The sequence below is a fragment of the Brassica napus genome, chromosome C8 (genome assembly GCF_020379485.1).
Source record: "Brassica napus cultivar Da-Ae chromosome C8, Da-Ae, whole genome shotgun sequence".
NCBI lineage: Eukaryota > Viridiplantae > Streptophyta > Magnoliopsida > Brassicales > Brassicaceae > Brassica > Brassica napus.
In genome coordinates this window covers 2,833,477-2,904,513 of record NC_063451.1, presented here as the reverse complement: position 1 = coordinate 2,904,513, position 71,037 = coordinate 2,833,477, and the positions used below count along the sequence as shown (strand labels likewise).

Sequence of the window (71,037 nt, the reverse complement as noted above, 5' to 3'; positions counted from 1 at the left end):
ACATAGCGTCAAAAAAAAATGTTATCGTAGAGGGGGTACCTATGATGGCTGCCGATGACATAGCATATGAGAAAACGCTATGAAAGTCCTATTATAGCGTTTTTCGTGAGCTAAGAATGTACATATTTGTTGTAGTGATATCTTCATTTCATGTTTCACACAAAAACAAAAGATAACTTAAAAAGACAATCTACTAGACTTACATTGACAAATGCCAATGGTATTAAACAAGATCTTGACAGAAATGGTTACTTTTACTTGTGAATGAGATAGGTAACTGATACAGGTTGTAAGCATTAGAGAACCAATACCAGCATCACCACCTGGCACTCCTGGGTCAATCTGAGAAACAAGACTAAGAACATTTTATATTTCTTCTTTTTATTGTGTGAAAGATCAGAGTGAAATTGTGATACCTACAATAAATCAATCACACAAAGAGTTCTCCTTAACAATGAATGGTCACAAGTCAAAGAGCAGATGCCGCAGCATCAGAGCGTCCGCACTTAGCTCTGAGGGCTGCCAATATGCAAGACACATGATGACACCAAAGAGATTAATTTTTGATGACACAAATACTAAAAGGACCTGTTTGAAGCAGCTTGTGGAACGTTAGTTACTTACACTTGTAGCTCTTAAGAATCAAGTCAATGATGCTTGTTATGATTCACAACATTTGAGGTATAGTGGAGTAGTCAAAGAAGCTCTAGTTTATCTTTGTTGGAACTGTGTTTTTTGGTAGTACCCGGAACTCTTGTGTCAGCCTAAGGCATTCCCTATACGCTTTCAGTAGCAACAGACTCTAGTGCCACCTTTATGCTCAATATCTGGAAACAGTTTGAATAACATTTGATGAATAACAAAGTGTTGCTCAAAGGTCCATGGCTCATATCTGCATATGAAAAACACATATTGTCAGAGCAAAGCAGAGTAGATAGCTTTTGAACAAAGAAGCTGTGTTGTTAGGTTGTAAAGCTTGTTCATAACTTTGTTTGTTTAGTTGAAAATGAAAAGCTAATGAGCATTCTTCAACCGTTCCTTTCAAGTATATTAGGATTCCCGAAGTTAAAAATGTTTTTCGATTGCTAAGAACAATAAAAAAAGATTGAGAATGGAGATTGCAGAGAAGAGAACTCTGTTTACTGAGCAATTCAGATTGAAAAGAACAACTTTATTAATAGTTATAATGTCGTAACATACATATTTGAGACATGAGATATATACTAAACAGAGATACTAGGCATTGATGAACAAAAACTACATACTAAACGTTAATGAACAGAAGTGATACTAACAGGTAATGAACAGAATCTATATACTTAACAAAGATACTAACAAGAAATGAACAAAAACTACACATTAAACTAATATACTAACATTAATGAACAAAAACTGCACACTAAACAAATATACTAACAGTTAATGAACAGAATCAACCTACTAAACAGATATAATAAACGTTAATGTTGTAACAAGACATGAGATGCGTGTCTATATGATCTACAAACTAAACATATATACTAAAAGTCAATCAACGGAAACAACAGTCTAGGTACTATACTTTTAACATTCTAAACAAAGATACTCAAAGTTAATCAGCAGAAACTATTGTCTATATACTGATCAAATACCAAAGTTAATAAAAAAGTTAATAAAAACAACAGCCTAAACAGCGATACCAAACGTTAATCCACATAAGCTACCGTCTATATAATAATCAGAAATGTAACAAAAACTATTATATTTTCTATTTCAATTTAAATATTCAATTTAAATATTTAATATTTTTAATAATTAATTAAATAAAATATGATTTTACAGTTTGATAATAAAACTTGATTTTTGCGGTTTTGGCGGAACAACTCAATTTTACGGTTTTGATGGTTGAAATTTTGGTTCAAAATAAGATTTTGTGATTTTGTTGGAAAATCTTGTTTTGAAAATGTGATTTTGGTAAAAATAATATTATTTTACAGTGAGAAAAAAAGTAAATTAAGATTTTGGTGGAGAAATGTTGTTTGCTAATTTGGTTGACCATGTAATTTTGTGATTTCTAGAGAAAAAAATCGATATTCTTAGGTGTCAGATTTTTGTTTTTTTTTGTTAAAGTTGTTGTTTTGCAAAAAAAAAGGGTAAAATTGTATTAAAAATAAGTAAAATAGTCTAGACCTTTGTAATTCAAGATGCACTTTACGCATCTAAACTCTCATCTTGGATGAGTTTTATTTTGCAACCAGAGTTCAACAGAACCATCCAAACCGAATTCCAGAATTGAGAATAAAGCCAGATGGTAAGATTTCACACAAAATCAAATAAGTGTATAGTCTGATGCACTCTTCTGCTTTGTTATTTATTTCTGATGAAACATCTCTCTTTGTCACATAGCTTTTGATTCGAGGAGTGATGATTGGTTGGCTAGATAACAATTTCAAAGTCTCTTCCCATGTCTTTTAATTATGTTGCGAGACGAGACATAGAAAGCTTTTGTGTTGACTAGTTTAGTAATGCTTTTGTTTTAATGGGAGTTTAGTAGCTATGTGTTCTCTTTAAAGCTGTAATGATAATGCCTCAGGCTTAACATTAATACAGCTTGTGGAACGCTAGTTACATCTGTAGCTGTTCAGAATCAATGGCAATGATTCTCAAGTGATTCACTTGTCATAATGGAGCTCTAAGTACTAATCTTTGTTGAATCTGTGGTCTTCTGGTAGCCTCAGTAATCTTGTGATAGCCTAAGACATCCAAGACATATAAAATATATAGATGGAGCAACAAAATCTATTTCCATTTTTAAAAACCAGTTTGAATAACATTTGATAAAAATAGCTTGCTTCACCGTCCACGGCTCTATATCAACAGAGCAACCCATATAGTAGATAATTTTTTGAATAAGGGAACTGTGTTGTTAGGTTGTAAAGCTTGTTCAGATTTAACGTCCTCTTTTCAGGCGTATTAGGATTCTTAGAGTTGAAGAAGATGGTTTTTGGAGTGCTAACCACAGTAAAAAAGATTGAGATTTTGCTGAGAAAAGAACTACTACTTTGTTAACATGAGACTAAAGGTACATGGAAACTTGATCTACAAACTAATCAAGAGAATACTAATTAAGGTTTAGAAACTACTTACGAAACCTTAATCAACAGAAAGCTACAGACTAAAGTTAATCATCAGACAACTACAGACTAAAACTTAATGAACAGACACTAAATTGAAGTCCGTCGATTTCTTCAACCTCAAGACTTTGTTCAGAGTTCTCTTAAACTGTGTGGTCTTTGTCGGGAAAAACCTCAACTTCAGAGGCTTCTTACCTGAAACAAGAACAGCATCTGCCGTTGGTTTCTTGTTGGAAGTTGTTCGTCTGATTCTCAACTTGAACAGCTTCAACAGAAACGAGTTACTTGTCTTCTTCTCTTCTTCTTCAACTTGTGGACGAGGCAAGAACGGATGAAGCAACAACTCGCACGCACTTCCTCTCTCCTCAGGATTCCTTGAGAAACACGTTTCAATAAAAGCCTTTGCATCAGAAGGCAAACTCTCAGGGATCACAGGAGCTTTACCACTACGAAGACGAGTCGCTAGAAGATTGATATTAACACCTTCCCAAGGAATCACGCCAGTGTACATCTCCAGCACCAAACACCCCACCGACCACAAATCTATTCCTTTGTTGGCGAAGCCGTCACGGACAGACTCAGGAGGCATGTAGATGGGAGTCCCAACCCACGGGAACTCACTTTCCCAGAATTTAGGAACCTCACCCACCTCTAACGTGTTGCCGAAGTCAGAAATCTTGAGCTCGTATGAATCTTGTCTCGAAGGGAAGACAAGTAAGTTGTCTGGTTTGATGTCGCAGTGAACATAACCATGGTCGTGTATCGAGACCAAACCTTCGAGAATCATCCGTGTGAAATCTTTAATCAACGGCTCCGGCAACTTTCTGTCGGCGTAATGGTCCATGAAAGCGCTTAAACTACCTTCGGAAGCGTACTCGAGTCGCAGTTTGTGGACTTTGTTACCGTGATTGCTGAGACCTTGTTGAAGAGAGTCACCGAAACATGTAACGATCCTGGGACATCCCCTGAGTTTGAGAAGAACGTGTAGCTCTCTTTGGAGGGTGTCGTAGTCTTCGTGGTATGAGTTCTTGACTGCGGAGAGAAAGAAAGAGCCGTCGTCGGGATTGGTGTAGCGGACTAGGTTAACGTAACCGTAAGCGCCTTTTCCAAGAAATTTGACGAATTCTTCGTTTGACTGCATCTTTTCAATCGGAGTTGATTTTCTAGGGTTTCGAAAAAGAATCGCTCTTAAAAGAAATTGCAAAAGCTTTTTAGGGTTTTGAAACTGAAACACAATGGAGAAAACAAAACGTAAAGAAAATTGTGGAAGAGAAAGTGGAGCGAATGAGAAGAGATGTGAGAGTCTTTTATAGATTTGGGTTCAGTTAAGTCGGTGACTTATTTGAACAAATAATTTCCTTTTCTGAGATACTCAAAAAAATGAATTTCGAAGCGCCGAGGAAATTAAAAAAAGGAAAACCTGAGCGCGTTTGCTTTTTCTTTTATATTGGCCATTTAAAATTTAATCACAACAATAACTGGAGTACTATATTTAAATACTAGTGGTTTTTCCGCGTTTCGCGCTGGGTTAAATACATTTAGTTGTTCTAAGTATCTATATCCAGTTTTGCAGTGTGTGTGGAATTTGTATTGTTTATGTATATATGATTTTTAGAGTAGAGTATATGTTTTGTGATGTGCCCTGACTTGGAGGTGTAGCATTATACAATAATATATGTCTGACCATATGTTGTTGGCTTTCGCAATGTATTTGGCCGGGTTTGTTGGCTTCTTTGTTTTAGTATATGTGTGTCAGTGTTGAGCGGCTCATTCGTGTTCAATTTGTATGTGTGTATGATTTAGTGTTTCTGTTTATGATGTTGTTGTCGTGTTGATAACTTCTTTGGTGGTGGTGTTAATATAAATGTTTTTATTTATTTTTGTTCTTTTTGGTCTGTATTTCAGATCGATAGGAACAGACCATGTGTTATTTTTATAGGTGTTTCTTTCTCGCTTCTGGTTACGTCGAATCTTCCGAGTCATTTTGTCATATGGTTAACATTATATTAATTTTTTTTTCAAAAAAAAAAGTTTTAAGTTAAGCCTTTTAAAAAACCAAAAAGTCATTTTCACATATGACTCTGTAAAGTGTAAGTTTAATTTATGATATGCAGATGTAAAGCCATGAAACGAAAAACTCTATGGGAATTGTACATCTACTTTTTCTTTCCACTGTTGTAGGGTGTGGATGGTGGCATAGTCCGCATATAACCACAGCCTCGTAGCTCTGGATTCTGAGGTCCCATAATGGTTTTAGCACAAATTATTTAGAAGCAGAGATGTCTTTTTTTTTAACTTGAAGCAGAGATGTCTTAAGTTGTGGGGAAAGCAATATCCTGCAGGGTACCTTTGAATGCTCTACTGTGACGTGGTGGACCACGGGAGCATTTTCATACTTCCCGGGGATCTTTTTGCAGGTCTGATGGGTGGTCTCTTTTCCCAAGTATGGGTTTCTTAGCCATATGGTAAGAGTCAAAGTGTTGCTGCAAGGGAAGGTTATGAATTTTGTTCTGAGAGGATATATTTATCAACCGGTTGGAAAACAGGTTATTATGAATCTATATATGAGTTGGAAGATTTTCGATTTGTTCATGTTATTATTTGTAATGTTTTCTCTTATTATTTGCCAGGCTCTACTTCTAATCAGTGGCGGATGTACGTTGAGTGGAATGGGGGGCAGCTGCCCCAGTAAAACAAAAATAATCAGTGTATGTTATTAAGGAAAATAGTTCTTGCCCCCATACAAAATCATATATTTGCCCCCATTAATTTATTTTCTTTGTTCAGTCATTTTATATGATAATGCTTTTTAATTTGTAGAGTTTTGTGTCCATCAATATATAATAATCAAGTAGATTCACTTACTTTATTTACTAAGATGATTAGTATTACTTCATTATTTTTTTATACTTTCGTACATCCCATATGATATTAGTACCGTATATATATAATACTTGTCTATACCAGCACTTTTTATTTAAAATTTGTATGTAACGTTAAGAAAATTCTTAATCCGCCTTTCAAATAAACTAAAGTTGCCTGTAATTTTTCTTTTGTTGTTAATCAATTTAAAAATTCAACAAAAAAAAAAAATAAACCGCAACAATTAATTTTGCTAAAATAAATTAGTAAGACTTGTAATTTTATAAACTACTTGGTAAGATTTTTTTTAAAAACAATCTAAAAAAAATCTAAAAATGATTCATCATAGATATCATATATACATATATATAAAAAACATGCTAGAAAAATATATAATAACTAAAAAACTATTGCTGTTTTGATAATTTTTTTGATAATTTTATATTAAAAATAAATATATAAAAATTTAAAATAGATAATGAATTTTTCATTTTTCATTTTATATATATTAAATTATATATTTAAATAAATTTATTTATATTTTAGTTAATATATTTTGCAGGGGAAAAATTATTTCTGGATCTGCCACTGCTTCTAATCATTGCTTGCAATCGCAAGACTCACGGTCACGGAATGAAATGATACTGCCACACATTTGTGAAATATTGGTGTAGTACAATGTTAATTAAATGCACTGGTTTTCCATTTGTTTTCATGCGTTGAATGTAAACATTTTAACATTCCCGGTTGCAAAGTTTAATATGTAATTACATGTTATTTCATTGTTAAAACTAATAATATTATCTCATTCTTAGTACCTTACATAATTTCATGACTTTTGTTAAATTCAAAGTGAGACGTAAGTGGTTTCACGTTCATGAATGTATTGTAAATATGACATGTATGGTTTAAGAAACTTAGGAAGAGAAAGTTTTTGTAAAGAATAAACAAACAAAACTTACCAAAGATTTTTTTTTAACGGATTTCTAAACGTCGTTCTTCCAATTCGATACTTTTTGTCTCTTAATTCCGGCAATTGTCTTATCCAAAAAAATAATATCAGATGACCCTAATTTGTAAACGTTGTTTCTCAAATTTGATCTTTTTTATTTCTTGCATCTCCAGCCATTCCTTTTCCAATACAACAATAAGTCATTCCTTGTCCAATATGAGATTACCGTGAGTTCATTGATTCCAAGTATAAACGCAGATATCTATAAAACTTTATATTGAGACACTGCACCAGCCATGTTTCATTGTAAACCCATAACAGGTTAGTAAAGCCACCAAGCCGTGAATTATGAGAAAAATCTGATGTTAATGGAGGCAGCCATGGTTATCACCTCCTGTCAATTTTCATTAAACGCATACTTGTCAATTCTGAGCCACATGTTCAAAACTGCGGTTGAAACGAAGCTGTTAATTTGCAAGTATGCCATTATACTTTATGTGGTCTGTGTTCTGTGTCACGTCATTGAAAATGGTCTTGATGCCCTTCACTTCACCAACCAAATCTGCAACCAAAGAATAGTAAAAGAGGTAGGTATCATCAGTTTCGAGAATCTAATGGACAGACCTCGTAAATCAGTGTTAGTATTAGTTGTAGGAGAAACTGGTCATACGTACATAACCTAAACATCTCGTGAGGAATTAGGTTGATGGTTGCTGCTAGCTCAACGAATTTGGTGTGTTCTGTGAATCCTAAGTAAACATGGCACTACAAAAGACTGTTCGAAATGAGCAAAACCAAACGTTAGAAACCAAAATATATGTATTTGTGGAGAGGGTTAGTCGGGGGAAAATGGTGCTTACATTCTCATCAATCAGTAACATCTCAACACTCATCAGATCCCCGCTGGCCTCCTAGAACTTGAGGAGACGAACCTCGGCAATGTTAGAGCATCGGTTCTCAAATCGGCAAGGAGAGTGTATGAATTCGCCATCAGAATCGGTTGCTAGGAAATAGTATGTTTCTGGATCTCGTTTGGGTTGTACTGTGAATCGTAAGAAAATCCGATATTTATAGCTGAAGTTTCCGCCGGTTACAGTGGAAAACGAAGACGTAGATCGAATTCTTCAAGTGGGAGGAGTGAATTAATCAAGGAAAAACTCGGAGTAAAGAATGGATTAAAGGATTGGTGAGACGTTACAAAGATCAATCAGCGCTTTAAGTTTCTGTGTATTTTCGTCGGCTATGTCGCAGACGTAAGAAGAAGAAGCACGAACAAACATAATGCTAAGTGGGCTTCTAAAAAATGTTCTAGGGATTGGGCTAAAGAACTGGGCTCAATATGAATTTGTAACAAAAGCTCAAATTCGAGTAAGTGGTATTAGAGAAATGAGTTCCGCAGAAGTCAGAACTGCTCTAGTTTGCCGCCACGTGTCGACGTAAGCCCCCCCCCTCCATGCTGACGTGGCTTAATGAGGAGAGAGACAAGTCTATTTTATTGTATAAGATAATGTTTCCATGCAATTGTAGTTTGTCAACTAAAAGTTCAAATTTTATTTAAATGGAAAATTATGTGACCGAAAAAACTAAAATTATGTATTTTACAAATTTATAAACACAAAACAGTATTTTTCAAACTTCCTGATTAAAAAGAGTAATTTAGGTGAATATACATACAATATCATTAGAATTCATTAGGATTTTAGCTTATACCGTCATACAATTATAATTTTATATATATATTGTATCCAATGTTTAACTTTGAAAAGAATGTATATTCGTTTTGTTTACATGGTGTCCAAGCAAAACTTTTGACTATAGTCATGTTAGTTTGGTTGCCCAGTTTTCGGCGTCAGCGTCGGCGTCGGCGTTAATAAAGATATGTTGTTGTTCGTTTTGTAGACGCTGACGTCGACGCTGATGCCGACGCAGATTATTGTATTATTGTTCGTTTAGAAGACGCAGGAAGTTGACGCTGACGCCGACGCCGATGCAGGAAGCTGATTTTTGGGTTGTTCGTTTGATAGACGCTGCAGCTATTTTTATTTCTTCATATTTTATTTTTAAAAATTTGTAAAATTGTATTTTAAATAAAAAAAATATAATTTAAATATATTTACATCCATTAAAATATTATGTTTACTTGGTATATAAACTTTTGGTCAAATATACAAATATAACAATATTTTTATCATAAATTATAAGCTAAATTAAAACAAAAACAATGTATAAGATTATTATCAGCACCAAAACAATATGTAGAGATCAATGAAAGCAATACAAGACACAACCTGTTATTACACAAGACATATAATTATACAATACACAAGACACAATATAAATGACCAAGTAACCAAACAACAACCTGTTTTACACACACTGCAAGTATATATATAAAACCATCATCAGAAACACGACCAGTAATAAAATCATCCTAAGACCAACCTGTTTTACACATTTATAAATACGTGGATACAGCAAGTAAAGAAACATAAAAAGACCATATATATAAAGCCACAAAAGGCAGAGTTCATACAAGGATCAAACCAACAAGATCACAAAAGACTCATACAAAGATCAGACCAACAAGATCACAAAAATGACTAATCCTAAAATCCATAGTAGTTCCAGCAAGATCACAAAGAAGACTAGTCCTAAGCTCCATACTAGTTCCATCAAGATCACAAAAGAAGACTAATCCTTAATTCCATACTAGTCATCATTGCGTTTTATCTTAGTCCTAAGCTCCAGAAACCTAATCTTAGCTTCATCTGTCTTCATTGTTACAAAGGCTCTTCGGTTTCCTTCATTATCTATGAGAATTTCCATTGCTGCTTCATATAGTGGAGACCACTCTCTCACTTCAGGCAAAGCATACAGTATCTCCAACACATTCTCAATACTAAAAGCTTCTTGACGCTCCAACATCCGTTCCGCTATCTTGTTCTTCACCTCAAGAGTTTCAGTCCGTTTCACACAAGCTTCTACAACCATGTCTTTCTCCTTACGCCTTCTTTTTGCTCTTGAACTTCCAGAATGAGTCTGAGTCGATGGCTGAGTTTGGCGTGGGGCTTGTGGATGTGTTTCTGTCTCCAATGCTTGAGTTTCTGCTGCTGGCTGAGAATCAGCTTCATCATCACCATCATCTTCACCCACTCTAGAGTTCAAACTGGCTTCTCCATGTTGAGCGCTCCATCCTTCAGCTCCAGTTACTACTACACCACCAAATTCTGCTTCAAACATATCCATGTTACTAATCTCTTTGCATACAGATCTTCTAATCCCAGGACACTCCTATACAACAAAAAAAGAAAGAGTAAGTTAGTGATAGCAATGCCATTAACAGAGAAAAAATGTAATATAAGCTGCTTATTATCATTATGATATATAGTAAAATGTGAAACTGAAGAGAGAATAATGTGAAACTGACCCTTTCGCGTTCACTCCACCAATCATCTGACATGTCAATCCTTCCCATGTCATCAAACCCAAGCCCTGTCCTATTTTGAGTCAGCGTCTTAATCTTGATATATTTCTTCCTACTGGTGTCGTAGTTGCTCTTGTAGGGCCTCCAATCAGGAAAATTCTTCTTAAACCGCTGTTCAAACGACTCCATAATGTTTGTTTTCCCCACTTTATTCATTGATGTACCAACCTTATTTCTTTTTCTTCTCTCTTCCGCATAGAGTCCGAAAAAATACCTAGTTTCCTCAGATTTCCAAGTCTAAAGCAAAACACATACAGCAAGTTCCATTTATAAACTCATAAACTCAAGTTCCATACAACCTAAACACAGTTCTATACACATAAACTCAAGTTCCATACAATCTAAAGACATTTCTATACACAAACTCAAGTTCCATACAATCTAAAGACATTTCTATACACAAATGCAAACAAGAAGGGTCTGAGCTTACATCTATTGTCATCGAGAGAGTGAGCTTGTAGAGGGTTTGACCTTGCGAGCCTGAGACCTGCAAAAAAAAGCAGAAAGAATAAGCAATGAGAACATGAAGTTATCATCTATGCTATGAGAACATGAAGTTATCATCTATGCTATATAGCAACAGCAACAAACCCATCATGAGTAATAGATGACCCCACAGTCTACCCTTCTCTGTTGAAATGCATCCATTTATTTTAATGGAAAAGCTATCATAATCTAAGCACTTTGATTGTAATCTTTACACACGGAAAATCAGACAGAACAAAAAAGAAGAAGAAATAATTAATATATTAATTGTTGTATTCACAAGTCTTTCTCCACAATTGGCATTAAACAATCGTGAGAATATTTTTTAAGAAATACATATCACAATCAAAATCTCAGAACTAAACCTAAATCTTATTATCTTGTTGCATATGTGTGTATGAATTTACATAGAGGGAGAGAGGCTCATGTACCTAATGGTGAGTAGAGTTGTCTTCTTCCCTAAAGTGATGTCGTTTCAACAGAAGCTCTGAACTGAAACATCCACCATAGCAAAACCCAACAAAGACATGAGCTTTGTGTAAGAGGAACTCACGAACCCACACATGAACAAAACTCAACACTACGATTGATTGGCTGAGACTACAAAACCCATCAAACATCATACCTGAAGACTCGAGAGAGAGGCTGAGATGAGAGAGATGGAGAGAGCCTGAGATCGATGAAGACGATGGAGAGCGAGCTCGAGTGAGAGAAGCTTCGAGCTCCAGACCTGAAAAAATTGTAGACAAGGAAAGGTGAAGACGAAGCTGGAGCAAGATGACATGATAAGTTATACTAAGAAATCAGAAACTTTTAGTTACCTCAACAATGTTTGAAACCCAAATCGGAGGAGATAAGAGAGCTCGTGATAAGCAGAGATGAGAGAGCTCGTAATAACCGTCAGAGATGAGAGAGCTCGTGATAAGCTTCAGAGATGAGAGAGCCCGTGATAAGCGTCGTCGGAGAAGAGAGATCTCGAGGTCTACGTCGGAGATGGAGATGAGAGAGCTCGAAGGTTGGAGATGGACATGAGAGAGCTCGAAGGTCGGAGATGGAGATGAGAGGCTGAGACGAAAGAGACAAAAGCTGAGTCAATGGAGAAGAGCTGCGTCTTTGGAGAAATCAGGGTTAGGTTTTATTGTAAATAATGAAATATAGTAAGGGCAAATGTGTAAAATAAACATCAGACACAGAGTTTTAATTGCAGATTCAAATTTTTTCGGCGATCGACGCGAAGACGCATCGTTTAGACGCAGACGCAGATGCATTACCGGCGTTAATGAAACGAACAAGAGTTTATTAAAAAAATTGACGCCGACATAGCCGCAGGTAGCTGCGTCAACCAAACGAACAGCACTTATGCATTCTTAAACATTTATCTTTCTAACCAAAAATAACTAGTTTATAAGTTACAAAAAAAATAATAACTAGTTTCGCTTTCTCTTTTTTTTTGTTTGGCCAATTTGGCTAGAAAACCATGAACGCTAGTAACCAACTAAATTACAGTTATTATATAATGAAAACCAATTTGTCCGTGTAAAGTAGATATTCCTTGCCTGAGTTATGCCATGTCAGACTAAAGTGACGTTTTGTGTTACACATATTTCCACTTGTATTTTTTTTTCTTTTTTCGATCAAAATTTCCACCTGCAGTTCAGATTCAGAAATCACAAAACGATAATCAAATAAAATTACGGTTATTTTTTCATGTTTTCATATCAGATTTTAGGTCAAAATTTGGGTATGTTTAAGGTATTAAATTATTCTCAAGTATTTTTTTTTGGATTTCTCATATTTTTTGGTCTTCGAATTCTTTTCGGATTCTAAAAGTCCAAACCGATCCGAAACCTGTAAGAACCAAAAAAATTATTTTTACACGTCGCCACTAAAAAATAACAAATAAAAATTATTAAAACCCTAAACTTTAAGCCGTAAACTCAAAATCATGGAGAGCAAACTTTAAACCATAAATAATAAAACTCTAAACCCTAAACCGTAAATCCTAAAACTTAAGAGGTGAACCATAAACCTTAAACCTTAAGTTGTAAAATACCCAAAACTTTACCCAAATACCTAAATTATATTTTTGAAAATATAAAATTTTATCCAAAAAATAATCCAAGATACAAAAATCATAAACCCTAAATCATAAACCCTAAACCATAAGCTGTAAACCCTAAACCCTGGAGGGGAGGGGGTTGAACCCTAAATCCTAAACCTTAAGTCATAAAATATCAAAAAATTTACCCAAATACCCAAATTATATTTTTGAAAACTTAAAATTTTATCTAAAAATAATCCAAAATACTAAAACCTTAAATCCTAAAACCCTAAACCCTAAGCCTTAAACCCAAAATCCTAGCGGGTAAACCCTAAACCATAAATCCTAAACTTTAAACCCTAAATTGTAATATACCCAAAACTTTATCCAAAAACTCAAATTTTATTTTCGAGAATCTAAAATTTTATCCAAAATATAATCTAAAATACAAAAATTATATTATTGGAAGTGATATGCATTTTTGCATTTTCAAAAAAAAAAGATTTCGTACAGTTAGGATAATTATTGCTAACTCCGTAGCTACAGATGTTGCTTCTCGATGTGTCAGATCTCATGTTCGAAATTTTTCTAGGCATTATTTGGGCGGTCGACATGCACCTAGAGAGTTAACAAAAAAATCGGAGATAAATTGGGAAGTAATCGGGGATTAATTTTGAGTACTTTTGAAGTTTCGGATACGTACATATATATATATATATATTTATTAACTTTCGTATATTAAAACAGTTTAGTTACAGCGGTCTAGTGGTAACCAAGAGTGCTTTTAAACATTTCTTACTCGAGCGCGAGTGAGCTTTAGGGCCAACTTTTTTTTCATTTTTAGTGATTTCTTTAATGAGTGGTATTATTGTAATTACATGTTCTTTTCCCTTCCGATGGTTTAGGTTTCTCTGCAATACTTAGTGATTTGTTTAATGAGTGGTATTATTGTAATTACATCTTTTTTTTCCTTCCGATAGTTTAGGTTTCTCTGGAATACTTTTTTTGCGGCCGTCAACCATGGATTTACCAAATCCTCTAAATTTATAAGCTTTTCTGAGTTTTTATACATCAATACATAGATCTGTTCTTCATTCTTCGATTTAAAACATTAAAAACTCCAATTTTTTTCTTCTTAATAAATCTGATGTCTTGGCTGAACATGGTACATTCGCTACGGTGACCGAATCTCCGCCTAGCGTTCCAGCGCCCGATTAAGCAGCTCCGCGTCGCGTTTTCGAACACGGGACTCAGATCTAGTGCACGTAACTAAGAGCATGTTTATTGCAGGTCTTTTAGGTTTGGTCTCTTATCGTAATATAAGATACGGTCTATTAGTTTTTAACTAAAAAATCTAAGAGACGTCTCTTAAATAAAAGATATAAGAGACGTCTTGTTAGCTTTTTTAGTTAAAAACTAAGAGACCGTATCTTATATTACGGTAAAAAACTCAACCTAAGATACCTGCAATAAACATGCTCTAAAATAGCTAGTTAGCATAGAGTTATTGTGACATAGGAGAGTCAGATTGCGACAATCTAGTTATAAGATTACTTTTGGTATATACGAAAAGTAGAACAGTACCGAACCGATTACCTAAATAATCTTTTTATCGTGTATATCAACTGCAATTGCCCTTTTTGTTTTTTTTTGTTTTATATCATTTTTACTCCCTAAAATTATAGCTTATTTCTATTTAATTTTTACTAATTAAAAGGTTTTATTACTCACAATCATGAAAAAATCGGATATGTTTACACCATTGTTACGCCTTTGTATTTTCTAATTCGATAATCTATAGCAACAATCTATATTATAATAGATCAGTTTTTGCTCACTTCTCAGCGCGCCACGTCATCTTTTTGTGGGCTTCACTTTTAAAAAGTGTAAAAAAGTGTCAAGCTCATGGCTCGAACCCGAGTTATTAAGATATAACACCAACATTTATACCACTAAGCTAACTGATACCTTTGTACATTGATGGCCGAACCTAATATATATTTATGAAGGTCGGAAGCCCTTGCTTCTTCGGCTTCCTCTGAGGGTCGGACCTACAAGTGTGTTATGGTTTCATTTTTAAATGAGATTCATCACGTTATATGAAAAAAGCTTAAGTTTGCAACAATTATGGTTTTCCTATATTGTAATCTGTTGTAGTTTAATATGGGTTCTTTTCATCATTGTCTCAAACAAGTCTGAGTTACAGAGTTGCGCCGTGTGTATGTTCGTAATCTATTTTTTCACCGGTGAACTCTTCATGTCCCCATCTTAAATCGCTTGATCATAAATGTTCCTGATTTGTAGCCCCTCTGTAAACCATATATATATGATTATCATCTTTGATGAACTCAATCTGCATCTCCACAAAACTCATTGATTCCTCTTAGCTTTAACCATCTTCTAGAAAATGTTTCTCTCTGCCTCTCCAGTTCGTCAAACCGGCGTCCCGGCGTCCGTCACTCAACCTTTGAGTCTCTCCGTCTTGGTCTTAGTAGTCAGAGCATAGCCTCTGGCTTCCTCCGCTTATGGGATTCGCTGAACTTCAAGAAAGACAGGGAGTTTGTGGGAATCACGGTTCTTTTCCTCGATGAAAAGGTAAGTTAATCTTCGATCTATCACACTTATTTAACATAATAGTTTTAATTTATTTCCTGATTCTTTGTTGGATAATACTATTTGCAGATTCCGTGATTCATGGGTTTACTCCCGTCGGACATGCTAATCATTACATGCCATCTTTGAAAGCAGATTCCATTGTGAAAGTCGATCGTTTTGAGGTTGCTAGGTGCTCCAAGTGATTGCGAACACAAACCTAGAAATTGGTAAACATAGCATATTTGGCAGCTCCAAACAAGATTACAATTAGGCAAATTCAAGTGGAATGACATACCAACAACTGAAACTGGTAATTAGTCAACAACTTATCCTATATTTTCCTTATCTGAAAAAATCTACTGTGTTTCTGATCTATTTTTTCATCTACGCAACTTTAGCCTCTGTCATGGATAGCTCTCTCCCAAGGATTGCATTGACTATGGTTTCTGGGAAGAAAAAGATCTTGCTCCTGAAAAAAGACCGTGACAACCCTGTTGTAAGATTTTAGTTTGTGCAGAACAAAAAACCTTGATTTATTTTTCTATTTAGTATATTGATAGTTGTTGACAATCATTAGTTATTTGCCAATATGTTTTTTATGCGGCATTTCAGAACTCTCCATTCCAAGCGGAACAGCATATGTAAGCTAATTTTTTTGGAAGCTCCTCGACTTCAAGACAGAATCAGAAGATAGATGTTGGTGGGAGCTTAATCAAGGGAATACTTCAGAGAAGTGAGACGGCCTAGCCAGACTTCATCTATTGTACAGCCTGAGATAAGAGTGGAACCCACAAAACACGAGAGAAGAAAAAACAAAACACGAAATTAACATATTCAGATCTTCTCTCTTGCATGTCTAACATCTGACACCGACGAAACTCAACACCCACGGTAGACGAAGCTGATGCAAGTAAACCTCTCATCAATCATGCTTAAAATCAATCTACGCTTTTCAATCTCACAAAACAATTTTACCTACATGAATCGGGAAATTAGTGCCTACATTCCCGACATAGAGAAAAAAAAGAGTTGAAGTCCTAACAGTTTTTTCAGTATTAGACTAAACCACAGATTCAAGACCCAGTTATTTTGAAACCCTATCATTTTAAATCCAAATTTATTATATTTTTCCATGCACTATTTGATTTATATACAAACAACTAACTAAGTAAACACTAACAAGTTCCATCACCCTCAACTTTGAACATATAAAATATAAAAATATCAACATATGACTTCGTCGTTCATTCTTATATCAAACTCATCAACCTATGTAATATCCAAAGTCTCATCAATCACATTATAGACAAAAAACAATAAAATCCCGTAAACAAAACTATATAATACACCTATAATGTAGTTAACTCCGCGCTTGCACGGAGACTATGCACCTAGTTACTTCAATGTTTCAGCCGGAAGAAAATATAATAAATAATTATTTGAGATAAACGCTTTCCGCATTAAAACGAAGACATGGTTTATTGATGGTTCGATTGTTGAAGCACCATAGAATGCAACTAAATTTATGAATATTTTATTTAGTAAAAGTAACAATATTTTATTTATTTTAAATGAAAATCCATTCTGTAATTTTTTTAAAAATAATTAAAATGAACGTTAAATACGATTTTTTTCTTTCTTAATTGTAGTAGTAAAATATTTGTTTGAAAATAAATTTTGATTTATGTATTTGTTATGTAAAATTCAGAAAATTATTTTTTAATTAAAATATTATCGATTTTAAGTGACTGAAATCATTATATATATAGAATAATGTATTTCTAACGTTGAAAATAGGATTATGGTTATTGGCTCAGTAAAAAACCCCAATGGTATTAAACAAAGTGGGACTCGGGAGGCACCAGCCCGTGATCTCCTCCGCTCTAAGAGTGTCCAAACCGCAAGCCTTCGCTCAAGTCCGAACACCCAACTCCCGACTTGGAATGGGCAGGTCAGTAAATAGCAAACACGAACCCGGCCCAAAAAGATCAGTCCAACGTCCTGTCACCTTGTTGTCTCCACTTGGATCACAAGCCCGCGTTTCCAAGCTCGACGTGCCGTACCTGCGAGCTAAACTTAATATACAACAAGTAGAAGTTTGTTTTCTCCGATGTGGGATTCTACTGGCTAAAATTAAAACATTTCCCTCTCTACGACGGCGTTTCTGCCATCTTCAGTTATAGTCTGAATCTAGCTTTGATTTCTTTGTTTTGCGCTTCATTCAATCCTTTGTCTTTTTTGAACAAACAATCCTTCGTTTTCTGAATCGTTTGATATTCTTATTCATCTCTGTTATAATCAAATATATAACTGTGGGCAGGCTCCGAGCTTTCTGATGTTGAGTGTCATGTTCTGTGTATATATCACTTACCAATAGTTTTGTGTCATATTAAGTGAATGAGCAACCAAGTTTTAACTCCTATAATATATATCTGACAGTCAATCTTTACTGAAGATGGGCAGTACGCAAGATTGAGTTTTGTACAACTTAATCAGTTGACTGGAAGAAAAACCGGAGGGAATTAGTTTATCCCTTTACATCCTCTGTGTGGGCTAAGGGATGACCCATGTTGCAAAATTATTGCGTGGAAGACCTTCTTTAAGTTGGTAACTCATCATATCTTGCTTGAGAGTTTGCTTTAATTTGTTGCAGTAGATACTCTAGAGTTTTCTTAAGTCCTCAACAAACATAGTTCAGGTTTTCAACTTAAGCCTCATGTCCTCTTAACTCGTTGTTAATTTCTTGTAGTTGATCAGTCTCCTTATACATTCACTGTACCAGAAACGAAAAGTTTTTTTTTGTGTGTGTGTATATCTATTGAATATCTCTTCTGTCTATTGATTTTGGCCCTCTTAATGCAGAAATTCTCGCTTGCTCTCTGTGCTCGTCCTATCAGCAGATGTTGTTTTTCGTTAAAGCTAGACTTTAAATTACTCACTAACTGAAAACTGGTCTTGTTAATTTTAGCTTGGAACTTTAGTTTCTCAGTTTTTTAAAGGACGAAGCACTGTAGATAGTAGAATTTTAACTGCAACTTGATAGAGGAACCGTGCGATTGTTGAAATTATTTCTTATTTTCAATGAAAGTTGTAGTTTGATACTTTTCATTTGGTTTTGTCTTGTCTTGCTGCAGATAAATTGAAGTGCTGCCAGAGGTTCGATTTACAGATAAACAACGGTTTAAACAAGACAGAGTGGTCAAGGAATTGCTTCTGCGATGATGGATGCAATGTTGAACGTTGATGGATGGATATCTGAACAGATGGGTGGTCTCATGTTGGAGCTTTTTATAATTCTTAAAGTATTAGTTATTACTTGTATATTAATTAAATTTACTAATATTAAAAAAAGTTTTGCATGGTTTACTATTTGTGTTCTAATTGTTAGTGTATGTATATTTATCCGAATAACGTTGAAGGAATTTTCAAATCAATTTTTTTTTATTTGCCCGATTTAGCACTTGGATCATCAACTGTCATGAGTTGATGTCAACCCTAAAAATTCGGTCGAATCAGAACCGTTGGATCTAACTTTGAGGATGTAACTGGGTCCCACGTTCGCACCACTTCTCTTTCAGACCTTAAACCCTCCGAATCTACACAACACTCTCTCTTCTCTTCTCTTCTCTCTCTCTCTCTCTCTCTCTCTCTCCGCCTCCATTATCTTCTAAAGATCAAATCTAATCCTCTCTCTCTCTCTCTCTCTCTCCCCTAGCTTCCACCATTAACAGAGAAGCTCCACAACAAGCTTTTCTCCATTACACCGAGAGAGAGAGGTTTTGAATTCCAGCAGAGGTGGTGAGTGAGTACTCCAGATCGGATCGGATTCTTCAAAGATGCAGACGACAAACAACGGTCCAGATTCGTCATCAGCCGGAACAACGCCGCCACCGTTGCAGCAACCGACTCCTCCTCCGCCGCAACAGCACTGGCAAAACCAGCAACAATGGATGGCGGCGATGCAGTACCCAATGGCGGTGATGCAGCAGCAGCATATGATGATGTATCCTCACCAATACGCACCGTACACCCAAGGTCACTATCAGCATCCTCCTCAGTTTCACTACGTTCCTTATCACCAGCAGCAGCAGCGTGGTGGATCTGGTGGAGATGATGTGAAGACTCTCTGGGTTGGTGATCTTCTTCATTGGATGGACGAGACTTATCTCCACACATGTTTCTCTCACACCAACGAGGTTATTACCATTCTTCATGAATTTTTTTTTTTTGGTTCGGACAACGAAAGTGATAGATGTAACATCCGTTTACAGATCTTGAGATTTTGGAGATAAGTCAATTTAGTAATGATTTTGATTTAAAAAAAATTAAAACCACTTTGTAGACCTATGTTTATGTAAATTATTTCCTGAAATTTGGGATTTATACGCCAATGTTTCACTTGACTATGTCCAAATCAGGCCATGCGTTCCTTGTCATGAACTCAATGTAAAATTTAGAAACTTTTTTGTATGCTTTAGATGTAAATAAGTGACCATTGTGTGATTGCGTAGAAGCCAAAAGGTTGACATTTATGGTAATTGGACAAGTACGTTGACTTTAAAAAGAACAACATTTAAAGTTCATTTTCGTAGGGCAATAAAAGTACATTTGCCACCTTTTAACATGTCACGACCGTTTCTCAATTGGTCGTCCTTTTCATTAATCAGACCCTTGGTTTTAAATAGCCATCGCTTTGGTCGCCATGGCGCGAGGCGAGGTGTAGCGGTGACCTCGTCGCTTCATCATCTCAAAGCCAAGCGAGGTACACATAGCGATCGCTATTGAACGCTTTAGTAGTACTCCCTCCGTTCCTAAAAGATCTATATTCTAGAAAAAAATTTTGTTTCAAAAAGATGCATATTTTATATTTCCAATGTAATTTTTGTCAACTGAGAAATTGTGAAGTCCAAGAACATTAATTGCATTTTTTTAAGATTTTATTGGTTTAAAAATATAGGAAATATAAAATTACAAAAAACTATGCATTTATAGCTAAGTTTTGATATGTTTTATTAAAAAGTATGAAAATTCTAAAACATAGATCTTTTAGGAACTGAGGGAATATAAATTTTAATATGTTTTATTAAAAAGTGTGAAAATTCTAAAACATAGATTTTTTAGGAACGGAGGAAGTAGTTCCTAAGGCGCCTATAGCGAAGCTTCATTGATTTTAGACAAACCAACTTGGTTTGTACAGATTTAGGTTATTAAACCGAGGCCCTGTTAACATGAAGCTTTGCCGTCTAATACTCCCTCTGTTTTATTATAAGTGTCGTTTTAGGTTTCAGCACACGGATTAAGAAAACAATTAATTTTGTACATTTCCTATAAAAAAACACTATTACCTATACACCTAACCATATTTCAACCAATAGAAAATAAATTTTGCATAAAAATCGAAAACGACACTTATTTTGTAATGAAAAAAATTCTCTAAAACAACACTTAATATGAAACGGAAGGAGTATAATCTATCAACAAACCCTAACTCAGTCTACTATATGATGATTCCCTAAAGTTTTCATCAGCTCTTTCTTTGATATTATTCTTCTCTATTCACGGCCTTACAAATCTTCTTCCTAGCTCTTTTCTTTCTCGGTTAGTTATCAGTTCTCATATACTATTTTCTCCTATCAAGCAAACCTCTATCCTCCTCTCGCATCATTCTTCCCTAGTCTCATATTCTTTTCTACTTTGAACTTCTACTATGTATGAGACCGGAGGATCATCCAACAAACTCAATGAATTTGTTGTTTTAATTTATCCTTTACTGTGTTTTTGTTATTGCCATGTCATAACATGTAGTTATAAATAAAAAAAACACCGTTTTAAATGTGTTGCACATGGCGATCGACTTGCCTCGCCATGGCGCTTGGCGAGAGTCGAGCCCCTAATCGCGTTGGTTCGCCACACGCAATTTAAAACCCAGATCAGACCAGTGTTCTGTTTAGCTATTAAAGTTGTTTTTTTCCTTTCCTTTTTTAACTTATGGTTTCTTGTTTTGTTATTAATGCAGGTTTCTTCTGTTAAAGTGATAAGAAACAAGCAAACTAATCAGTCAGAAGGGTACGGTTTTGTGGAGTTTCTTTCACGCTCAGCAGCTGAGGAAGTCCTTCAGAGCTACAGCGGTGTAACCATGCCCAACGCAGACCAGCCCTTCCGTCTAAACTGGGCGTCTTTCAGCACTGGTGAAAAAAGAGCCTCTGAAAACGGTGGTCCTGACCTGTCGATATTCGTGGGAGACTTGGCTCCAGACGTGACTGATGCTCTACTGCTCGAGACTTTTGCTGGGTATCAATCTGTCAAAGGTGCAAAGGTTGTGATCGATTCCAACACTGGGCGTTCCAAAGGTTACGGCTTTGTCAGGTTTGGTGATGAGGGCGAGCGGTCAAGGGCGTTGACTGAGATGAATGGTGCTTTCTGCTCAAGCAGGCAGATGCGTGTTGGTATTGCAACTCCTAAAAGGGCTGCTACGTACGGCCAACAAAATGGTTCACAAGGTAAGTGATGGTTTCATCTTTATGACTAAAATGTTTTCTCTCTGTTTTGTGTTTTTTTTTGTGTTTTTTTCTACAACTTTTAGTTATTTGTATTAAGCATTTACTTGAGTAGTAAGTTGTCTTAATGTTTTTAACTTTGCATTTGAAGTGAAATGTATTTTTTTTTTAATTAGCTCTGACATTAGCTGGTGGACATGGAGGGAATGGTTCAGTGTCTGATGGAGATTCAAATAACTCAACAGTGAGTTCTTTTAGCTGATGCCTCTGCTAACAACAATACACACCTCACTGCTCATTGTCCTTTTTATCACATTGCAGATATTTGTTGGCGGCATTGATGCTGATGTTACTGAAGAAGACCTCATGCAGCCTTTCTCTCAGTTTGGGGAGGTTGTTTCGGTGAAGATCCCTGTAGGAAAAGGATGCGGTTTTGTCCAATTTGGTAACAGGTACGAACATGAACTGCGCTTGTCAGCTTGCTCATCTGGTAGCGTGGGACTTTGCAAAGTGATGTGCCACTGGTTTTGACAGGAAGAGTGCTGAAGAAGCCATTGAGAATTTGAATGGGACAGTCATCGGGAAAAACACTGTCCGGCTTTCTTGGGGACGAAGCCCAAACAGACAGGTACATGAAAGCTTAAGTTGGATTAGTGTGTTTTGTCTTAATGGAGCCTTACATGCAGTTTTATTAGTATGGTCTATGTCAAAACTTAGTTTTAGATTACATTGGTGTCTTTGTTTCTCTTGTCTCCATGTGGTGGATAAAGTTGTAGAAATCCTTGAAGCCAAAGTCAATGGCTGACAATGGATAGTAGGTGTATTGCGGGCCATAATGATGTAGCGGAACTAACACATTCCTGTGTTATTTGTTAAATATTTTGATTGACAAATCAAATGCATGCCTCCTTGGCCCACTTGTCATCTCCCTGAACTTTATCTAATCTCTGAAACAGTTGTTGATCGTCCTGTGTTTTTAGGACTTTACAGCTATCCAGATATATAATGAAGCTAGTAGAAAGCCACGTCATTATACTCTCTTATATAATATTGTTGTTGTCTTAGTTTCGTGTCTTAAGTTGTTGTAATCAATGAACTAGTTAACTTAATCTCTAAAATGAATGTCCAATACTTATCAACCCTTTCTGGGAATTTGCATCCATTACTGATTTTCAGCTTTGGTAATCTCTTAAAATGACAGTGGAGAGGTGAAGCGGGCCTCCAATGGAACGGAGGATACTCAAGAGGTCAAGGTTACAGCAACGGATATGCTAATCAAGACTCAAACATGTATGCTACTGCAGCGGCTGCTGTCCCTGGAGCTTCTTGAAAGTGTTGGTTGTGTCTCTATCATCAAAAGACCCTCGTGAGTCCTGGACTTAAGGGCATTGGTTTCTAAAACAATCCATTGGAATGTCAGAGGGATCCGATGATTAGTTGTTGGTTCAGGCCTTCAGGGGTTAGCTCGCAACAACAAAACTAAAAACTTCTAAAGTCCAAAGAGGGTTTAGTATCCTGGATTTGAATTTTGCTTATTTTGCTGTCTCAGTCTCTGCCAACATTTTATTAAACTTGAATTTCATTCTCAGTTTCTTTAAGTTTTATTCGTCATGTTGCATTTCTTTGATAGTTTTTTTTTTTAAGAACTTTATACTAGAGAGTTAATAGGTTTGTGTACAACAAAGAGAAATTGATTCATTTGGAACAACAGTTAAAACTAAAAGAAGACAAAAGACCAATCCTCAGAAAAAAGATCCACAAGAGTTTTTGAATAACACTGCAAGAAAACATCGTAATTCTGACGGACATTCTGACGGAAAATGAGATCCTTGGAATATTCCGATGAATTTCGGAGGAAATTCCGAGAAAACCCAAAATTTGGGTTTCCTCGGAATTTCCTCGGAATATACCGATGAAATACCGAGGAAATCATATTCCTCGGAAAACACCGACGAATATCCGAGGATATATTATAGCCGTTAGAGAGCCGTTGGACGATTTTAAAAATTCCAAGGAAATTCCAAGGAAAGAGCCGTTGCCGTCGGGATTCCGTCGGAATTTCCTCGGTACTGTCAGCAGCATTTCATCTATAAATACCCGCACCCCCAACCTCTTCATTCACTTCATTTCTTCATCCTCTCACATACTATATTTACACATGAATTTGATTGAAAAAAGCATGTCTTCTTCAAATTATTATCGTTCTTGGATTGATCGACCTCATTTGGATCTGAACACGAGATTGCTTACGGAAGAATACCAACGAGGTATAACCGAATTCATGGGGTTAGTTCAACGACAACCGGAGGCAGAAACGGGTATGTTAAGATGTCCTTGCTCTAATTGTAAAAATAGAAAGATTATTAAAGAGTGGGATGTTTGGACTCATCTATATTTGAATGGGTTTACACGAAGTTACAAAATTTGGTATCATCATGGAGAAACTGATTATGAATATGGTAGTACTAGCGAACCTCAGCCTGCGGTTAGGTTAGAAGAACCAATTAGAATGGATGTAGATTATGGTGTAGGTACTGAGCAGATGGTAAATGATCGTTTTAGAGGGGAAGATTTACCCAATGCAGAAGCTATGAGATTTTATGATATGTTGGATGCTGGAAAGCAACCCTTGTACGAAGGTTGCAGAGATGGTCATTCAGCTTTATCATCTGCAACAAGACTGATGGGCATTAAAACAAATTATAATTTGGCTGAAAACTGTGTGGATGCGATTGCTGATTTTGTAAAAGGTATTCTACCTGAGGATAATGTAGCCCCTGGTTCATACTACGAGGTTCAGAAACTAGTAGCTAGTCTTGGTTTATCGTATCAGGTAATAGATGTATGCAGCGATAACTGCATGATTTATTGGAGGGCGGATGAACAGCGGGTTACATGCAAATTTTGTGGAAATGCTCGTTATAAAGATACGAGTGGAAGAGTTCCAGTGCCATTTAAAAGGATGTGGTATTTGCCTTTGACGGAAAGGTTGCAGAGGTTGTATCAGTCTGAACGCACAGCGCAACCAATGAGATGGCATGCGGAGCATTCAACAAATGGTGAGATTAGACATCCTTCAGATGCAAAAGCGTGGAAGCATTTCCAATCAAAATATCCCGACTTTGCATATGAGAGAAGAAATGTCTACCTTGGATTATGTACTGATGGTTTCAGCCCGTTTGGCAAGAGTGGAAGACAGTATTCTCTATGGCCAGTCATTCTTACACCATATAACTTACCGCCAAACTTGTGCTTGCGACGAGAGTTTTTGTTTCTCTCCATTCTCGTTCCCGGACCAGAGCATCCTAAGAGATCACTTGATGTGTTTCTTCACCCACTAATATATGAGCTGCAACAACTATGGGCTCAAGGTGCTGAAACATACGATGTTTCATGTAAAGAAAACTTTCAAATGCGGGCAGTACTTATGTGGACAATAAGTGATTTTCCAGCATATGGTATGTTATCTGGATGGACAACGCATGGAAGGCTATCATGTCCATATTGTCAAGATAACACTGATGCTTTCCAACTAAAACACGGAAGGAAAACGTGTTGGTTTGACTGTCACAGGAGATTCCTACCACCTGATCATCCATATCATAGGAGTAGGAATTTGTTTACGAAGAACAAGAGGGTGTTTGACAGTCCACCTCCAGAAATTTGTGGGGCAGATTTGTCGACACAACTAAGAGATTTTGGTGCAGAAAGGACGCAAGACCAAGGTGGACATGTGCATTATCCGGTAGATGCTGTTGGAAAACTACATAACTGGCACAAAAAGAGTATTTTCTGGGATCTACCATACTGGAAGGATCATCTGCTGAGGCATAATTTAGATGTCATGCATATTGAGAAGAACTTTTTTGACAATCTCATGAACACGATCCTTAACGTTCAAGGTAAAACAAAGGATAATTTGAAGTCAAGACTGGATTTAGTCGATATATGTGCTCGTTCAGAACTTCATGTTGATGAGAATGGTAGGGCTCCTTTTCCCATATACCGACTTGATGCAGAGGGAAAAGATGCGTTCTTTGATTGGATTTCAAACGATGTGGAATTTCCAGACGGTTACGCATCTAATTTGCGTAACTGTGTCGACATAAAGGAAGGAAAGTTTATCGGCTTGAAAAGCCACGATTGCCATGTAATGATGCAGCGCCTCCTTCCGTTTGCCTTCAAGGAACTATTACCACGAAATGTTCATGAAGCAATTGCAGGGATAAGTGGTTTCTTCTGCGATTTATGCACGAGATTAGTGACTCTTGAAGGTATTAAAAATTTGAAGACTAACATAGCCGTGATTCAGTGCAACCTTGAGAAGATATTTCCTCCCTCATTTTTTGATGTTATGGAGCATCTTGTTATTCACCTGGCAAGAGAATTGGAACTTGGTGGTCTTGTGCAGTATAGATGGATGTATCTGTATGAGCGGTATATGTTCCATTTGAAGAAGATGGTGAAAAATTTAAGTAGGGTGGAAGGTTCTATAGTCGCACAGATGATCAATCAAGAAACTTCAAACTTTGCCGAGTACTACTTTCCAACAGAAGTTCAAATCAAAAACAGAAGACCTGCTCGGCATGATGATAGAGGCGAACGGGCAACATATCATGTTACGGTTCCAGACATCTTCACAGATGTTGGACGACTTAGCGGAAAACCAAAGGACCGTCGACTTACTGAGCAGGAGTGCAGTCATTTGCAAACATATTTGCTCACCAACTGCGAAGATGTTCTTCAATATGAGAGGTAAATAAATTAGCTTACAAAATTTTGTTTTAACAAGTTGAAATTTAAATCTTAATTAATTATATTATTGTCAACATATGTACATGATTTTCATGGCAGAAAAGCGGTTCGAATATAAATACGCCACAGAGGAGGAACTTGAAGAACTGAAGCAGAGAGAATTTTCTCGATGAATGCTTACTTATGTGAGTGCTTTAAACAAATTAAAACATTATTTATCACATATTTATACTAATTCACATATATTGATATAACATATATATGTGCTATTAATAGGTGTCTGCTGGTATAACCAGAGGTGAAACATTTGACGATTGGATACGCGAGATGGTGCGTGGACCAGAGTATGTTGTGAAGTCATATCCGAGATTTTATACTCGAGGATATGCATTCACAACTCAAAATAGGAGACGTTCGAGTACGACTTATGATGCTGGCGTTTGTTCTGCATCTGGAGATGATGTATACTACTGAAACATACGAAAGATTATGGAAATCAAGTATCCGGGCATGGTTGGATTGCGCTGTACTGTTTTCTATTGTGATTGGTATGACAACACTCCAGATCGAGGTGTGAGAACAGATGCATTTGGTGTTACATCAGTACATTCGAGGCGAAAGTTGCAATATTGTGATCCTTTCATTCTTGCTTCTCAGGCCGATCAGGTAATTAAATATACATATATCAATTATTCATAATGATTCATCATCATGTGTATTAATAACACGTATTTACAAATTAAATAATTTTTTAAATGTTACAGGTTTGTTATATCAAGTACCCCCGGGTTAGGAACAGAGATGATCCATGGGTCACTGTTACATCACTCAACCCGATAGGCCGAGTTCAGGGAAGTTCTGAGCTGGAAGACCCACTACAACCAAGCACATCCGGTAACTTAAGTGCATCAGAAGATTTAGCTGCAGTTGGCCTTGTAGTCGATTTAACCGACTTTGGAGAGGAAGCCGTCGTTCACGTAGAGGATGAACCAGAGATTGGAGAGTTTCACCAAGATCCAGATTCAGATTCATCTGGTGATGATGACTCGGAAACAGAGTAGCATCGCCCTTTTTTTTTTAATATAAGAATACCGAGGAAATTCCGAGGGATAATAGGATTTAGGGATTTCCTCGGAATTTCTTCGGAATAGTCCGAGACTTTTCCGACGATTTAGGGCTTTTCTTTTAGGGTTTCTGTTTCCTCGGAAAAGGCTCGGAATTCTCGGAATATTTCGAGGAAATTCTGAGGAAATCCAAGTGTTTCTCGGAATTTTCTCGGAATATTCCGAGGCTTTTCCGGGGAAGTTGGGTTTTTAAACCGAAAACAACGTTTTGCGGTTTGAATAACACTTATATAACCCTTATTAAGTGTCTTAGACTGATTATGAAGTTAAAACTTTGTTCCTTACCCTATAATAAACACTTTTCCAATTGTATGAACGAAATCCCCACAACATAAGAGAAACACTTATACACTTTAATCAACGGTAAAGGGAATACTTACAATTCGTTTTGAAATTTTGTTATTTCATAGTTTATGATCATCTATACAAAGATTCCTCAATGGTATGCATTGCATTTGTATAAGAAATGATATAGGGCAAAAAAATTTGATGTTTTGAAACCCCAAACATGTGTTCCTCGGAATTTTCTCGGAATAGTTTGAGGAAATTCCGAGGAACAATATAAACCAATAGATATACATGCATAGGATATTCTTTTTCCTCGAATTAATGAACATACCGAGGAAATTCCGACGGATATTTAAGTGTCCGTCGGAATTTCCTCGGAATATTTTCATTTAACCGGGCAAACCAGCTGCCAAATATTTTGCGAAAATTGAAATTGAAAATACCGAGGAAATTCCGACGGATAGTTTCCGTCGGACCCTAGGTTTTATAAAGACGAAACACTTCTTCTTCCCCATTTCTCTCTTCTTCCTCCGGCGATCTCTCTCTTCTTCCGGCGATCTCCCCCTTCTCTCGCGACGATCTCTCCGGCGACTCCTCTATATTCCTACACAAATCATGTAAGGACTCTATCCCACTATCTTAGGTTCTATTTGTTAGGTTTTTATGTAGATTTGATGATTTTAGAAGTTTTTTGATAGATTTTTGTTAGGGTGATTGGTTAGGATTGTGATTTGGTTGTGTAATAGGTTTAGAATTGTGATTTGGTTGGATAATTTGTTGTGTTGAATTGATTTAGAATTTTTTTATAAATTTTTTATTATTTTTGTATTTATAAAATCGATTTTGGATTTTACAAAACATTTTTTGTATATAAATTTTATTTTTGGATTTATAAAAGATGATTTCATAATTTATAAAAATATTTATATTTATTAAAACTAATTTTGTATTTATAAAACATTTTTTTTTGATTTATAAACACTATTTTATTATTTTTTGTATTTATAAAAACTATTTTTAAATATGTTTTTCAATTAATATTTATTAAAAATATTTTTGAATATGTGTTTTGTTTTTAATTTATATATTTATTATAACTAATTTTAAATATTTTTCCATTAATATTTATTAAAATTATTTTTAAAAATGTTTTTTTTAATTTACAGGTCTACTGGTGATCAGACCCGGTCTCGATCTCGTCGTGCCTCACCACGAGGTCGTAGTGGTACGGGGAGCCACTCTCAGGGTTCGTCCAGCCACTCTTGGGGTTCGTCCAGCCACTCTCGGGGTTCGTCCAGCCACTCTCGGGGGTTGAGCAGCCACTGTCGGGATTCTTCATTTCCCGCTCCGGGTTTTGCTCCCGCTGCTGCACCCCCTCCCGTTGTTGCACCCCCTCCCTCTCCTCCAGTCGTTCCGGGAGTGATGACTGTTGCCCAGTTGGTTCAACAGCCCGGTCGTGAGCATCTTCCCTATCTCACTCCGTGTCCAAAGGGACGGCGTCAAACATGGTAATTAAAAGTCTTTTTTTTCCTTTCATTAAAATTTGATTTATTATTAATAATTTGTTTCTTATATTAGGTTCAACCGATCCGGGAACGGGATCAGCGCATGGATCAACAATATGATGTACTCGAACCTCAGCAAAGGATATCCGACTTTCACTCACTTCCCTGCCGAGGACCAGGAGATGGTTTCGTCAGTTTGCGGTAAGTATTCTAATTTTTTTACTTATATTTTTAATCTTTAATATAAAATTTCTACAAATTGTGTTTTTTTTTTTCAGCAAGAGTTCACCTGGAATCCCGATCACACGAACTTTATCCGTGACGCCTTCGTCCATAAAGTTATCGACAACTATGGGAAGCAGATCTACGAGTGGAAGCAGAAGTGGCTCATCAACCAGGTTTTTTTTTAATTTATTAAACAATTTTTTGAATTTATTAAACTATTTTTGGATTTATTAAACTATTTTATATTTTTTTTATTAAAAGGTCTCGAAGTCTATCAATAACACGGTCTGGGAGGAGTTGTGTGTGCATTGGGATAAAGACGAGATGAAAGCTACCTCCGTGACCAACTCCGCCAACCGCAAGAGCGATCGTGGCGGGAAGGGCATGTACAAGCACAATTTGGGTGCCCAGACTATTGCCACTCTGGGGGATCGCTTGGTAAGTTTAATCTCTTTTTTTTTTAATTATTTAAGTATTTTTATTTTATTTTTTATGCATTTCTTCTAATTTCTAATGTTTGTTTAACTTTTGTTTTTTTCAAGGCGGATGAAAATGATGGCGAGCCGGTTGATGATTTCGTCCTAATGAAGACGGCGCATACCAACAAGCACACCGGGGAGATTGATGATGGTGTTGTGAGGGATGTGTTCAGCATGATCGAAACTCAGAAGGAAGACGAAGAGACCCGTCTATCTCAGCTTCAAACCGACCTGGACGCCACTTCGACGGCTTCGACCAACTTGTCCCGGATTCGAATCAACGAAATCGTTGAATCGGTATGTTCTTTATAAAAAAAGTTCAATTCATTTATTTCTTTATTTTCATTTTATCATCTTTTCTATTATTTAAATTTGTTTATTTTCTATTTCAGTCGGTTTCAAAGAAGAAGAGACGTTTGGTCGGTTTGGGTCGTCGAGCCCGGTCGGTTCCTCCTTCTGCACCATAGCCCTATGTTGATCCAGAAGTGCTTATGGACCAGTTGAAGGACAAAGATGACCGCATAGCTGCGTTGGAGCAAAAGATGGCGGATCAAGAGGCGGGATGGGAGGCAACGAGGAAGCAGAACGAGCAAATGATTGAGATGATGAAGAGGATGTACCCGAACGAGCAGTTCCCGTAGTTTCTTTCTTTTGTGTTTTCAAAAACTCTGAATGTTTTATTTTGGTATGTACAACTTTGAATATTATCTAATATGTTTTCTATTTCAATTTTAATTTTATATTTTCGAATTTCAATTAAAAAAAATAAATTTTTAATTTAAAAAAAAATTATTTTTGGGAATATTCCGAGGAAGTGTATCCCTCGGGATATTCCGACGACAACTTCCTCGGAATATTCCGAGGGCATATCTCCTCGGAATATCCCGACGGATACACTTCCTTGGAATATTCCGACGGCCGAGGTTTGTCGGAATATTCTGATACCTATTTTCTCTCGAAATGTTTATGAGGACCGTTCCATCGGAAATATCCGAGGAGATACCGACGAACAGTCCTAGAAAATATTTCTTCGGAATGTCCTCGGAATCTTTAATTCTCGGTATTCCCTCGAAATTTTCTGAGGAAATTCCGAGGAAATTTTACTTTCCGACGACCATTCTCGTCGGTATGTCCTCGGAATACCGTTATTTCGAGGACATACCGACGATATTTGTCGTCGGAATACCGGTGTTTTCTTGTAGTGTAACCGCCACAATGTGATCACTCAGATCACTCTGAGAGCATCAAGCAAAAGTTTTTATCAGCTTCTCTAGCCTTCAATCTGCGAGCATCAAGCAATAATTTCACCCAAAGGGTCTACTTTAAAGACTGAGCAATGGTCTGGTTGTAATCATCATATCTCGAAGCACTGTCAAGTATCCAATCTGCCACGACAATATCTCAATACTACGTCAAATTATCTATAAGGCTAATTAGAAAAATGAAAATTAAAATGGTGAAAGAACCTGAGAGTGACTAAAAAAAAAAGCAACGGTTTTGCTCACTGGTAATGATACTCTATAGAGTTGTACCCTATACGAGGACAATAACCGTGAACTTATTAACAGCTATGTCAAACACCAAAACTTACTGATGGGAGCAGGGGCAGACCCATGCACCCACGTGACACATGCTCCGGAATATAATTTGTTTGTGTAAACTAGTACATATTGAACCAGGGCCGGGACAGAATAGCCTAGTGGTAACACTAGAGTGAACTGGATCTCAAGGCACCTGGGTTCGAGTCCTCTGGAAATCCGGAGACCGCCCGTGACCAAAAAAAAAAAAAAAAAAAAAAAAAAAAAAAAAAAAACTAGTACATATTGAACCAGGGCCAGTTTACAAGGGGGGACAAGCGGTGCGATCGCCCCGGGTCCAAGCCCGTGTCCCCTCGTATAATAATAAATAAGAGGTTTAATTTTTTAAAAATCTATATTTTTATATATAAAAAAATTATAAATAATAAATAAAATTGAAAAGGGTCCAAAATTATTTGATATGTATATAGTTTTATTTTCATTAGAAAATATACAAAATATTACTGATTAAATTTTAAAAATATTTTAAACATTACTTGCATATAAATTTTAGAGAGTAAAAATTTTCTTTTATACCCCTAACAGTATTGAGCCGGTCCTGATTGAACACCTCGGCTCTTTCGGCTAGTTATATGCCTTCGGTGCCCCCACCCCTCCACGTTCGATTCTCCCCTTATCACCTTCTATACTCTTTTTCTTTTAATTTTTTTTTAGATCACTCACAAATTTTTTTCTTCTTTACCTTTGATTTTGTGGTACCTAATCTATTCTTTCTTTTTATAATTGTTTTTCTTTTCTTTTCTTTAGTATTAGTTTTTTTTATCAATTTTTTTTTTAAACAATTAGACTAAAATAAAACGATTTTAATTCGTCACAAAATATTCTTCCCTTTGTTTTTATGTCACCTCAATTTCGAAAAGGTGTTACGTAAAACGTATAAATCAAGCAAAAAGATGCAAAAAGCTTTGCGAATCTTGATTTACCTCAGAGAGCTATCTCTGTCGATCGGGGAGATGAAGAACCAAGTTATTACAATGAATTATAAGAACAGATTTTGCTTTAAAAGAAGGAAAGCCAAGTCTAATCAGACAATCCAGACCCAACTACAGATTAAAAACCCTAATTCTATAATCGAAACCCTAGGGGGCATAAACGAAAAGAAGGAAAAAAAAGGGGCTGGTGATGCAATTATGGGGGGAATGAAAAGGATCACTTGGGGTAATTAATTTATTTCCATCTCTCGAACCTTTGGTACGATTAAATTAAATTAGGTTGAATCGAACGGGTCTGGTTTTAATGTTACTTTTAAAAAAGGAAATATTGTAAGTTAATCCATCTTTAATGACCGTTTAGTTTAAAAAAAGGAAATAGTCGAAGTTAATTACTGATTAGCGGATAAATTAATTACAACAACGTAACCTATATATACCGACCAGATAGATCGAGAGAGTGTTTACTTTGCTATCTTTTTGTTCTAAAGCTTCTCTACATTCTCTAAATCTCTGTAATATTGAAAAGTAGGGTTTCGTTTTCTTCGAACAATGGTGAAAAGAGGAGGAACGAAGAGGAAAGCTGAGATTAAGAAGATCACTGACAAAAGCTCAAAGGCTGTAACTTTCACGAAGCGAAGAGATGGTCTCTTCAGTAAGGCCGCACAGCTCTGTCTTCTCGGCGACGCTCAGATCGCTATCTTAGCAACTCCTTCTTCTTCCCATTCCAACGTCTCTTTCTTCTCCTTCGGACACTCCTCGGTCGATTCGGTGGTCTCCGCATATCTCTCCGGTCAAAGGCCCGCTCCTCCTCCCGTTCCGGAAGACAGCAGAGAGATGCGGGAGGACATCGCTGTTTGCATGGCTCGGAAGGAACTCGGGCTAGGCTACTGGTGGGAGGACGAGAAGCTTCTTGCGAGTAAGAGCCGGGAAGAAATCATGGAAGCCATGGAGTCCATGCAGATACTGTGGAAGGCTGCGGAGAGGTTGCGTGATGAGTACGTCGTTGAATTTGATCGAAGAAAAGGATCGCATGAGAAGAAGGAGGACATGAGTAATGATCAAACAACGCTGATCAGTACAGAGGATGATCAGATCATCGCTGTTTGTGACAGTTTCTTCAACTACAACAACAACAACGCTGCTTTATCAACAACTCCTCCTGATGAGGATGAACATCATCATCAGATTGAGGCTGTTTCTGAAAATTATTGCAGCAACAAGAACGCTCTGTTATCACCTCCGGCTGCTGCAGGAGGAGGTTTGAATGATCTAGCTAATGTTGATTTGGATACAATTTTTGAAGGTTTGGCCGACCTTGATGCTGAGCTTGTCGCTTCTTTTCTCATGTGATGATGATCATGATGATGAGTCAATGATTACTAGGTACTGACTATTTCTTATGTAATTTGAGGAGAAAACTGATGCAACTCAAACAGGTTCAGCTTCGGTAATGATAACTGATAAGAGTTTCAGTTGTATTATTCTTTTTAGTTCAGTTCAATATTTGTATTTTTGTAGTCCATAATCATATGATTCTTTCTTTAATAAAATCTTTCTTTAGTCAGTGGATGACAACTTTTTTTACACTTTTCACTGTCGTGTTTGTCTATATTCTTCTGATTATTGTGTTTGGACAGATCACATCTTCATCTTTAAAAAGTTTCTCATCTTTTCTGCTTAATTATTGATCTCTCTCGCTTCTTCAGTTACAAGAAGTTCAAAATTATAGACCAGCTCAAACAAGCTGAGCAGTGAGCTTTCCATTGTATTACTCAATCTTTACAAAACTGAATGCTCTATAAACAAAGGGATGGATCCACTCTTAGCTCATTACCAACTCAACAGAGTACTAAAGATTCTCTGCTACATTTGTCACTAGTCCCTACTAAAGCATCAATAATAACAATCTAAACAATTGCAGAACATCTTCACTACACACACTTCAAATTTTAGAACAGTAATTTGAGAGGGGCCAGTTGAGTTTGGTGTCTTCTTGAAGATCTTAAACCTATCCCATTTGTACACCAACCGTGAAATTGACTTGGATGCAATCTTATTACTCTATATGTATTGGATCCCTCAGGTAATTACATGTTCAAGTGCAAACATATAAAACATAGTTTTGTGTCACAGAGTGTTTCCAGAGTTAATAAGAAGCCAATAACAGATAAAGGTCAAAGATCAGATGAAGGTCAAACATCTGCTATGTACCTTAGACAACAACAACAACTTGAATGGAATCACTTGTGCAGTGTTTCAGTTCTAAGCCTTGCTTGTTCTTTATGATGATAGGTCTTGTTTCCTCTGTCTACTTCTGTGGATTTGAATTCACTTGGTGAAGATATTTTAAAGCTATTCTAGTGATGATGGTGATTCTGGAGTCACTTCTTCTGAGTATATTTTACAGCCTGCTTGCATCTACTGTATGTGTATTTATTCCCTTACAAAAGATTAGTTTTTTTTTCTTTTTATATTGCTACTTAAGTGGGATACATGCCCTGAATATGAAACAGGTGTTGAAGGCTCCTCGTGGGGATCTTCTGACATGCATGGACCTGGCCAAGGCATGACAACATTCATTGCCTGCGTTTGTTTGCTTCTTTCATTGAGGAGATTTTGTCATAGGTGGTTCTAACTAAATGAAACTCATAATGACTCCGAGATGGTAAACTGTTTTTTACCTACATTTGTGACTTGCAATTTTGCAAACAGTATCTGTAGCGTCACTGGATTTGTATTGTGATTAAGTATTGTGATAAAGCTATAAGCCAATCTACTCATTTGTTCAGGATGACGAAAACTTGACAAGAGGGTTTTGGTGTTTTGTTTGGAGTTCTTTTCTGTATAGATATCATCATGTGTCTGTGTGTATGTGCAAATATTCATTTGAGTCCCTGTAGAGTGTCTGAATCTCTCAAGTGCTCATTGATATCTACTTTTGCTTGTTCTTCAGAATTTCCAGATGAAGTAGACATAGATCGGCCGCAAGAAAACGTTTTGCAAAAGTACAGGGGTCTCAAATCCTTCAGAACCTCTTCATAGGATACAAACGTAGTTAGGTAACACTGATCTTGATGTGACGCTCACTGCTTTCCTTCTACTGTTGCTAATTTTTATTATTTGTTGGAAAATGCAGGAGTCTCCTACTCAGGCAGGAGTCAGGACTATGTCATATTTTTTGCTTTTGATAATGTCGCTAGAACCCAAAAGCTTGTTCTTAAGCAAGCCGTGAAATTATATGTGATGATATAATATGCTTTGGTTACAAATCATTCATTAGTATGTGATGATATAATATGTTTTTTTGTTCTTCTTAACCTCCTATATTTTTTATAATGTGTTTATGCTATTTCTTTATAAAGTGTTTATAGTGACTTTAGTCTTTATACTACGTGTTTGTTCGTCAAAGATACTCATAAATTTTCAAAGATACCGTTAAAAGGTAAACACATGCATGCGTGGTATCATAATTAAATCTTAGAGCAACTCTAATGGTGTGGTGTTACTCATCAGCATTGGAGTCCTTGGATATATAATATATATATTTTTTACTTTTTGAATAGTTAAGGATTTGACTCTAAAATGTATGTCCAATAGTGTTACTCAATATGGAGTCCTTGGGAATTTACAATTATTAAATTTGTAAAACATTTAAATTAAATTTTTTTATTTATTCAATGATTAAAAGCAAACATACAATATTATACATCTTCATCATTACCAAACTTGTTCCAAATATTTTTGATTAAATCATTTTTCAATGCTTCGTGTGTACGCCTATCTCGAACCTGATTCCGTAGACCAAGCATATTACCGAAATGTGAAGGCATGTTGTTAATATGCTCTACATGTGAACTTCTGCTCGACTCGCCTTCTTCAAATTCCGATGTATCGTACAGAGTGTATCCACCTCGTTCATTTTCGACTATCATATTGTTTAGTATGATACATGCTCTCATAATCTTCCCTATTTTTTCCTTGTCCAATGATAGAGCTGGGTTTTTCACTATCGCAAATCGAGCTTGCAATACACCAAAAGCACGCTCCACATCTTTTCGGGTTGCTTCTTGAACTTTAGCAAATAATGCTGCTTTAGAACCTTGAGGGAGTGTGATAGATTGGATAAATGTTGACCATTTTGGATATATACCGTCCGTGAGGTAGTAAGCCAAATCATACTGGTGTCCGTTGACCATGTACGTTACCCTTGGAGCTCGACCTTGGTAAATGTCATCAAAAACAGGTGACCGATCAAAGACGTTAATATCGTTTAAGGTACCTGGAGGACCAAAAAAAGCGTGCCATATCCAAAGATCTTGTGAAGCTACAGCCTCCAAGACAATTATCGGCTTTCCTGATCCACGTGTGTACTGTCCTTTCCAAGCGGTTGGGCAATTCTTCCACTCCCAATGCATACAATCGATGCTTCCTATCATCCCCGAAAAGCCGCGTACCTCTCCAATATCGAGTAGTCGTTGAAGATCCTCTGGAGTGGGTCTTCGTAGATACTCATCTCCAAATAACTGTATTACGCCTTCTGTGAAATTGGTTAAACATGAAAGTGATGTGCTTTCACCAAGTCGGAGATATTCGTCAACGGCGTCAGCCGCAGAGCCGTAAGCAAGCATACGAATAGCTGCCGTACACTTTTGTAGTGTTGATAGACCTAACCTTCCCACTGCATCTCTTCTTTGTTGAAAGAATGGAACATTTGCTGAGAGGGTGTCGACAATACGCATGAATACTTCCTTGTTCATACGGAAACGACGTCTGAATAAATGAGGCGGAAATGTCGGATCTTCACTGAAGTAGTCATTCCATAGACGGTTCTGCCCCGCTTCTCGGTTTCTTTCGACATATGCACGTTTCTTCTTTTTTTGCAGTTCGATTCTCCACAATGCTGTTGTATGTTTCTTCAAAATATTCATCAAAAGCCTCATTGACAGCCGCATCGAGTCTTCGGTCGAGTTCATCTGCCATATTTGGCTATCCTTCCTTCAAACATTATAACAAACATACGTTTTTATAAACTTTCTTTTGGTATTACTTTTGTGCCCATGTCGACATATATATATTTCATAATCATAAGTTAAAGACATATATATATATATATATATATATATATATATATTTCATAATCATAAGTTAAAGACGTTTTTATAAACTTTCTTTTGGTTTTTACATAATAAAGTTTCGAATCATTTTAATTGCTCTAATGGTTCATCAAATTATTTTAATAACTGATAATTGAACAAACGAAACACTTGGGAATTCATCAAAGAGGCTAATGAAAGAAACATGAAATGTTTATAGAACAAACCAAAGTATCATTTTCCACCTCAAAGTACCAAAGTATCATTTCCACCTCAAAGAAACATGAAATGTTTATAGAACAAACCAAAGTATCAGAACCAGACCAATCTTTAGCATTACCGAAGAGATCATTTTTGAGCTATGGATCCATATACCTTGCTCGTCGAGATGGTGGGAACTGCTGATGGAGATGAAGGTGGAAAGCTCATCTAGATGAAGGTGGGAAGCTCGTCTAGATGAACCATATCAAGAGAACATAACCATTTGTACAAGGAAAATAAGAGCAAAGGAAATAGATTGCACTAAAACATCATTACATCCATTTTTAAGACAGTACAAAGGAAGTAGAAGAGCAAAGGAAATAACATAACATCCTAGTCTACAAACAGACTTATAAAGGCAACATACAAACAACCCGTGACGTGGTTCACATGAAAATACAAACAGAAAATTCAAACTACCCGTGATTTGATACCAGCTTCTGTCTTCAACAAGCACATGGTCTTGTACTTCACCTGAAACAGAAGAAAATCACGTGTGTAAGCAACGTAAATAGACATGTTTTAGTTGTGAAATGACAACTACACTTATGTCTAATGCAAACAGTTGAAACTAGTATAATGCAAACATCTGAAACTAAGGTTAGAGCTAACAAACCCTACAACAATTCAGACATAAGTTTGTTTTTGAGAGCTGATTCCATCTCAGAGAGAGGCTCGGGCTTTGTAAGCAAACTCTCTAGCAAACTTTGCTGAGAGATTTTTTTTTTTAGCTCCAACAAATTTTCTAGCTTTGCCAACTCTTCATCTTTTCCAGTTTTCTTCCTCTTCCTACCAGCCTTCGCAGCCTTAACCCCTATTGGTCGCTCTTCTGGCTCTGGCTCTGGCACTGCCCCTTCACCGCCGCCTTGGGAATCCGCTGGTTTGCGCTTGTCCTCCACGCATGCCGAAGCTCCCTCCACGCATGTTCGAAGTTGAACTTCGATTCCTAGTCATTGGCAAAGATATCCAAGGCAGACTTCATCACATCGTTCTCATTTTGCCCGCTTCTCTGCTCCCTCAGTGCCATGTCGTAACAGCCAGCAAACTTGCAAACTCCCTCGTTGATCCTAGCCCATCTTTGCTTGCATGGCCCAAGTTCTCGTGGGCTTGTCCCAACCAGTTGAGGACTGGAGTTGTAGTACTCTACAATCCTGTTCCAGAAGGCACCTACTTTTTGTTCATTACTTACTATTGGGTCTTTGCTGGTGTTGAGCCACGCACCGATGAGGATTAAATCCTCCTTCGGTGACCATTTTCTCCTCTCTTTGACAGTAGACACACCAGAACTTTGGCCGGTAAAGAGAAGAGGTTCGCAGGAGTCAAGAAGACCTGGCCCTTGACTCATTACAAGGTTTACATAACCACCGGATTTGGTCATTTAGGAAGAAGTCTGTGTTTCTCTAGTAGAAACACAGACGATTAAATAAGGGATTCTATAATAACTCTATTGAATCCTAGTAGAAAACAGTCATATCAGAACAACTCACGAGAATGTAATGGGTTTTTGGCTTAAAGGAAGCAGTGCAGTTACGCACAATTAAATGGTGGTTTGGTGTGCATTAATAATCCTAGTCTGTTTCCTAACTACAAACTAAAAGTTATTTGCTCAGAAACATTAAACGGTTACACAATCCTAGTTTGTTTTCAAGTATTCTCAACTACTAAGTGACACGGTTACACAATCCTAGTTTCTTTTCTAACTACAAACAAAATTCCATTTGAATTCTAACTAGTAAGTTCAAATACTAACCTTAGTTAGAAACCGGTAAGTTTCTTTTCTCGAGTTCAGCCACCCGCATAAGCAGCATCCTCACCTGGCCCTGAAAAGACAGCAGATTAACAAATGAATATCTTAGAAAGATGATTAATAAGCGAGTGAACCATCAGAGAGAACTCACCTTAAGTGCCTCGCACTCTCGCAGAAGCTTCTCCTGCTTGTGAAAACGTTCTTTGAGTCTCTCAACCTCTTGTTGCATTCCCATAACCCATGGTTGCCTGAAATGCATCCCGTCATTCTGCGAAAACAGAAAAGAATTTATCAAACAACAAATAAATATGGAAGGACGAGATTGATAAATATAGACAGAAGAATTCAAACCTCATAGTCTTTGCATATGAAGTATCTTTTCCCAGGGAGGTAGTCATATGTATCCTCTTCATCGACGACCTCCTTCGTGATAGATCTACAGGGGCACAGCTTGGGAATCCCCTGTTGTGCATTTGCAACGAAATGAAGCATGTTGTAGTATGCTTTGTGTGCTTTCATATCTCGCAATTCTTCCTCCATTTCAGAACCTACAAGAACAAAAACATATAAGCGGATCAAAATCCTTTAATCGTGATGAAACCAACAAAGAAGCGAGTAGAAAAGAAGAAAATAGTAAGACCAGACGAAAACCCTAATTCGATTTTAATCCCCAATTCGATTTTAAACCCAAAATCTATTTGATCCCCACAATCGAATCCATAAACAAAGAAGTGAGTAGAAAAGAAGAAAATAGTAAGACCAGACGAAAACCCTAATTCGATTTTAATCCCCAATTTGATTTTAAACCCAAAATATATTTGATCCCCACAATCGAATCCATAAACACTGATGAATCAACATGCATCAACTCCAAATGCAAAAATAAAGAACTAAAATGGTCCGATTTACCTTGAACAAAGCGGATTGCAGAATCGCCTTTTGTTTCGCCGGGAGAGGTGAAAAGGTTTTTTTTTCTGCTCGAGTCGCGAAAATGACCGAGTTTTTTTTCCCTCACAAAACACATCCCTTTCCCGATCCAATCAGACGTTGCCAGCGCATCAAGGATCAACCGCAAATAAATCCTTCATTAAGGATTCAACCTTAGCGTAACGTCAAGTTTAATTATTATTTTATTCTTAATGCATAAGGATTAGCGCTAAGAATTAGCTAATATCCTGCGTTGCAGCTGGTCTTAGATCCAACGCTTACTTGTACACTTCTAAGCCCTATGCGCATGTACAATATAAACGACCGACGACGAGATGGGCCACTGATTAGTACAGAAAGCATAACGTATTTGTTTGTACGTGATTCAGTCGACTAGGTTAAAAGAACTCGAAAATGGGATGACTAAAAACGTTTTATTAGATCTGATCAAAAAGGGGTACAAGAGTGACAGGAGATCAAAGAAACAAGCCGAAGCTCGAAGAGCAAACCGGAAAAGGTACATAACGATTAGGAGTAAAGAGAGACTAAAACCCTAGATCTAGCCTCTCAGTGTGTGTGTAGAAGTGTCGATCCCTTTCTTGTTGTTGCCTCCTCTCCCTTTATAGGCTTTCCGTCCTTGTGTGCCCTAAATCCGGTCCCCTTTTGGGCCTTAACTTGAGAAGGCCGAGTATACGGGCCTTGGTGGAGTTCCTCCGAGCCGGGTGATTTTGGTCGGCTCGGTCGTCGACTAAAAGCACTCTAGAACCGAGCTGACAACCTTACTCGCCGAGCCGAGTAAGTATACAGCTTGTTGGGCTAGACCTTGTTATTCGATGGGCCTTGTGGAGGGATGTAATCCATCTCCTACAATAAGTCCCCTCCCCAGTTCACTTGTGAGCAGCGTAGCGGTCTCAGTGAATTTGTGGGTCAGGTTCGTTCGGATAACAGGTTCTAGCGTGAGGGGCATTTTGCTGTTAGTCGGTCTTCCTTTTGTCTCTTGTCTCTCTGGCCATTGTTGGACGCATTTAGTCGCTCAAGTAAAGTTCATCATGACTCGTCTACCCCATTCTTGTTGTCTTCGTGATGGGAGGCAAGCTTTAGTCGGGCGGCAGGTTACTCGCGAACCGTGAAATGGTTGAACCGGTTTCGCTATTCAGCCGGAGATCGGTTTGGGCGAGAACCAATTTAGGTCAAAATCAGAGATTGATTTTGGTTTGACTGTTCAACCGGAAACCGGTTTAAGCGAGAAATCGAACCATCGCGAGTAGGTTTCTGGATATGTAGGCGGCCCTTGAGGCCCATTTAGGCCCTTCTAGACCTAATAATTGCGTTTGGGAAGTGTGCCTTCGTCTTTGCTATAAATAGGTCCTTCCCTTTCGCTTTAGTCATTCATCTCTGCAAGCTCAGGTATTCCGCTTTCTCTCCCTTCTCTCTACTTTTATTTTCTCTCTCTAGATACGTCAATTGGCGAGTTAGCTTCTCCGCTTGGTTCGTTGGTTTAGTCGTCCCCAGACCGTGAATCATGCCTTCGAAGAGTCGCTTGTCACGCGAGGAGAAGGGGAAGGACGTTGCTACCTCTCCGAGTCCGGCGAGTGGTAGTCCGCTGGATGAGTTCGATTTGATAAATCGAGACGCTCTGCGGGATACAGAAAATATGAGTTTATCTCAGCGCCTTTTAGTCGCCGATTCCCACAGGCAAACGCGCGAGGAAGCCGCTGGTCGTATCGAAGCCAGTGGTGACAGTGGCACGAGCGGTAGTAGGAACAGTGGGGAAGACTGAAGTGATGCCTCGATAGGTCCTGAGCGGAGTGGTTCTGAAGCATCGAGTCGAGCTCCAAAACCTTCAAGACGAGTTCATCGGAGGGTTCACTTCGACCAGATAGATTGCCGTCCCATGATCTATCATCCCGGCGGGATCTTTGAGGAACTTGCCCCGCTTCCGCCTGACTTACTGCGTGACCCGCGGGTTCAGTTGTGGGGGAACGTGTTCGGTTCTTGATCCTCTCACAAGACTGTGAAGGATTTGCTAAGGGAGAAATGGTGGCGCCGGAGTTACATACATCATCCCGTCTACCGAGCAACGGCCTTGGTCGCCTCCAGTTGGCTATCAATGTGTGTACGAGTCCTGCTTTGGAGATCATACGAAGCTTTGGTTTCCAATCCCACGGTTGGTGACGTCGTACGCGTTTCGTCGGGACATCGCCATCTCTCAGCTGTTGAATGGGTCGTTGCGTATAGCCGTTATGTTGATGGTTATGGCGGCGGAGATAGATATCTCGATGAGTGTGAGAGTATTCGAGGAATTGACTTTCACGAAGGCTGAGCCGAACGGGATTTTCTCGGTGAAGATGCGTGCGAACTACAACGTCTTGGCCGGTCATCCGAACAAGACGCAAGATTGGCAACGTTCGTATTTTTATATCAAGTCAGACGAGCATGCTTTCGAAGAACCATCGGGGGACGACTACCGCGTTCTATGGAATAAAGAACTTGGTAGAGATTATCCGTAGGATTTGCTTTCTCTTCGTTGATTCTGACTTTGCCTTCTTTGTTTTTCCAGTTCGCCATCCGAATACGATCGCATATCCGGAGAAATTCTTTGAAAGCGTGCAAGCGATCGCAACTCATAGCCACCTCCGTTGGCCAGACCTTAGTCGAGAGTGGATACGTCGTCAACAAGCCAGAATTGCCAGAGGTAAGTTTGTCGTGGGGATTTTCCTTAGGATCAGTTGCGAAGACTTGTTGATGTTCGTATGGAGTTTACGTTTCGGTCTTCCTTTCTGCAGTTGATTGGGAATCGAGGCTTCCTTGTGTTCTCGGGCCCCGTAATCACGCCTGTCCCTTTTTACTCGGAAACAACAGAAGCTCCTAGACAAAGCTAGAGAGATGGATGGAGTTCCGGACCTGAGCGATTTATTGAAGGGGAAGCTGTAATTGCTTTCGAAGAAGTCAACTCCTGCTAATGTGCCAGAATCGACCAGTTCCGAAGGCGGTGGAGCTTCCGAAGGTGGTGGAGCTTCCAAGGAGAGAGCATCCAGTTTAGTCGACGAGGGCGTTGGGGCAGAGCCTTCTGCTTGATAACTCATGATCTTAATGGTATTTAGCATCTCATTTAGCTCATTTTAATCATTCTAGGTTGCATTTAGGTCTTAATATTGCATTTACATGCATAATTGCATAAATAGGGGCTAATGTGCACACTTAAGAAGTTTGTGGAAAAATCGCAAGGTTATACTTGCAAATTACACAGTTTGTGGCCAGTTTGAGAACCATCAAGAGTCGGTGGACAATGCTGCAAATTCAGAGGAAGTCGCTTGGGTTATTTTGTACAATCAAAAGATTCAGGGCCAATTCGAGAGGTCTTTTATGCAACTTTAAGAGTTTGGGGCGAATGTGTAAATAATCAAGATTTCGAAGACCTGTCTTGCAAATATTGAAGAAGTCTCCATTGGAGGAGATCGAGAGCTTGGTTTCAACGCGAACGACGGCGAGGCTGATTCCAACCACGGCAAAGCTCGACGACGACGAGACTCGAGCACCTGAGAGCACGGCTTGGACGGGATCCCGTAGTGGAGCAAGCGACGGAGATGGAGACACTGACGCCACAGAGGAAGCTTGGTCGTGGCTTGGAGGAGACGGTGGTGCAGTCACGGCTTGATCAAGGCGAGGAAGAAGAAATCAGGCTCGAGTAGGGCTGTTTGATGGTCGGAGAGGAGAGGCTCGAGTAGAACAGAGACGATGAACCATAACAGAGACGACGAACCATAGTATCCAAGCTCAGGCTACAGCGGGTTGAAGGCTCGCGGGATCGCCTACCCGTGCGTACGGAGAGAGACAGTGTCGACGGTCTGAAGCGGGGAGAAGGACGCGGGGATTCGTACCCGCGCGCGTATTTGTAGCTGCTCGACGCTTCAACTCGGGGTGCTTCACGCGGGTTGTTGCTAGCGACTGCTACCCGGGTCGCGCGATTTTACTTAAGCAATTTTAGATATTTCTTAAGGGTATTTTAGAATTTTTAAAAGAAACCATTAGGTTATCCAAAGATGATATAAATACTTTTGTAATTCTAAACTAAGGATTATCTTATTCTCTATCTAATCACAAAGAACTTTTAGGTGAAAGATCTAATCTTGATCATAAGTTCTTATCTTTGCTTGATTATCTTGCTCTCTAATCATGTTTAACCTTGAATCATCCATGGTTTTGGGGTTATTCATGTCTATTAGTGAGTAGACTAATCTTGGATTCATGGGCTAGGGTGATTAAGGGTGATTAGAGAAGATCTAGGGTGTTTAGTGTTAGATTTACTTGTTTCCTTGCTTGTTGAGGGTTCTCAATGCTACTTTAGTCATGATCATACTAAAATAGATCTCTAGGCATTTTATGCCCACAAGGTGTATGATGAAATGCCTGGACCAACTCTTCAATGCTTTTAGCTTGCTTTACCTAAGAGATTAGTTGCTAAAGGAGTTAAGATTGCTATTAGACTTGTTCTCCATGTTTACTTTAGTAACATTCAACCTAAGAGATTAGATGCTTGAGTTGCTTTACCAAAAGAACATTCATCTAGAGATAAAGTTTGTTTAGGTTAGTGTCTAGGAATAAGGAAAGTGTTTGATTGATACCTTGCCACCCTTAGAATGGATCTACATCACCCAAGATCAAATGCCTAGCCCCATGAGTCCTCTTGCTTCAAATTGAAAAAGAAAGATCATTACTTTATTGCATTAGCTTATTAGTTCTTAGTTCATACCATCTTAAAACCGGATCGCACTTAGATTAAGCATGAACTTGCATTCCCTTTGCTTTAGAATCACCTAGGATTGGTTCGACAATCTTTTATACTACATTGATTTGATCTTAGACCCTTGAAAAGTCTTGCATCAAATTGGCGCCGTTGCCAAATTCTAAGTTGATTGTGACATTGGGATTTAGTCATTTGCTTGAGACTAAGTCAAATTTTATTTAATTGTGTTATTGCTTCTCTTTGTTCTTCTCCCTTTGCATTTCAGGTGTATGAACACAAGGAGCAGAGGTCCAACAAACCTAGTTCCAAGAGTTGAAGACATTAGAGCACTTGAGAGGGATATAGCAAGACAGAGAAGAGAAGTAGAGCAACAGGCTCACTTGCAAAGGTTGGGGTTTGATATGGAGAATTTACCTCAAGATGGTGATGCCCACGGAGGCATTAATCCAAGAGCTGATCCTTTAAGACCACAGCGCCAGCCACAACATCCACAGCGTCAAGCTCGTGCCATTGGAGCCTACGATCAACCTCACATTAATGGTCATAGGTTGGGAATCAGAGCTCCAGCTGTGGAGAACAACAACTTTGAGATCAAGTCAGGGCTGCTCAACACCATAGAGAACAACAAGTATCATGGTCTTGCTGCTGAAGACCCTTTTGATCATTTGTACAAGTTTGATAAGTATTGTGGCTTGTCCAAGACAAATGGTGTTTCTGAAGATGCTTTCAAGTTGAAGTTGTTCCCTTTCTCTTTGGGAGACAAAGCACACCACTGGGAGAAGACTCTTCCAAGTGGCACTGTCACTACTTGGGATGAGTGCAAGAGAGCTTTCCTAGACAAGTTCTTCTCTACTTCAAGGACAGCTAAGATCAGGAACGAAATCTCCGGGTTTCAACAGAAAGGTCTAGAGAGCTTCAGTGAAGCATGGGAGAGGTTCAAGGGCTATTGGTCTCAATGCCCTCATCATGGTTTCAGCAAGGAGAGTTTGCTTAGCACCTTCTATAGAGGAGCTCTACCACAATGCCGAAACAGGCTTGATACTGCCAGCAATAGTTTCTTTTTGGGAAGAACTGAGGAAGAGGCAGAGGAACTGGTAGAGAACATGGCCAAGAGTGACTCAGTCTACAGTGAGGAGCATGATAGGATCAACAGAAGTGATGATCAGCAGACAAAGAAAAAGATCAAGTCCTTGCAAGAGAAGATGGATTTGCTTCTTTCCAACCAAGCTAAACAGGAGCAGATGAACTTTGTGGGTGGTCCTATTCAAGAGCTTCCTCCCAAGGTCAATGAGGTTGATGGTTTGGAAGGTCAAGAAGAGGTATGCTTCATCAACAACAATGGTTCTTGGTACAGGAAGGGACCCAATTTTCAGTACCAAAACAAGCAAAGACCTTACTACAAGAATCAACAAGGAGGTTACCAAGCCAAGCAGAACTATCCTCAAGCCAACCAATCTCCTCAGACTCAAGGAATTTCTTCTCAAGCTCAAGCTCCAGATTCAAGTGTGGATTCTATGTTCAAGCAACTCTTGGAATTTCAGGCCAGAAATGAGAAGACCAAGATTTATGAGTTCAAGAACATCCATGCAAAGATTGATGGGAACTATGCTGACCTCAACAACAAGTACATGCAACTTGCCTCTCATCTCAGGCTTTGGAGAGTCAAGTTGCTTCTATGCCTTCATCCTCGAAGCAGCCAATGGGGTCTTTACCAGGAAAACTAGAAAAGAACCTCAAGGAGTCTTGCAATGCTGTCTTCTCCACTACTTCTCCAAAGATTGAGCTGAGTTATCATGAGAAAGAGGAGGATGAGATTGAAAGATTAGTATGTGGAACTGAGTTTGGGGAAGTTGAGAGATTTGTTGTAGCCACAGCTGAAGCACAAATTGTGAAAGATGCTGCCACAAAGGTTGAAGCAACGAATCTGCAAAGAGCTGAGCCCAAGGCTGACTACAAGCTGAAAAAGGTTGAGCTAGAGGAAGCAACTAATGTTGTGCTATCACCCTATGATCATCTCCCTTTCCCCCAAAGAGTTCTCACCAAAGCTCAGAAGAAGGTGCTCTCCAAGTTCAGGAAAGATCTAAGTGATGTTGGGGTCAGGCTTCCAGAAATCTCGGGTATGCGTGAAGCTCATGTCCAGATGATGCTCATCAACGACATTCTAGACCACCAAACTGAAGTGGCCGAGCTTTTGGACATCTCAATTCCGAAGATTGATCCACCAATCCCTCCAAAGTCCCTCCCTAAGCTTGAGTCTCAAGGGATGTTCACCTTGCCTTGCTACCTTGGTAAGCTCACTTTTGATGATGCTCTTGTTGATTCTGGTGCAAGTGTGAATGTGATCTCAATGGAGATGATGAAGAGTCTAGGAATTGAGAGCATGGAGCCAAACACATCTTCCATACAGTTTGGAGATTCCTCTTCTACAACTCCTATTGGTCTCATCAAGGATTTCCCTTTAAAAATTGGAGCATGCACCATTCCTATAGACCTTACTGTTCTGAAGATGGCAACTGAGAAGAGAGTCCCATTGATCCTTGGCACTCCATTCCTCACAACAGTGGGAGCTTGCATAGACTTTGCCAACAAGAAGGTCACACTCCTAAATGTGAACAAAGCTGTCTCCTATCCACTACAATCCCCAAAGATGAATGCTGGGTATTGTGGAACAATCACTTGTGGAGCATCCTCCATTGAGAAGACAAAGGCTGAAGGGGTTGGTATTGAGAAAGAAAGTCTTGTTGGAGAGTCCTCTAAAGAGCTGTGTGATGAGCACTTGGAAAGTGCTAAAAAGTTGGAGGTGAGTAGAGCTACAAAGGTTGCTCATGACAAGAAGAAGATTGTGAAAGAACCTCAGCCTCCACCTCTTGATAAGACTCTTCACACTCTCACTCTCCACCCAATGAAGCTTAAAGATGGGGCCATTGAGTACAAAATCAAATGCAAGGGGAGGTCTAAGCCATTCTCAAGTGCAAGGGCCATCATCACTTCACAGCTCCAAGATGATCCAATCAAGCTTCAAGAGCTTCTCTCTCAAGTCCTCACCATCACTCTTGAAGGTGGGAAAGATCCTCCTCTTCATTAGCCAATTGAAAGGAAAGTCAAGCTAGAGACTTAAAACAAGCTCACTTGGGAGGAAGTCCCATGGTATCCTTTGTATATATCTTTATATATCTTTTTCTTGCTTTAGTGTGTTTGAATAAGCTTAGGGACAAGTTTGGGGAAATTCTAAAAAATTCCCAAGGGTCATGTCGAAAATTCCAAGGTGACAACAAGTCCTCCCTCCTCATTTCCCTTCTCTTATGACAGGCAACTTCAAGTAAGTGCATTCTACCTTTGTAAATACTTAGTTATCATGTTCATGTATTTCCCGTAGATCTCTCCTTTGAGCTTATTCTCACACAAGAGACTGTGTGAAGTAAGTTTGGGGGAGAGTCTACTATCTCACATTGTGTTTTGTTTTGTCTACTTGTCATTAAGTCTCATGCATTGCATTGTGAATAATTATTTGCATAGAAAATCCACAAAAATTGAAAAATTTCGAAAATCACAAAAATAAGCATTTAGTTGCATCATTTGCATCTTTAGGATTGAGTCTAGAAGCATTTAGATTGCATTCATGCATTGGGAGAAACCTTGTAAAGAACACATGTCTAGAACTCAATTTGACATCCTAGCTAAACATATCAAGTAGCTTAAGCATCTTTTGAAAAAAAATTTGTAAGCTTCGAGCCTTGAACACTCTTCTTGAAACTTGTTTGCTTGCTTGATGTTGGCATTGTTCTTAAGATCAGCTCCAATCTTAACTTGGCTTGAATGAACTTAATCTCTCTTGCATATGGGCACTTGCATACTTGATCATGGATCTCATACACATTTGGGTTATCTTATTCCATTATGCCAATCTTTGTTAACCCAAATGACACTCCATACCCTACAACCCTAACCATTCTTTGAGACCAAACATTGAATTGCATGAGTGAGGCCTCTTTTGATAGTTTGTCATGTGCAAAATCTTGAGAGTATTGGGAGCGACATGGATTTGTTCTCATCTCTTGCTAGCATAGGGTCATCATTTGAGCTAGCTTCTAGGATGGTGAGTGGGGTCTTTGTTCCTTAAAGGTTTATATCTTTGGTTTGGGAAGTGATAAAGTTGAGATTGATGAACAAAAGATTGTCATGAGAAAGAAAAGCCCTAGGGACCTAGAATAGAAAAATAAGAAAGCTCTTGATTGTATTGTTTGAGACCTTCCCCCTCTAAAAAAAAAAAAAAAAAAAAAGAAAATGGAGAAAAAGAAAAAGAAAAAAAAGAAAGATTCAATAAGATAGTGGGGAAGGGATAATAAAAAGTGTTAGAGCTTAGAAATGTGAAAAGTGAATAAGAGGTCCTTAGTGGTTGAGTCTTAAGAAAAGAATGTTGTTCATTGGGTGAGTGATGTGAGTGTTTTTCATTTTGGGTTATGGGATAAATGAAATGGGTGTAGAATTTGTAATCACTTAGGAATGGGGTAGAATGATGACAATGAATCTACGTATGCATGAGTTGCTTCTAATCTTAGATAAATTTTGCATAATGATCAAGCTCCTTGTTCTTGAGTGATAACCACCTTGAAATGACAACATTTGAATCCTTCTTTTCATTCATATTAGACCATTGCTTACCTAGCCAAATGATTGAGATCATGTGTCCATTTGTGAGAATTCACCTTGTGTGTGTTTGTGAATCAATGTGAGAGCTGGTTGAAGAAACTTGTTGGTTGATGAGTATTGCAACTTGAGTAGAGGCATAAGAGTATGGATAGGCCTAGAAAAGCTAGAGTATAACAAGGGAGTTGCTCATGCTATTTGCTATGTTTTATTTAGGATGTCATATTGAAGGCTAGAAAGAGTTTCTTTTGGTTATAAGCTCCCAATTTTAAATATCTTCCTCTTGATTGTTTTTAAAGTTTACTTGTGGACAAGTAAAGGACTAGTGTGGGGGAGTTGATAACTCATGATCTTAATGGTATTTAGCATCTCATTTAACTCATTTTAATCATTCTAGGTTGCATTTAGGTCTTAATATTGCATTTACATGCATAATTGCATAAATAGGGGCTAATGTGCACACTTGAGAAGTTTGTGGAAAAATCGCAAGGTTATACTTGCAAATTACACAGTTTGTGGCCAGTTTGAGAACCATCAAGAGTCGGTGGACAATGCTGCAAATTCAGAGGAAGTCGCTTGGGTTATTTTGCACAATCAAAAGATTCAGGGCCAATTCGAGAGGTCTTTTATGCAACTTTAAGAGTTTGGGGCGAATGTGTAAATAATCAAGATTTCGGGGACCTGTCTTGCAAATATTGAAGAAGTCTCCATTGGAGGAGATCGAGAGCTTGGTTTCAACGCGAACGACGGCGAGGCTGATTCAAACCACGGCAAAGCTCGACGACGACGAGACTCGAGCACCTGAGAGCACGGCTTGGACGGGATCCCGTAGTGGAGCAAGCGACGGAGATGGATACACTGACGCCACAGAGGAAGCTTGGTCGTGGCTTGGAGGAGACGGTGGCGCAGTCACGGCTTGATCAAGGCGAGGAAGAAGAAATCAGGCTCGAGTAGGGCTGTTTGATGGTCGGAGAGGAGAGGCTCGAGTAGAACAGAGACGATGAACCATAACAGAGACGACGAACCATAGTATCCAAGCTCAGGCTACAGCGGGTTGAAGGCTCGCGGGATCGCCTACCCGTGCGTACGGAGAGAGACAGTGTCGACGGTCTGAAGCGGGGAGAAGGACGCGGGGATTCGTACCCGCGCGCGTATTTGTAGCTGCTCGACGCTTCAACTCGGGGTGCTTCACGCGGGTTGTTGCTAGCGACTGCTACCCGGGTCGCGCGATTTTACTTAAGCAATTTTAGATATTTCTTAAGGGTATTTTAGAATTTTTAAAAGAAACCATTAGGTTATCCAAAGATGATATAAATACTTTTGTAATTCTAAACTAAGGATTATCTTATTCTCTATCTAATCACAAAGAACTTTTAGGTGAAAGATCTAATCTTGATCATAAGTTCTTATCTTTGCTTGATTATCTTGCTCTCTAATCATGTTTAACCTTGAATCATCCATGGTTTTGGGGTTATTCATGTCTATTAGTGAGTAGACTAATCTTGGATTCATGGGCTAGGGTGATTAAGGGTGATTAGAGAAGATCTAGGGTGTTTAGTGTTAGATTTACTTGTTTCCTTGCTTGTTGAGGGTTCTCAATGCTACTTTAGTCATGATCATACTAAAATAGATCTCTAGGCATTTTATGCCCACAAGGTGTATGATGAAATGCCTGGACCAACTCTTCAATGCTTTTAGCTTGCTTTACCTAAGAGATTAGTTGCTAAAGGAGTTAAGATTGCTATTAGACTTGTTCTCCATGTTTACTTTAGTAACATTCAACCTAAGAGATTAGATGCTTGAGTTGCTTTACCAAAAGAACATTCATCTAGAGATAAAGTTTGTTTAGGTTAGTGTCTAGGAATAAGGAAAGTGTTTGATTGATACCTTGCCACCCTTAGAATGGATCTACATCACCCAAGATCAAATGCCTAGCCCCATGAGTCCTCTTGCTTCAAATTGAAAAAGAAAGATCATTACTTTATTGCATTAGCTTATTAGTTCTTAGTTCATACCATCTTAAAACCGGATCGCACTTAGCTTAAGCATGAACTTGCATTCCCTTTGCTTTAGAATCACCTAGGATTGGTTCGACAATCTTTTATACTACATTGATTTGATCTTAGACCCTTGAAAAGTCTTGCATCAAATTGGCGCCGTTGCCAAATTCTAAGTTGATTGTGACATTGGGATTTAGTCATTTGCTTGAGACTAAGTCAAATTTTATTTAATTGTGTTATTGCTTCTCTTTGTTCTTCTCCCTTTGCATTTCAGGTGTATGAACACAAGGAGCAGAGGTCCAACAAACCTAGTTCCAAGAGTTGAAGACATTAGAGCACTTGAGAGGGATATAGCAAGACAGAGAAGAGAAGTAGAGCAACATGCTCACTTGCAAAGGTTGGGGTTTGATATGGAGAATTTACCTCAAGATGGTGATGCCCACGGAGGCATTAATCCAAGAGCTGATCCTTTAAGACCACAGCGCCAGCCACAACATCCACAGCGTCAAGCTCGTGCCATTGGAGCCTACGATCAACCTCACATTAATGGTCATAGGTTGGGAATCAGAGCTCCAGCTGTGGAGAACAACAACTTTGAGATCAAGTCAGGGCTGCTCAACACCATAGAGAACAACAAGTATCATGGTCTTGCTGCTGAAGACCCTTTTGATCATTTGTACAAGTTTGATAAGTATTGTGGCTTGTCCAAGACAAATGGTGTTTCTGAAGATGCTTTCAAGTTGAAGTTGTTCCCTTTCTCTTTGGGAGACAAAGCACACCACTGGGAGAAGACTCTTCCAAGTGGCACTGTCACTACTTGGGATGAGTGCAAGAGAGCTTTCCTAGACAAGTTCTTCTCTACTTCAAGGACAGCTAAGATCAGGAACGAAATCTCCGGGTTTCAACAGAAAGGTCTAGAGAGCTTCAGTGAAGCATGGGAGAGGTTCAAGGGCTATTGGTCTCAATGCCCTCATCATGGTTTCAGCAAGGAGAGTTTGCTTAGCACCTTCTATAGAGGAGCTCTACCACAATGCCGAAACAGGCTTGATACTGCCAGCAATAGTTTCTTTTTGGGAAGAACTGAGGAAGAGGCAGAGGAACTGGTAGAGAACATGGCCAAGAGTGACTCAGTCTACAGTGAGGAGCATGATAGGATCAACAGAAGTGATGATCAGCAGACAAAGAAAAAGATCAAGTCCTTGCAAGAGAAGATGGATTTGCTTCTTTCCAACCAAGCTAAACAGGAGCAGATGAACTTTGTGGGTGGTCCTATTCAAGAGCTTCCTCCCAAGGTCAATGAGGTTGATGGTTTGGAAGGTCAAGAAGAGGTATGCTTCATCAACAACAATGGTTCTTGGTACAGGAAGGGACCCAATTTTCAGTACCAAAACAAGCAAAGACCTTACTACAAGAATCAACAAGGAGGTTACCAAGCCAAGCAGAACTATCCTCAAGCCAACCAATCTCCTCAGACTCAAGGAATTTCTTCTCAAGCTCAAGCTCCAGATTCAAGTGTGGATTCTATGTTCAAGCAACTCTTGGAATTTCAGGCCAGAAATGAGAAGACCATGATTTATGAGTTCAAGAACATCCATGCAAAGATTGATGGGAACTATGCTGACCTCAACAACAAGTACATGCAACTTGCCTCTCATCTCAGGCTTTGGAGAGTCAAGTTGCTTCTATGCCTTCATCCTCGAAGCAGCCAATGGGGTCTTTACCAGGAAAACTAGAAAAGAACCTCAAGGAGTCTTGCAATGCTGTCTTCTCCACTACTTCTCCAAAGATTGAGCTGAGTGATCATGAGAAAGAGGAGGATGAGATTGAAAGATTAGTATGTGGAACTGAGTTTGGGGAAGTTGAGAGATTTGTTGTAGCCACAGCTGAAGCACAAATTGTGAAAGATGCTGCCACAAAGGTTGAAGCAACGAATCTGCAAAGAGCTGAGCCCAAGGCTGACTACAAGCTGAAAAAGGTTGAGCTAGAGGAAGCAACTAATGTTGTGCTATCACCCTATGATCATCTCCCTTTCCCCCAAAGAGTTCTCACCAAAGCTCAGAAGAAGGTGCTCTCCAAGTTCAGGAAAGATCTAAGTGATGTTGGGGTCAGGCTTCCAGAAATCTCGGGTATGCGTGAAGCTCATGTCCAGATGATGCTCATCAACGACATTCTAGACCACTCTGAAGTGGCCGAGCTTTTGGACATCTCAATTCCGAAGATTGATCCACCAATCCCTCCAAAGTCCCTCCCTAAGCTTGAGTCTCAAGGGATGTTCACCTTGCCTTGCTACCTTGGTAAGCTCACTTTTGATGATGCTCTTGTTGATTCTGGTGCAAGTGTGAATGTGATCTCAATGGAGATGATGAAGAGTCTAGGAATTGAGAGCATGGAGCCAAACACATCTTCCATACAGTTTGGAGATTCCTCTTCTACAACTCCTATTGGTCTCATCAAGGATTTCCCTTTAAAAATTGGAGCATGCACCATTCCTATAGACCTTACTGTTCTGAAGATGGCAACTGAGAAGAGAGTCCCATTGATCCTTGGCACTCCATTCCTCACAACAGTGGGAGCTTGCATAGACTTTGCCAACAAGAAGGTCACACTCCTAAATGTGAACAAAGCTGTCTCCTATCCACTACAATCCCCAAAGATGAATGCTGGGTATTGTGGAACAATCACTTGTGGAGCATCCTCCATTGAGAAGACAAAGGCTGAAGGGGTTGGTATTGAGAAAGAAAGTCTTGTTGGAGAGTCCTCTAAAGAGCTGTGTGATGAGCACTTGGAAAGTGCTAAAAAGTTGGAGGTGAGTAGAGCTACAAAGGTTGCTCATGACAAGAAGAAGATTGTGAAAGAACCTCAGCCTCCACCTCTTGATAAGACTCTTCACACTCTCACTCTCCACCCAATGAAGCTTAAAGATGGGGCCATTGAGTACAAAATCAAATGCAAGGGGAGGTCTAAGCCATTCTCAAGTGCAAGGGCCATCATCACTTCACAGCTCCAAGATGATCCAATCAAGCTTCAAGAGCTTCTCTCTCAAGTCCTCACCATCACTCTTGAAGGTGGGAAAGATCCTCCTCTTCATTAGCCAATTGAAAGGAAAGTCAAGCTAGAGACTTAAAACAAGCTCACTTGGGAGGAAGTCCCATGGTATCCTTTGTATATATCTTTATATATCTTTTTCTTGCTTTAGTGTGTTTGAATAAGCTTAGGGACAAGTTTGGGGAAATTCTAAAAAATTCCCAAGGGTCATGTCGAAAATTCCAAGGTGACAACAAGTCCTCCCTCCTCATTTCCCTTCTCTTATGACAGGCAACTTCAAGTAAGTGCATTCTACCTTTGTAAATACTTAGTTATCATGTTCATGTATTTCCCGTAGATCTCTCCTTTGAGCTTATTCTCACACAAGAGACTGTGTGAAGTAAGTTTGGGGGAGAGTCTACTATCTCACATTGTGTTTTGTTTTGTCTACTTGTCATTAAGTCTCATGCATTGCATTGTGAATAATTATTTGCATAGAAAATCCACAAAAATTGAAAAATTTCGAAAATCACAAAAATAAGCATTTAGTTGCATCATTTGCATCTTTAGGATTGAGTCTAGAAGCATTTAGATTGCATTCATGCATTTGGAGAAACCTTGTAAAGAACACATGTCTAGAACTCAATTTGACATCCTAGCTAAACATATCAAGTAGCTTAAGCATCTTTTGAAAAAAAAATTGTAAGCTTCGAGCCTTGAACACTCTTCTTGAAACTTGTTTGCTTGCTTGATGTTGGCATTGTTCTTAAGATCAGCTCCAATCTTAACTTGGCTTGAATGAACTTAATCTCTCTTGCATATGGGCACTTGCATACTTGATCATGGATCTCATACACATTTGGGTTATCTTATTCCATTATGCCAATCTTTGTTAACCCAAATGACACTCCATACCCTACAACCCTAACCATTCTTTGAGACCAAACATTGAATTGCATGAGTGAGGCCTCTTTTGATAGTTTGTCATGTGCAAAATCTTGAGAGTATTGGGAGCGACATGGATTTGTTCTCATCTCTTGCTAGCATAGGGTCATCATTTGAGCTAGCTTCTAGGATGGTGAGTGGGGTCTTTGTTCCTTAAAGGTTTATATCTTTGGTTTGGGAAGTGATAAAGTTGAGATTGATGAACAAAAGATTGTCATGAGAAAGAAAAGCCCTAGGGACCTAGAATAGAAAAATAAGAAAGCTCTTGATTGTATTGTTTGAGACCTTCCCCCTCTAAAAAAAAAAAAAAAAAAGAAAATGGAGAAAAAGAAAAAGAAAAAAAAGAAAGATTCAATAAGATAGTGGGGAAGGGATAATAAAAAGTGTTAGAGCTTAGAAATGTGAAAAGTGAATAAGAGGTCCTTAGTGGTTGAGTCTTAAGAAAAGAATGTTGTTCATTGGGTGAGTGATGTGAGTGTTTTTCATTTTGGGTTATGGGATAAATGAAATGGGTGTAGAATTTGTAATCACTTAGGAATGGGGTAGAATGATGACAATGAATCTACGTATGCATGAGTTGCTTCTAATCTTAGATAAATTTTGCATAATGATCAAGCTCCTTGTTCTTGAGTGATAACCACCTTGAAATGACAACATTTGAATCCTTCTTTTCATTCATATTAGACCATTGCTTACCTAGCCAAATGATTGAGATCATGTGTCCATTTGTGAGAATTCACCTTGTGTGTGTTTGTGAATCAATGTGAGAGCTGGTTGAAGAAACTTGTTGGTTGATGAGTATTGCAACTTGAGTAGAGGCATAAGAGTATGGATAGGCCTAGAAAAGCTAGAGTATAACAAGGGAGTTGCTCATGCTATTTGCTATGTTTTATTTAGGATGTCATATTGAAGGCTAGAAAGAGTTTCTTTTGGTTATAAGCTCCCAATTTTAAATATCTTCCTCTTGATTGTTTTTAAAGTTTACTTGTGGACAAGTAAAGGACTAGTGTGGGGGAGTTGATAACTCATGATCTTAATGGTATTTAGCATCTCATTTAACTCATTTTAATCATTCTAGGTTGCATTTAGGTCTTAATATTGCATTTACATGCATAATTGCATAAATAGGGGCTAATGTGCACACTTGAGAAGTTTGTGGAAAAATCGCAAGGTTATACTTGCAAATTACACAGTTTGTGGCCAGTTTGAGAACCATCAAGAGTCGGTGGACAATGCTGCAAATTCAGAGGAAGTCGCTTGGGTTATTTTGCACAATCAAAAGATTCAGGGCCAATTCGAGAGGTCTTTTATGCAACTTTAAGAGTTTGGGGCGAATGTGTAAATAATCAAGATTTCGGGGACCTGTCTTGCAAATATTGAAGAAGTCTCCATTGGAGGAGATCGAGAGCTTGGTTTCAACGCGAACGACGGCGAGGCTGATTCAAACCATGGCAAAGCTCGACGACGACGAGACTCGAGCACCTGAGAGCACGGCTTGGACGGGATCCCGTAGTGGAGCAAGCGACGGAGATGGATACACTGACGCCACAGAGGAAGCTTGGTCGTGGCTTGGAGGAGACGGTGGCGCAGTCACGGCTTGATCAAGGCGAGGAAGAAGAAATCAGGCTCGAGTAGGGCTGTTTGATGGTCGGAGAGGAGAGGCTCGAGTAGAACAGAGACGATGAACCATAACAGAGACGACGAACCATAGTATCCAAGCTCAGGCTACAGCGGGTTGAAGGCTCGCGGGATCGCCTACCCGCGCGTACGGAGAGAGACAATGTCGACGGTCTGAAGCGGGGAGAAGGACGCGGGGAGTCGTACCCGCGCGCGTATTTGTAGCTGCTTGACGCTTCAACTTGGGGTGCTTCACGCGGGTTGTTGCTAGCGACTGCTACCCGGGTCGTGCGATTTTACTTAAGCAATTTTAGATATTTCTTAAGGGTATTTTAGACTTTTTAAAGGAAACCATTAGGTTATCCAAAGATGATATAAATACTTTTGTAATTCTAAACTAAGGATTATCTTATTCTCTATCTAATCACAAAGAACTTTTAGGTGAAAGATCTAATCTTGATCATAAGTTCTTATCTTTGCTTGATTATCTTGCTCTCTAATCATGTTTAACCTTAAATCATCCATGGTTTTGTGGTTATTCATGTCTATTAGTGAGTAGACTAATCTTGGATTCATGGGCTATGGTGATTAAGGGTGATTAGAGAAGATCTAGGGTGTTTAGTGTTAGATTTACTTGTTTCCTTGCTTGTTGAGGGTTCTCAATGCTACTTTAGTCATGATCATACTAAAATAGATCTCTAGGCATTTCATGCCCACAAGGTGTATGATGAAATGCCTGAACCAACTCTTCAATGCTTTTAGCTTGCTTTACCTAAGAGATTAGTTGCTAAAGGAGTTAAGATTGCTATTAGACTTGCTCTCCATGTTTGCTTTAGTAACATTCAACCTAAGAGATTAGATGCTTGAGTTGCTTTACCAAAAGAACATTCATCTAGATATAGAGCTTGTTTAGCTTAGTGTCTAGGCATAAGGAAAGTGTTTGATTGATACCTTGCCACCCTTAGAATGGATCTACATCACCCAAGATCAAATGCCTAGCCCCATGAGTCCTCTTGCTTCAAATTGAGAAAGAAATATCATTACTTTATTGCATTAGCTTATTAGTTCTTAGTTCATACCATCTTAAAACCGGATCGCACTTAGCTTAAGCATGAACTTGCATTCCCTTTGCTTTAGAATCACCTAGGATTGGTTCGACAATCTTTTATACTACATTGATTTGATCTTAGACCCTTGAAAAGTATTGCATCAAATTGGCGCCGTTGCCAAATTCTAAGTTGATTGTGACATTGGGATTTAGTCATTTGCTTGAGACTAAGTCAAATTTTATTTAATTGTGTTATTGCTTCTCTTTGTTCTTCTCCCTTTGCATTTCAGGTGTATGAACACAAGGAGCAGAAGTCCAACAAACCTAGTTCCAAGAGTTGAAGACATTAGAGCACTTGAGAGGGAGATAGCAAGACAGAGAAGAGAAGTAGAGCAACAGGCTCACTTGCAAAGGTTGGGGTTTAATATGGAGAATCTACCTCAAGATGGTGATGCCCACGGAGGCATTAATCCAAGAGCTGATCCTTTAAGACCACAGCGCCAGCCACAACATCCATAGCGTCAAGCTCGTGCCATTGGAGCCTACGATCAACCTCACATTAATGGTCATAAGTTGGGAATCAGAGCTCCAGCTGTGGAGAACAACAACTTTGAGATCAAGTCAGGGCTGCTCAACACCATAGAGAACAACAAGTATCATGGTCTTGCTGCTGAAGACCATTTTGATCACTTGTACAAGTTTGATAAGTATTGTGGCTTGTCCAAGACAAATGGTGTTTCTGAAGATGCTTTCAAGTTGAAGTTGTTCCCTTTCTCTTTGGGAGACAAAGCACACCACTGGGAGAAGACTCTTCCAAGTGGCACTGTCACTACTTGGGATGAGTGCAAGAGAGCTTTCCTAGACAAGTTCTTCTCTACTTCAAGGACAGCTAAGATCAGGAACGAAATCTCCGGGTTTCAACAGAAAGGTCTAGAGAGCTTCAGTGAAGCATGGGAGAGGTTCAAGGGCTATTGGTCTCAATGCCCTCATCATGGTTTCAGCAAGGAGAGTTTGCTTAGCACCTTCTATAGAGGAGCTCTACCACAATGCCGAAACAGGCTTGATACTGCCAGCAATAGTTTCTTTTTGGGAAGAACTGAGGAAGAGGCAGAGGAACTGGTAGATAACATGGCCAAGAGTGACTCAGTCTACAGTGAGGAGCATGATAGGATCAACAGAAGTGATGATCAGCAGACAAAGAAAGAGATCAAGTCCTTGAAAGAGAAGATGGATTTGCTTCTTTCCAACCAAGCTAAACAGGAGCAGATGAACTTTGTGGGTGGTCCTATTTAAGAGCTTCCTCCCAAGGTCAATGAGGTTGATGGTTTGGAAGGTCAAGAAGAGGTATGCTTCATCAACTACAATGGTTCTTGGTACAGGAAGGGACCCAATTTTCAGTACCAAAACAAGCAAAGACCTTACTACAAGAATCAACAAGGAGGTTACCAAGCCAAGCAGAACTATCCTCAAGCCAACCAATCTCCTCAGACTCAAGGAATTTCTTCTCAAGCTCAAGCTCCAGATTCAAGTGTGGATTCTATGTTCAAGCAACTCTTGGAATTTCAGGCCAGAAATGAGAAGACCATGATTTATGAGTTCAAGAACATCCATGCAAAGATTGATGGGAACTATGCTGACCTCAACAACAAGTACATGCAACTTGCCTCTCATCTCAAGGCTTTGGAGAGTCAAGTTGCTTCTATGCCTTCATCCTCGAAGCAGCCAATGGGGTCTTTACCAGGAAAACTAGAAAAGAACCTCAAGGAGTCTTGCAATGCTGTCTTCTCCACTACTTCTCCAAAGATTGAGCTGAGTGATCATGAGAAAGAGGAGGATGAGATTGAAAGATTAGTATGTGGAACTGAGTTTGGGGAAGTTGAGAGATTTGTTGTAGCCACAGCTGAAGCACAAATTGTGAAAGATGCTGCCACAAAGGTTGAAGCAACAAATCTGCAGAGAGCTGAGCCCAAGGCTGACTACAAGCTGAAAAAGGTTGAGCTAGAGGAAGCAACTAATGTTGTGCTATCACCCTATGATCATCTCCCTTTCCCCCAAAGAGTTCTCACCAAAGCTCAGAAAAAGGTGCTCTCCAAGTTCAGGAAAGATCTTAGTGATGTTGGGGTCAGGCTTCCAGAAATCTCGGGTATGCGTGAAGCTCATGTCCAGATGATGCTCATTAATGACATTCTAGACCACCAAACTGAAGTGGCCGAGCTTTTGGACATCTCCATTCCGAAGATTGATCCACCAATCCCTCCAAAGTCCCTCCCTAAGCTTGAGTCTCAAGGGATGTTCACCTTGCCTTGCTACCTTGGTAAGCTCACTTTTGATGATGCTCTTGTTGATTCTGGTGCAAGTGTGAATGTGATCTCAATGGAGATGATGAAGAGTCTAGGGATTGAGAGCATGGAGCCAAACACATCTTCCATACAGTTTGGAGATTCCTCTTCTACAACTCCTATTGGTCTCATCAAGGATTTCCCTTTGAAAATTGGAGCATGCACCATTCCTATAGACCTTACTGTTCTGAAGATGGCAACTGAGAAGAGAGTCTCATTGATCCTTGGCACTCCATTCCTCACAACAGTGGGAGCTTGCATAGACTTTGCCAACAAGAAGGTCACACTCCTAAATGTGAACAAAGCTGTCTCCTATCCACTAAAATCCCCAAAGATGAATGCTGGGTATTGTGGAACAATCACTTGTGGAGCATCCTCCATTGAGAAGACAAAGGCTGAAGGGATTGGTATTGAGAAAGAAAGTCTTGTTGGAGAGTCCTCTAAAGAGCTGTGTGATGAGCACTTGGAAAGTGCTAAAAAGTTGGAGGTGAGTAGAGCTACAAAGGTTGCTCATGACAAGAAGAAGATTGTGAAAGAACCTCAGCCTCCACCTCTTGATAAGACTCTTCACACTCTCACTCTCCACCCAATGAAGCTTAAAGATGGGGCCATTGAGTACAAAATCAAATGCAAGGGGAGGTCTAAGCCATTCTCAAGTGCAAGGGCCATCATCACTTCACAGCTCCAAGATGATCCAATCAAGCTTCAAGAGCTTCTCTCTCAAGTCCTCACCATCACTCTTGAAGGTGGGAAAGATCCTCCTCTTCATTAGCCAATTGGAAGGAAATTCAAGCTAGAGACTTAAAACAAGCTCACTTGGGAGGAAGTCCCATGGTATCCTTTGTATATATATTTATATATCGTTTTCTTGCTTTAGTGTGTTTGAATAAGCTTAGGGACAAGTTTGGGGGAATTCTAAAAAATTCCCAAGGGTTATGTCGAAAATTCCAAGGTGACAACAAGTCCTCCCTCCTCATTTCCCTTCTCTTATGACAGGCAACTTCAAGTAAGTGCATTCTACCTTTGTAAATACTTAGTTATCATGTTTATGTATTTCCCGTAGATCTCTCCTTTGAGCTTATTCTCACACAAGAGATTGTGTGAAGTAAGTTTGGGGGAAAGTCTACTATCTCACATTGTGTTTTGTTTTGTCTACTTGTCATTAAGTCTCATGCATTGCATTGTGAATAATTATTTGCATAGAAAATCCACAAAAATTGAAAAATTTCGAAAATCACAAAAATAAGCATTTAGTTGCATCATTTGCATCTTTAGGATTGAGTCTAGAAGCATTTAGATTGCATTCATGCATTGGGAGAAACCTTGTAAAGAACACATGTCTAGAACTCAATTTGACATCCTAGCTAAACATATCAAGTAGCTTAAGCATCTTTTGAAAAAAAACTTGTAAGCTTCGAGCCTTGAAAACTCTTCTTGAAACTTGTTTGCTTGCTTGATGTTGGCATTGTTTTTAAGATCAGCTCCAATCTTAACTTGGCTTGAATGAACTTAATCTCTCTTGCATATGGGCACTTGCATACTTGATCATGGATCTCATACACATTTGGGTTATCTTATTCCATTATGCCAATCTTTGTTAACCCAAATGGCACTCCATACCCTACAACCCTAACCATTCTTTGAGACCAAACATTGAATTGCATGAGTGAGGCCTCTTTTGATAGTTTGTCATGTGCAAAATCTTGAGAGTATTGGGAGCGACATGGATTTGTTCTCATCTCTTGCTAGCATAGGGTCATCATTTGAGCTAGCTTCTAGGATGGTGAGTGGGGTCTTTGTTCCTTAAAGGTTTATATCTTGGGTTTGGGAAGTGATAAAGTTGAGATTGATGAACAAAAGATTGTCATGAGAAAGAAAAGCCCTAGGGACCTAGAATAGAAAAATAAGAAAGCTCTTGATTGTATTGTTTGAGACCTTCCCCCTATAAAAAAAAAAAAAAAAAAAAAAATGGAGAAAAAGAAAAAAAAAAAAAAAGAAAGATTCAATAAGATAGTGGGGAAGGGATAATAAAAAGTGTTAGAGCTTAGAAATGTGAAAAGTGAATAAGAGGTCCTTAGTGGTTGAGTCTTAAGAAAAGAATGTTGTTCATTGGGTGAGTGATGTGAGTGTTTTTCATTTTGGGTTATGGGATAAATGAAATGGGTGTAGAATTTGTAATCACTTAAGAATGGGGTAGAATGATGAGAATGAATCTATGTATGCATGAGTTGCTTCTAATCTTAGATAAATTTTGCATAATGATCAAGCTCCTTGTTCTTGAGTGATAACCACCTTGAAATGACAACATTTGAATCCTTCTTTTCATTCATATTAGACCATTGCTTACCTAGCCAAATGATTGAGATCATGTGTCCATTTGTGAGAATTCACCTTGTGTGTGTTTGTGAATCAATGTGAGAGCTGGTTGAAGAAACTTGTTGGTTGATGAGTATTGCAACTTGAGTCTCATAAGAGTATGGATAGGCCTAGAGAAGCTAGAGTATAACAAGGGAGTTGCTCATGCTATTTGCTATGTTTTATTTAGGATGTCATATTGAAGGCTAGAAAGAGTTTCTTTTGGTTATAAGCTCCCAATTTTAAATATCTTCCTCTTGATTGTTTTTAAAGTTTACTTGTGGACAAGTAAAGGACTAGTGTGGGGGAGTTGATAACTCATGATCTTAATGGTATTTAGCATCTCATTTAGCTTATTTTTATCATTCTAGGTTGCATTTAGGTCTTAATATTGCATTTACATGCATAATTGCATAAATAGGGGCTAATGTGCACACTTGAGAAGTTTGTGGCAAAATCGCAAGGTTATACTTGCAAATTACACAGTTTGTGGCCAGTTTGAGAACCATCAAGAGTCGGTGGACAATGCTGCAAATTCAGAGGAAGTCGCTTGGGTTATTTTGCACAATCAAAAGATTCAGGGCCAATTCGAGAGGTCTTTTATGCAACTTTAAGAGTTTGGGGCGAATGTGTAAATAATCAAGATTCCGGGGACCTTTCTTGTAAATATTGAAGAAGTCTCCATTGGAGGAGATCGAGAGCTTGGTTTCAACGCGAACGACGGCGAGGCTGATTCCAACCACTGCAAAGCTCGACGACGACGAGACTCGAGCACCTGAGAGCACGGCTTGGACGGGATCCCGTAGTGGAGCAAGCGACGGAGATGGAGACACTGACGCCACAGAGGAAGCTTGGTCGTGGCTTGGAGGAGACGGTGGCGCAGTCACGGAGGAAGAAGAAATCAGGCTCGAGTAGGGCTGTTTGATGGTCGGAGAGGAGAGGCTCGACTAGAACAGAGACGATGAACCATAACAGAGACGACGAACCATAGTCTCCAAGCTCAGGCTACAGCGGGTTGAAGGCTCGCGGGATCGCCTACCTGCGCGTACGGAGAGAGACAATGTCGACGGTCTGAAGCGGGGAGAAGGACGCGGGGAGTCGTACCCGCGCGCGTATTTGTAGCTGCTTAACGCTTCAACTTGGGGTGCTTCACGCGGGTTGTTGCTAGCGACTGCTACCCGGGTCGTGCGATTTTACTTAAGCAATTTTAGATATTTCTTAAGGGTATTTTAGACTTTTTAAAGGAAACCATTAGGTTATCCAAAGATGATATAAATACTTTTGTAATTCTAAACTAAGGATTATCTTATTCTCTATCTAATCACAAAGAACTTTTAGGTGAAAGATCTAATCTTGATCATAAGTTCTTATCTTTGCTTGATTATCTTGCTCTCTAATCATGTTTAACCTTGAATCATCCATGGTTTTGGGGTTATTCATGTCTATTAGTGAGTAGACTAATCTTGGATTCATGGGCTAGGGTGATTAAGGGTGATTAGAGAAGATCTAGGGTGTTTAGTGTTAGATTTACTTGTTTCCTTGCTTGTTGAGGGTTCTCAATGCTATTTTAGTCATGATCATACTAAAATAGATCTCTAGGCATTTCATGCCCACAAGGTGTATGATGAAATGCCTGAACCAACTCTTCAATGCTTTTAGCTTGCTTTACCTAAGAGATTAGTTGCTAAAGGAGTTAAGATTGCTATTAGACTTGTTCTCCATGTTTGCTTTAGTAATATTCAACCTAAGAGATTAGATGCTTGAGTTGCTTTACCAAAAGAACATTCATCTAGAGATAGAGCTTGTTTAGCTTAGTGTCTAGGCATAAGGAAAGTGTTTGATTGATACCTTGCCACCCTTAGAATGAATCTACATCACCCAAGATCAAATGCCTAGCCCCATGAGTCCTCTTGCTTCAAATTGAGAAAGAAAGATCATTACTTTATTGCATTAGCTTATTAGTTCTTAGTTCATACCATCTTAAAACCGGATCGCACTTAGCTTAAGCATGAACTTGCATTCCCTTTGCTTTAGAATCACCTAGGATTGGTTCGACAATCTTTTATACTACATTGATTTGATCTTAGATCCTTGAAAAGTCTTGCATCACTGCTTCGAGTCCTAGAAAGAAGAAGAAGAGCAAGAAAGCAAAGAGGAAAGCAACTGACGAGGCTCCTCTCGAAGAGACCGCTTCTCTCGATGAAGCTTCTAGGCGAGGAAGAAAAAGGGAGGAAGGAAGAGGCCTCGCGAAGGGGCTACTTCCTCTGTCGATCAAGACGAGGCGCCAGCAGGAGGACGAGAAGGCGCTGCAGAGGATCTCGTCGAGACAGACCTGGCCGAGGCGGTGCCTGAGGATCGTCCAAAAAAGAAAACGAAGAAGAAGTCTGTTGACGTGGAGCCGCATCCTTCTGCTGTTGAGGCGACTCTCGTCGATGTCGCCATGAGAAGTAGCGTTTCTCCCGTAACCCCTTCGGAGAAGAAGAGAAAGGTCTCAACGCGAGGGAGTGGTTCTGGGAGTGAGCCTGCTGCGAGCGAGAGGTCTGCCCCTGATTCGCCTGCGAGAAAAGGCTCTCGTTCTGAAGGTTCCCTCGCGAAGAGAGGGAGAATCGAGTTCCCCGACCGAGTCCAGTTTTCTTATGACGAGAAAACCCCTTTAATCTTTAATCCCCTTCAGTGCGCAAAACTGACGCGCCAGATTCGCGGTGGGACGAAGGAGTTGCCGCAGATAGAAGACCTTTACTTTAAAGACGAGTATATTGATGCTGCCTTCGCGAGAAAGCGGGTAATGTGCTATTCTCTTATCCTTCTGTCGAATACGTAGCTTAAGTCACTCTGATTAGTTTTATCTCGTTGTTCTGCAGAGTGATGGGAGCATGAACTTTCTCGTCGAGAAGTACGACAACACTCTGAAGTAGACGATGGTCCAATTGGGAGCCTCGCAGAAGCTTGCTCAGGCGAGGTTGAAGGCGATTGAGAGGGTTAGGACCGAGCACAAGAAAGCCAATGATAAGGCTGCTAAAGAGAAAGAAGTTCTTCGAGTAAAGTTCGATGAGCTTGAAGGAAAGCTTAAGTCTGATAGAGCCTCAAAGAAAGAGCTTGCCCGAGAGAAGACTCGCTTGGAGCAAGCTACTACGGCACTCGAGAAGGAGAACGCTGAGCTCCTCGCAGAGAGGGATGCTGCGGTGGAGAAATTAATCAAGGAGAGGCAACGCCTAAAGGATTCGTGGAGCTTAGAAGTTGCTCGCGAGAGGGAAAGGGTCCAGGCTGCTATGACCGACAAGGCGAATCGTTGCTTTGGTCGCGTGCGCGACTACCTTATTCGTCTAGATGCCTTTGGAAAGGCAAAGAATTTATATGGGCAAGCTTCGGGAACGAGAAAATACCTTGAGATGATAAAGGGCGGTGGGACGGAGATCCCGCAAGAGAAGATAGATGTCTTCGTCGAGCAGGAGAAGGTTCATGAGGCTGAGGCTACGAATCTTCGTGTGAATCCGCTGTCAGACAGCGATCTTACTCTCTCTCCGCTATCTCTTCCTTCTCGCTTTGTTGAGGAAAGGTTTCGGGCATCGTTTGATCCGTTTGGGTCGAACGTGGATCTGATCGGGTCGGAGATGGCTTCTCAGCTCATTACCTCCCGCATCTCGTCGAGGAGCCATCTGAAGTGCCGACGGTTGGCATCACGTTGGCCCTGACAGAACACGCTGCAGATCCGGAGAAAGATGCCCTCGAGGAGAGTCCCGAGAAAGATAACCTCGAGGAGAACCCCGAGAAAGGTAACCCCGAGACAGATGGTGTCTTAATCCGAGAAGGAAGGACTGAGAATGTGGGCATTGAAGACCCTGTTCTAGTCTCTGATACTTCCTCTGAGGGATGAGAGGATGAGGAGGAAGAAGGCGATCGAGCTAAGAAGACGCCGTCGCGAGAACCCAACGAGGAAGAGACAACAAGTGATATCGGGAAAGGGAGCTCATCAAGCATCCCGTCCTCTAACGCTGATCTTCTCATTCCTGTTCCTGCTCGAGTGGAGGGCCCGATTGTTTCCGTTGCTGAAGACCCCGAGGATCCTCCTGCTCTGAGTGTGCTGAGCGGGAACGAACAAGATTCCGCTGCTTGACCCTCCGTTGATGTTTGTATTGTTATATTTTTTTTGTGTGTTTCCTGTCGTGATGTATTTGTGGTCCTGTTGGGCCCTTTTGTTGTATGCTTAGACACATTTTTATCTTATCGGCGAGTTGCTATTTTAAGAAAGCTTTAGGTCCATGTGTTGTTTCTTACCTGTATTTGCAATGTTCTAAGTAAGTCTCAATTCACCTGAAAGTTTTGTAGCGTGTTTGCTTAGGAACGATAGGTCCCTGATTCTTAATTTTTGCAAATAGATAACGAAACAAGCCTTTAAGGGACTTTATCAATCCTCGTCGCGTTTCGGTTGAGATAATGTCTATGGACGTTATTCAATTCCGAAAGACGAGAGACCAAGTTTAAGAGAGAAAGGTTCTCTTATCCGTTTTTTCAATGACAGTCGAGTCTTTGGGTAGCTAATCCTTTACTCGTCAGTCGAAAAAAGGTATAGATTTCACTCTTTTTGGTCGGTCAATGCGCCAGAGGCATATGTGACTTGCGAGCGTTGGGTCCTTCAGCTAAGTGTATGATCAGGGCATAGCTGAGTGGTGGGGTGTGAGTGTCCGCGTACTGATACGATGACTATCCTATGACGGGCGAGTTTCATCGATCCTTTGTTGGTCGATTGAGACCAAAACAAAGTTTTTGACTTTGGTGTTGTTACAGCTGGACCGGTTAAGGCTGCCTACGTACCTCAGTTGAGGATCAAGCCATCCGTAGTTCATTTTACCTGAGTAAAAGTGGCTGTTTGAGGCGCATTTACTCGGTTGAGTGGAAGTGACCGCGGAGGTGCATCTACACGGTTTTTTTTTTTTTTTTTTTTTTTTGGGAAGGCGCCTTAGGTTTGTCGTTCCTACGAGTAGAAACAGCGTAAGTGCATTGAGTTCCACGCTCGAGGCACTTCTTCTCCGCGCGATGTTTCAAGCCGGTAGACGCCTGGTTTGACGACTTTGACGATTTTGTATAGTCCTTCCCATCTAGCGCCGAGTTTGCCGGCGTTAAGTTCCTTAGTGTTCTCGAACACTTTGCGCATGACGAGGTCGCCGAGTTCGAGGGGTCTGGCCAAGATTTTTTTGTTGTAGTAGCTCTCTATTTGATGCTGATAGTTTTGGATCCGGAGCAGAGCTTGGTCCCTTCGCTCTTCGATCTCGTCGAGGGCGTCGAGCATCCTCTCCTTCTTGAGTTCTATGTACTGGGGCATCTTCGAACGTCGGAGGTGTGGGAACCGAAATTCGCACTGTCGATTTCCGTTTAAATAAGGAAAGTAGGAAAATCCTAATTTCTCAGAGGTCCCGGATATCTGCTAATACCACACGCCAAGCAATCAGAACACAAGAATAACAACGAAAAAGTATAAGAAATCGAAAAGAGAGCAAAGTAGATCTTATTCCGAATTCGCATTTGAGCGTTGCAACAAGGTAAGAGCCTGGGCCACGAGAGCTGTCGGCGAGATTCCTAGCTCTAAAACCCTAAGACGGCGATAACCTAGCTGAGTCGCAGCTCGAATAACAAAAACAGAAATATGCCTAAATGCTCTAAGTGCTAAGTTTGCTCTGAGAAAAGTCTCTCTCCATGCCTCTCGCCTAGGAATCCTTATATACTGGCTCCTAGGTCGGTTTACGCTTTTCCTCTTCTGCCCTTAAGCCGCCATAGCATAAAAATGGAGATATTCTATTTTTTCCGATCTTCGTAATTATCTTCAAAATTTCGTATTTATCCGCGGAAACTTGACTTTTTTCTTTCCTTGTGAACCAAACGTAAACCGTCATGCGGCTTACGGGCTGTTGGTTAATAAATTGTAAGTTGGGCCTCGAGTCATGTCTTAGGTCCCTTTGGGCCGTCTTCTGACTCGAAGCGTTTATTACGGCTTCTTTCGATAAAGAACGAACTTTCCGCAGATTTTTTGGTAAAGTTTAATCGATAACTTAGAATGGCGGGGAACATGAAATGGGTTCGCTACGGTCTTCGGGAGATAGCATCGAAGGGTAGACGAGAATGCATGGACTAATGTCGTATCGACGTTTTGGAAGAGCTCGTAGCGACCGAGCGGAACACTCGTTCGGTCGCTGTGCAGCGACCCTTTTCGAGCTCTTGTCTGATGTCTCGTGTTTCCTTCGCAAAGCTTTTCGTAAGGAAGAATTTATTTAGAAAAATTATTTGTCGAAGAAGGTTTTTGGTTTACTTCTTCGGGGATTTGGACGTTAACTTCGTCGCAACCGTTTTCGACCCCAACAGTTAGCCCCCCAGCTCGTTAGGATCGTGGATTTCTAGTGAGATCCCAATGTGCGGTATGGCGAGTTCGGACGAGATTAGTGTAATTGGGCGAAGTTCGTGTCCGAAAATCCGCAAGTAAATAGTAATTTCTCATGCCTATAAGAAGGGAGGTAATTTCTTCACAATCTTTACACTTACTCATTCTCATAGATAGGTTTCTTGAAAAATTATTTCTTCTTTCTGTTTCTCTCTATCATTTCCTTCTTGATAAAAAAGAAAAACACGAGATGTCGAGTAAGAAGAGGATTTCGAAGAAAGGGTCCTTGCCCGCGAACATTTCTGAAGAGCTCTGTGTGCCAAAGATGGAATTCGTTTCTCATTCGGTAGACCCGGCCGAGAACAAGGCATGGTGGGTGGCGTGTTATGGTTCGATCACGCCTCTCAAAGAGAAATCGTTCCCGGTCATGAACCGTCGCCCGGTGGAGGAAGGTACACCAAGTAGGAATACTAGCAAATTCCTCGAGGTCATGCGGTCGTTCTACAATATTTTGGATGCGGTGGAGTTCAGGGTTCCTCGTCAAGGAGAGCGCGCTAGTAGTCCCCCAGAGGGTTACTTTACTTGTTACGAAGCATTCGTAGTGCGCTGTCGTTTGTGGTTCCCGATTCCCGAAATTATCGTTCGTGTGCTGGATCGTTTCGGGGTGGCGATAAGCCAACTGAATCCTCTTAGTCCTGATCTTGAGCTATGAGCATGGTCTCTCCCTTACCATCGATCACTTCGAAGCGCTTCTTTGGTTACAGATCATCAAGGATACGGACACGTACAGGCTGGTTCCTCGGAACCTCATGTCAGTGGTTAAGGGGTTTACTTCTAACTTCAACTCGTGGAAGAAGTTTTTCTTCTTTGTTCGTGTAGACGCCGCGTCCGTTGAGGAGAGTTGTATCCCATTGTTCTGGAGGTTGCCGAACGATCGTCCCTTCATCAATCTTCTTGCTCCGTTTCCTGAGGACATTATTG

At 39.3% G+C, this 71,037-nt stretch overlaps 5 protein-coding genes and 3 non-coding genes across 8 annotated transcripts; 3 read left to right on the top strand and 5 right to left on the bottom strand.

Moving 5' to 3' along the window:
* Positions 1-2,536: 2,536 nt before the first annotated feature.
* LOC106418877 (mitogen-activated protein kinase kinase kinase 20) lies at positions 2,537-4,370 on the bottom strand. Its single transcript, XM_013859614.3, has one exon. It carries the CDS (start codon positions 4,252-4,254, stop codon positions 3,190-3,192), a length of 1,065 nt encoding a protein of 354 aa, XP_013715068.1. The 5' UTR covers positions 4,255-4,370; the 3' UTR covers positions 2,537-3,189.
* Positions 4,371-9,636: 5,266 nt separating this feature from the next.
* Positions 9,637-11,059, bottom strand: LOC106418878. Its single transcript, XM_013859615.2, has 4 exons — positions 11,036-11,059; positions 10,842-10,898; positions 10,355-10,648; positions 9,637-10,218 (listed from the first exon to the last, which is right to left on the bottom strand). The coding sequence occupies exons 1-4, from the start codon at positions 11,057-11,059 to the stop codon at positions 9,637-9,639; spliced, it is 957 nt and encodes a 318-aa protein (XP_013715069.2).
* Positions 11,060-19,139: 8,080 nt separating this feature from the next.
* On the top strand, positions 19,140-23,641 carry LOC106418733 (polyadenylate-binding protein RBP47A). Its single transcript, XM_013859490.3, has 6 exons — positions 19,140-19,729; positions 21,550-22,033; positions 22,207-22,274; positions 22,352-22,482; positions 22,565-22,658; positions 23,232-23,641. Exons 1-6 carry the CDS (start codon positions 19,370-19,372, stop codon positions 23,358-23,360), a joined length of 1,266 nt encoding a protein of 421 aa, XP_013714944.1. The 5' UTR covers positions 19,140-19,369; the 3' UTR covers positions 23,361-23,641.
* Positions 23,642-27,211: 3,570 nt separating this feature from the next.
* Positions 27,212-27,995, top strand: LOC125591435. Its single transcript, XM_048765667.1, has 2 exons — positions 27,212-27,451; positions 27,550-27,995. The coding sequence occupies exons 1-2, from the start codon at positions 27,275-27,277 to the stop codon at positions 27,844-27,846; spliced, it is 474 nt and encodes a 157-aa protein (XP_048621624.1). The 5' UTR covers positions 27,212-27,274; the 3' UTR covers positions 27,847-27,995.
* Positions 27,996-31,933: 3,938 nt separating this feature from the next.
* Positions 31,934-36,897, top strand: LOC106423808 (agamous-like MADS-box protein AGL97). Its single transcript, XM_048765666.1, has one exon. It carries the CDS (start codon positions 33,486-33,488, stop codon positions 34,284-34,286), a length of 801 nt encoding a protein of 266 aa, XP_048621623.1. The 5' UTR covers positions 31,934-33,485; the 3' UTR covers positions 34,287-36,897.
* A 9,680-nt stretch (positions 36,898-46,577) lies between these two features.
* On the bottom strand, positions 46,578-46,684 carry LOC125592246. The gene has a single exon (XR_007328084.1). It is a non-coding gene; the product is annotated as a small nucleolar RNA R71 (small nucleolar RNA).
* A 6,549-nt stretch (positions 46,685-53,233) lies between these two features.
* LOC125592245 lies at positions 53,234-53,340 on the bottom strand. Its single transcript, XR_007328083.1, has one exon. It is a non-coding gene; the product is annotated as a small nucleolar RNA R71 (small nucleolar RNA).
* Positions 53,341-59,883: 6,543 nt separating this feature from the next.
* LOC125592244 lies at positions 59,884-59,990 on the bottom strand. Its single transcript, XR_007328082.1, has one exon. It is a non-coding gene; the product is annotated as a small nucleolar RNA R71 (small nucleolar RNA).
* Positions 59,991-71,037: the final 11,047 nt, after the last annotated feature.

What these genes read in the sequence shown, in the direction of transcription:
- LOC106418877 (XM_013859614.3), bottom strand. Translation starts at nt 4,254, where the DNA reads ATGCAGTCAAACGAAGAATTCGTCAAATTTCTTGGAAAAGGCGCTTAC.
- LOC106418878 (XM_013859615.2), bottom strand. Translation starts at nt 11,059, where the DNA reads ATGGATGCATTTCAACAGAGAAGG. An exon ending in ATGCATTTCAACAGAGAAGG is followed by an intron (nt 10,899 to 11,035) that starts GTAGACTGTGGG and finishes TTTTTTTTGCAG; the next exon opens with GTCTCAGGCTCGCAAGGTCA. An exon ending in GGTGGAGTGAACGCGAAAGG is followed by an intron (nt 10,219 to 10,354) that starts GTCAGTTTCACA and finishes TTTGTTGTATAG; the next exon opens with GAGTGTCCTGGGATTAGAAG.
- LOC106418733 (XM_013859490.3), top strand. Translation starts at nt 19,370, where the DNA reads ATGCAGACGACAAACAACGGTCCAGATTCGTCATCAGCCGGAACAACG. An exon ending in CCAACAAAATGGTTCACAAG is followed by an intron (nt 22,034 to 22,206) that starts GTAAGTGATGGT and finishes TTTTTTAATTAG; the next exon opens with CTCTGACATTAGCTGGTGGA. An exon ending in GACGAAGCCCAAACAGACAG is followed by an intron (nt 22,659 to 23,231) that starts GTACATGAAAGC and finishes TTAAAATGACAG; the next exon opens with TGGAGAGGTGAAGCGGGCCT.
- LOC125591435 (XM_048765667.1), top strand. Translation starts at nt 27,275, where the DNA reads ATGGAAATCAAGTATCCGGGCATGGTTGGATTGCGCTGTACTGTTTTC. An exon ending in TTGCTTCTCAGGCCGATCAG is followed by an intron (nt 27,452 to 27,549) that starts GTAATTAAATAT and finishes TAAATGTTACAG; the next exon opens with GTTTGTTATATCAAGTACCC.
- LOC106423808 (XM_048765666.1), top strand. Translation starts at nt 33,486, where the DNA reads ATGGTGAAAAGAGGAGGAACGAAGAGGAAAGCTGAGATTAAGAAGATC.